The following is a 72089-nucleotide window of genomic DNA, read 5'->3' on the forward strand; positions in this document are numbered from 1 at the left end:
TTTTTTTCCCCCATTCAATACCCGGTGGCCTTTGACCAGATATTACACCTACGTGCCTGGGGATGACATTTGACTTGTTGTCTGCCCCATGTTTAATCAGTCCCCAGTGCCAAGACACTCAGTCTTTTGAAGCCTTTCTTTCACACTGTATCATGTTTGCCCTGACTGACCCAGATATCTTCCATTCTGGCTTACTCTAGTACATTTTCTTAGAAACAAAAGTATTTATTTTGTGTCTGCCTTGTTGTGTCAGGCGCTAAGGAGAAAAATGAGGATGTGCTAGGTAAGGTGATGCTGGAGGGCAAGAGCCCACCTGCCATACAGGTGCTGTTCTCAGGACAAAGGTCTGCAATGGAAAGAAGTGGCTTGGAATGCAGGGGAGGGTAGGAGGAGCATGCAGGGGAGGGTAGGAGGAGCATGCAGGGGAGGGTAGGAGGAGCATGCAGGGGAGGGTAGGAGGAGCATGCAGGGGAGGGTAGGAGGAGCATGCAGGGGAGGGTAGGAGGAGCATGCAGGGGAGGGTAGGAGGAGCATGCAGGAGAGGGTAGGAGGAGCATGCAGGGGAGGGTAGGAGGAGCATGCAGGGGAGGGTAGGAGGAGCATGCAGGGGAGGGTAGGAGGAGCATGCAGGGGAGGGTAGGAGGAGCATGCAGGGGAGGGTAGGAGGAGCATGCAGGGGAGGGTAGGAGGAGCATGCAGGGGAGGGTAGGAGGAGCATGCAGGGGAGGGTAGGAGGAGCATGCAGGGGAGGGTAGGAGGAGCATGCAGGGGAGGGTAGGAGGAGCATGCAGGGGAAGGTAGGAGGAGCATGCAGGGGAGGGTAGGAGGAGCACGCAGGGGAGGGTAGGAGGAGCACGCAGGGGAGGGTAGGAGGAGCACGCAGGGGAGGGTAGGAGGAGGATGCAGGGGAGGGTAGGAGGAGCACGCAGGGGAGGGTAGGAGGAGCATGCAGGGGAGGGTAGGAGGAGCACGCAGGGGAGGGTAGGAGGAGCACGCAGGGGAGGGTAGGAGGAGCATGCAGGGGAGGGTAGGAGGAGCATGCAGGGGAGGGTAGGAGGAGCATGCAGGGGAGGGTAGGAGGAGCATGCAGGGGAGGGTAGGAGGAGCATGCAGGGGAGGGTAGGAGGAGCATGCAGGGGAGGGTAGGAGGAGCATGCAGGGGAGGGTAGGAGGAGCATGCTGGTCACTGGACTGGGGAAGGAAAAGGGACACAGTGACACTTTCAGATAGGCAGAAAAAAAAAAGCAAGAAGATTGAAACACAACAGACTGTGATAGAGAAAGAGAAAGAGAAATCAGGCGTGGGCAAGATCCAGGGGAGGACAGGGAGAGAGGAGTCAGGCCACTTCGAGGCCATCTGGTTACTATGCCTGTGCTTCTGTGATGCTATGGTTACAGAAGCTGGTCCCAGTGAGAAAACAACTGTATTTGTTACTTCTCTGTTAGTGTGATCAAATACCACAGCTAAAAGCAACTTAAGAAAGAGTTTATTCTGGCTTACAGTTCCAGAGAGTCCGAGTCCCCCATGGCAGGGAAGGCATGACACGACAGCAGGTGCAGGAAGTTGTATTTTTATCATACACAGGAAGCAGAGCGCAGAACAGGAAGGAGGGCAAGGCAATAAACTCCCATAACTCATCCCCAACGGTGTACTTCCTCTAGCAAGGCGCCATCTCCTAAAAGTTCCATATGCTCCCCAAACAGCACCACTAACTGGGGACCAAGTGTTCAAACACATGAGCCTACGGGGGACACTTCTCATTCAAATCATCACAATAAATGAGTAGGTGATGAAGAGGCAGCAAGGCTAGAGGGCGACTGCCTGTTGTTAGCGGGAGACAGATAAGAATATAAACAACTCAATACCATAGGCCACGTGATAACCTGTGGAGTATACTGTTGAGAGCACCAGCTGACAGCCAGCCCTCTGCAGCCAGGCTGCCCGTCTATGACAGCTGACTCTGCCACGTGACATCGGGCACATTATTTTACCTCGAGTATCCTAATCGTTTCATTCGTAAAAGGGAAACACTGCAAGTATCTTCTCTACTCAGAAGTCATAAAGAGTCCAGCGAAGGTGCTCACGGGTAGTGCATGTTCAGGGGATGCTAACCTGCGCCACTCTGTTTCCAAGTGCTGTGGAAACACACAGAAGACTCCATGTATTCCATGAGGTGGGCGGGGCTTAGCACACCGAGCAGGGATCATGGAACTGGACCAAAGCAGGTAGAGGCGGTGCGGGGAAGGAAAGCCTCATGGAAAAGTGAGCAGGAATAATACAAAGAAAAGTAAACGTGAAATCAGAGAGTGCATTTGGTTAACACCTGCCGGCCATTTGAAAAGACCCGACACTTCGACAGACTTTTAAGGTTCAAATCTGTATTTCATTACTTTTACTTCTTGAAAAATATTGTGACCCGGGTCATGACTGCAGACAAAAATCAGTTATTATCTTCAGTGGGAGGAAGCTCTGTGTGGATTTATGATGTGTTTTTGGCTTAGCTTCCTATTTCCCAAGCAATTTGCCTGGCTCCTCTAATACCTTCATTCTTTCTTATGGCCCTTGTATATCTGGAGTGTCATTGCGGCCTCCTGGACAATTGCTTTAACTGCATTGTGACTTAACTAAATTGGACCATTTGCCCATGTCAGCAGATCAGTGAGAAACAGCCCAGTGTAATTCATCATCCATTTACTGTAAGGATGCTGTTGGAAATGGCCTTCATTATACGGCACCGTGTTCTGTTTATGAAGATCCTTATGAGGCTGTCTTCATAGTCTTAATTTATACGAAGAATATGATTGCACTTCACCTGGCCAAATGGCTCTGTTTTGCAATATAGCCACCGTGTTCTCGCTGGGCCCTCGAAATGATTGCTGGAAAGCTCAGAATAAATTCAGAGCCCATCCTAGGAAGGCACAGCGCGCTTCAGGCAGTGGGGTGATTCCAGGCTTCATTTCAAATCCCACCCCTAGTGCTTTTCTTACGCACCATAACTCATGCGCTTCTAACATATGACATGGCTTTCCAAGCCACCTTCAATTCTTTTTTTTAAAAAATGTGTATGTTGTGTGCAGGGCATGTGCAGCGGTATGCCCTCCCCCCTGTGTGTGTGTGAGTCATGTGTGCACGTGCCATGGTGTTCCCTTTGTTGTTAGCTACTGAACACTTCATCAGCCTTGCTGGCCTGAGAGTTTCTGGAGTCCCCTGTCTCCGCTGCCCACTCACCTTATGACACTGCCTTCCCTGCCATGCCATGTGCTACCCTGCCAACTTTTATGTGGATTCTGGGGGCTCAAACTCAGGTGGCCACACTTACACGGAGACCGCTTTCTCTGCTGAGATGTCATGCTGGCCCCTTGATACACTTCGATGTAGAATGGTAGCATCGCATATGAGGCCCCGAGGCGCAGCATTTCCTTTGCCTACTGGTTCTATGGTTTTACTGACTGATGGTTTGGAACAGGAAAGTCCCCTAAGACCCATGTGTTGAGAGCTTGGTTCCCCGGGCCCTTGCAGTGTTTGCAGATGGTAGAAGCTTCAGAAGGTAAGACTTAGTGGAAGAAAAATAGGTCATTAAGGCATGTCTTTGAAGGGGATGCTGGGACTCCACTTTTTTTCCTTTCCTTTTGGTTCCTGGATGCCAACGCTTTCCTCTACCTTGTCACAGGCCTAAAGGCAACAGGGCCAAGCAACCAATGACAGGACCTCTGAAACCATGAGCAAAATACCTCTTTTTTCTTTCTCATAACGTGACTTGTCTAGGTATTTGTTATAGCAATGGAAAACTGACTAACATCTTAATTAACAGGGCCGAGCCTCAGTTTTCTCAATTGCAAAATGGGTATAATAAGTGTTAGCTCATAGCGTTTTATAAGGCTCAAAGGAGGCAAGTGTTGTAATGTCTGAGTAGGGTGACCAACACAGAGAGAGCATGTACAGATGCCACCATCAAAACCAGTATTGTTTTTGTGTTTATAGTAGAAAATTCAGTATAAAACACATATGGAGAAAATGTGATTTTTATTCTTATGAAATTAAAATAGTCGATGGGTATGCTAATACATACCCTTGTTTTCAACACTCAGAAGGCACAGGCAGGAAGCTTGATGCCAGCCTGAGTTACATAGATGATCCCAGGCCAATCTGGGTACATAGTAGACTTTGTCTCCAAAACAAAAGATATCAAAAAGGGGAAAGCGAAGTAAATCAAAGCAAAACAAAACAAATGAAAAACCAGGACAACAGAGCCCAATAGCTATTTCTTGCAGGCTTATTTGAAATTCAAATGCCTTAATATTCATGACTAGGAGCCAATTTCAGAAAATATATTTTCAGATGTTAGCAAGCTCTTATTGCACAAAAAAAAATCCGATCTTGAAATTGGCATCAGGAAGAGACGGCTGGGCAGATCTGTGGCGTTTTCTCATCTGCATATCTGTTACCGTACATAGAAATTTGTGTTCGGTCCTAAGTCTGCCTATTTACATAGCAGTTCTAGATGTGTTAGTGAGATGTGGAAGATCATCTTGTCTTGCAATTTAAATGAAACAGTGCATAGAAAATTTAAGAAAGGAAATTTCCAGGCAACAAAACGTAGTTCTTAGTGACATGGAAAAAAAAAAAAAAAACCCCAGAGGCTCTGTTAGATTTGATTCTATAAGAACACAGGGGAGCGTGGAGCACACCGTTTCATTTCTAAGGACACAGATTTAATTTCATGTGACAATCTGGCATCGAAGTGTTCCCCTGGTCTTCCCTCCCCCCACCTTCATAGCCCAGTAAATATGAAAATACAATCTAGTATTAAAAGATTCAATTTGTGAGACTCCACTCGCAGGGCACTGTGGCCATTATAAAAGCAGCAAATGAACAAACTGGATTAGGGAACACGCCAGCGATCACTGTAAGGTACAAACACAGCTAACACATAACTGATGAGAACGCGGTGAGCACCAGGAAAAATCACCCTGCGTATCTGGCCTATCGTTTGCATCCAGCAATGCTATCAAAGAAGTGAAATAGCCCTTCAGATATTATTGTGATTTATGCTCTTTATCAAGGGCAAAATGGGAAACCATTTTGTAACCGTTAGTAAAAGAGTTTTAGTTTCTTCAATACTGTCTAATAAACCCTTTGGAATGTTCCTTTATTTTAAATCATTCAAGTTAGCATACAATAGCTACACTGTTAATAACATAACTAAATACTTAAATCTCTTTTTCCTGGTATAAGAAAAGAATGGCAAATTTTGATTTATAAAAGAAAATTTAAATATTAATTTAATTCGTTTACAGTCATAATACATTCAACTTTTGTATTGCATAGATTTTAAGTGCTTATTGTGCTTTAAGGATAGAATAAATATTTATGTACTTTAATAGTATCTAAGAAGTGAGTTTCCATTTATATTTCATTTGCAGATATTTGATTCCACATTGTAATGTTTTTTTTTTAAGCTGTGAATTTAGTTACAATGCCATACTCTCCTTTCTTTCCTTCAGTCTTTTTGCTCAGTAAATTAAAAAAAAAACCTCAGGAGTCTTTTGTCAGATGTGAGGCTAACACTAGCTTGCTAACTTTATAGACAAGGTGCTAATCTGTGACGAGGGGTTGTACAGACACTGGCGTTCCCTTCTTGTCCAGCTCAGAGGCTGCCATATGTCATCTTGTCTACTCTTTCTTACCTGTTCCAAGAGATGACGAATTCCATCCTATCAGAACAGAATTCATCAAATTTCTCAAATGGACTTAGAAAACTCATGGTCGAGAAACTGCTCAGCACCATATGGTTTGTTCTGTTTTAAACGAGTCTCACTTTCCATACAAGTCAGCACTGTTGTTGTAACTTTTGGCTTGAAAGGCCACAACATAGCAATAATAATTCATTATTTTCTAGGGAATGAAGGGATGGCCCCAGTGGGTAAAGGTACTTGCTGTGCAAACGTAAGGACTTGAGTTCAAATAACCAGAAACACATAAAGCCAGGTGTGGTAACTCATGTCTGTAACCCCAGTGTTCTTCGGTGAGATGGAAGGCGGATGGGAGAATATCTGAAAGCTTGAAGGGCAGCTAGATTGACATATGCGGTGGTGAACAGCAAAGAGACTGTCTCCAACAAGGTGGAAGGTTAGGATCGATGCTTGAGGCTGTCTTCCATGACGCAGGTGCACCTGCGTTCTCACACACAGCCCCCCTCGACAGTCTGCCCCCATTAATGGTTTTCTAACATCAGCACAAAGTTGCCAACAGAAGATGAAGCGCCAGACTTCTAAGCACTTACTTCGAACTAAGTATTTTGATTTTGCTTTTCAAGTCCTGGGTTTTGAACCCACAACTTTCTGCATGTGAGGCCAGTACTCTACTATTGAGCTATGGCCTCATCAGCTGCACCGCCGCCGCCACGCGCCCCCCTCCCCCATCCCTTATACTTTAAATGCTACTTGTACAAATTTTGATTGGAAAAAAAAATCTGTCTGGATTTAGAAGACCGACCTTCACACTGTCTTGTGATGCACCCGTGGGAAAGCACATTCAGTCAGCGTAGCTCAATGTGTAGCCCTCATAATATCCTTGGCAGGCAAATAGTGCTGCCTCTAATTTATAAACTATGAGAAGAAACAAAAAAACAAGGAAAATCATCCAAAGAGATCTAGGACGAGTACCAAGATTTTGGTTTAGATTTGGGATCATTGTGCCAAAGGGGAGGGGGGAGTCGTTAAGTGTTGTGTGGAGTATTGACAAGTTTTACTGTGAATTTTGGGTACATCATGGTGTTTTTATTTTATTTTATTTTTAAAGGTGATGTGTCATGATGAAGAGGGAACTTCTCTCATTCTGGTGTGCACAGCTTGCTCAGTTTCCTGTAGTAGGAATCCTTCCAAGAGTTGGATGCAGTGTCCTGTTTTCGTATTAAAATCGTTCCTGATAGATTAGGTACGTGATATCCAGTTCATGGACTGCCTTGGAAGACGACGTCACAAAACAGTTTCTGAGCATTTGTGGGCTCTTTCAGAGTCTCTTAAGGGGCTGGGCTTGACCCTTCTGTCATTGCAGGGCGCTAGAGAAAATGTTGCATGGTGCTGCGTGGCTTGTTTTAATTATCACAGTATTTTCTGGATTTGCCAAGTCGCTCCTTGGCAGCTTTCAAAGCCAGTGTTTACTTCTTAGAAAAAGCAACTTTGGAATTAAAGTTCTGTCCCTAGCAAGAGAGCAGAGCCCATATAAGAAGAGAAGCAAAGAAACCCCTTTTATAAATAGCTGGATGGTTGCACTCACTTACATCTCCACAAGCCCGCTCGCTAGCAGGATGGTTGACATCGGCAATGAGAAGAGTGAATGTTTTGTCTCCGCCTGTACATCAGAGAAACACCAGAATCCTGGTCGCCCACACAGTGCTTTCCTCTGGCAGTGTCCAGAAAGCTTCCACGGTCTTGGGACAGTGGTACCCTCCTCAGCATCTCAAGTCTTAACTCTGTGTAGTATTGGAGTATTATGCATGATGACAATTTTTTTTCTACCATGGAGAATTATAACTGCATTCTCCAGTCTTTCCCATGGGCTAACTTCATAAGATCCCCAAACTAACACATAATATGTATCACCATCAGGTTAGTGGGAAAAGAACTGTGTTCATGCCTTCAAAAGACAGAACAAATTGACATGTGCAGTGGATGGCAGACCCCACTGACCGGATGCCTTGCAGAACTCTTCTTCCAGAGCTACTACCTGTGGCACACACCATTCCCCCAGACACTGCAGGGACTCTTTCCTCTCTTTTATCCTATTCCCTACTCTCTAGCATAGAGTCTGACACATAGTAGGTGGCCAACTAATAAAGAAGACTGAGACACTTGTATTGGTTTTGATGCTCATAAAGCTCCAATGTGTGCCAACCATAGACATCTCTCTGGGTTCTGTCGTGCGATTTCTCAATGGAGAAAGTGCTTTTTCGCTCTGGAGACTGTGTGTCTGAGTTATAAGACTGTTAAGAAAACTCCTGCAAGTGGCTGTAGTCCTTTAGTCTTTCCTCTCGCTCTCTGAGAGGTCTGAGCTGAGGCTTCCCCCAGCCCTCCTGTAGGTTTGGGCGCCGTGACAGCACAAGCCCCAAGATCTAGTTCATTTGCTAGCTGGGCCAAGCTGTAGGCGCCACCATGCAATTTGGCATTTACAGTAGGCTCTGGCTTTCTCTCAGGCAGTTTGGGATCATTAATATTCAAAAGCCTGTGAGGAGGAGGCTGTTGGCTGTCACTCCTGGGCTGCAGAAGGACTTTTCCCCTGCTCCCAGGTCAGCACTGACATCAGCCCTAATGGTTGCTATGTAGTCCAGAATGATCTCGAACTCACAAACCTCTTGCATGAGCCCCCTGAGAGCTGGGATTAAGATGTGCACCACCGGCTCTGCTCTGATGTTCTTGAGGCGTTCCTAGCCTCCTTCTGCAGGAGCACATCTTACATCCTCGGGTGTGGGCATTTGGACTCGAGAGATGAGCACCTAGAGGCCACACGACCACAGAAGACACAAAGTTTTCAGTAGGACCTTGATGCGTCTTTCATTTGGTTAAAAGTTTATTCCCAGGTCTAAGGCCTCATGGCAGTTACAAAGGACAGCCAGGCAACGTAATGTCCTGTTGGCAGAGAGTGCTACAGTTCAGTGGGCCAGGAAACAAACAGATAGCTGCTTCTTGGCAAAGAGTATTTCTTCTGCTTTTTCAAGATTTACTTATTTATTATGTATACAGCGCTTGCTTGCATGACAGAAAAGGGCATTAGATCACATTATAGATGGTTATGAGCCACCATGTGGTTGCTGGGAATTGAACTCAGGACCTCTGGATGAGCATTCAGTGCTCTTAACCTCTGAGCCATCTCTCCAGCCCAATATGGTAAATTTTATTTATTTGTATTCCGAATCAATTTTATATTTTTAGGATAAATGTAACTTAGTAATGATGACTTTTTACACCTGTAGCGTGATTAGGCTCACCACAGTTTTGTTAGGGGATCTGTGTCTGTATCCTGGAGGAATAGTTATTTTGTCTGGAGTTTTTTGACTGGCCACTTGTTTATTTCACTTAACGTAATGTCCTCTGGCTTCATTCATGCTCACAATACTGGCAAGAATTCACAACACTGTTCTCCTATCTCTTTTCTTTATTCATAGAATTGTCACTAGGCATAACTCTACCTCCTGAGTACTGGTATTAAAAGTGTGCTCCACCACCGCCACCACGGGCCTGGAGGCATTTTGTAATCGAGGTTCCCTCCTCTCAGATGACTTTAGATTGTGTCAAGTTGACATAAACTATCCAGCACAGACAATATAGACCCATTGACTGTAGAGGGATTTTTAACTCAGCATCATGGCTACTCTGGCTGGAATACAGACATGCCCTTAGTATACACCTTCAATCCCAAACGATGAAGGTAATGTTAGTTGATAGAAGGAAGCAGCCATATTTGAAAGTCATGTCTAATTGAGAGGCAGATAAAGTGAGGAATCAGAGAAAGATTTGACAGAGTAGGATATGTCCAGTGTTCGTGAGGACAGAGAGGAAGGAGAGGTGACTTAAAAGGAAGCAGAGCAGAGAGGAAGAGAGGAGGCAATTTTACTGGTACAGTTGTCCAGAGACAGGTTGCAGAGAAAGAATAAACTAGATACAGGCGAAGACAGAACAAACCAGAGAGTGAGAAGGAGCCAGAAAATTAGAACGAATTGCCAAAGTTAGCATTAGGTCAAGGAGAGCAACTCAGTTTGAAGCTAAGAGAAAAACCAGATTGAATCAGTCAGCTTAGAAAGGAATTTGAGCCACAACAGCTGAGCTGAACCATTCATCCAGAGTTCAGAAAGACCTAGAAAGGGCGGTGAGCTCATTCAGAGGCTAAAGTGTAAGTCTCAGAGGCTGAAAACACTCTAGGCCTAGGTTAGATTGTAGGGAGGCCGGAAGCTTCCAGGACTAGGCCTAGGTTAGCAGGTGGAGGCAGCAAGTCCCTGAGATGACAGTTACCTCAGGAGAATGAAAGTTACATTTACAGCCGACACTGTTTTTTTCTGACAGTTTATGAACACAGAATATTTCCCATTTATTTGTGTCTTTTTCAATATCTTTTTACTAAGTGTGTTATGGATTTTAATGTATAGATCTTTTTACCTCCTCGGTTAATTTTGTTCCTATTTTACATTGGGTTATTTTCCTGATTTTTCTTTTGGATAGTTTATTATCAGTGCATACAAACTATCGATTTCTTATGCTGATTTTATATCATGTAACTACTGCATTTATTCTGTTTTTGGTAGAATCTTTAAGGAAGTATGGTTCCTTCCTTCCTTCCTTCCTTCCTTCCATTCAATCTGGTTTTTCTCTTAGCTTCAAACTGAGTTGCTCTCCTTGGCCTAATGCTAACTTTGGCAATTCGTTCTAATTTTCTGGCTCCTTCTCACTCTCTGGTTTGTTCTGTCTTCGCCTGTATCTAGTGTGTATATATATAAAATCATATCATCTGAAAACAATTAGACTTTTTGTTTTGAAACTGGATTTAAAAATAAATAAATAACGTCTTTTAAAAATATATTTATTTTTATGTTGTGTACATTGGTGTTTGACTGCATGCATGTCTATGTGGGGGTGTTGGATCCTCTGGAACAGGAGTTATAGACAGTTTTGAGCTGCCATATGGTTGCTGGGAATTGAACCTGGGTGCTCTGGAAAAGCAGTCAGTGCTCTTAACCACTGAGCCATCTCTCCAGCCCTGCCCCCCCACAACCCCCTCCCAGCAAACTGGATGTTTTAACTTCTTTACCTTCCCAGTTGTTCTGACTAAGACTTCTATCACAGTGTTGAACTGATGTGGTGAGACTGACAGTTTTTACTTCCTTCTTATGCTAGAGTTATCACAGCCCTTCACCTCAGCTGTCATATTAATATGCACTTATCATATATGTATTTCCTTTAATAGTCCAGGTGCATTCTTTTTTTTTTTTTTTTTTTTTGAGATAGGGTCTCTCTGTGTATCCTTGGCTGTCGTGGACTCGCTTTGTAGACCAGGCTGGCCTTGAACTCACAGCAATCCACCTGTCTCTGCCTCCCGAGTGCTGAGATTAAATGCATGCGCCACCACGCTCAGCCCAGGTGTGTTCTTTCTACACGTCACTTTTGAAGAAAAAATTTTTATTACAAAAAGATTTTAATTTTGTTCAATGCCCTTTTTCTAAATTTATTAAGGTGATTGTATGGTTTCTGTTGGTATGGTATATCACATTTATTGATTTGTATATGTCCAAGGATAAATTCCTCTTGGTCATAGTGAGGGGTCATCTTAATGTACTATACTCTTAGATTTGATTTGACAACATTTTGTGGAGGACATTTCCTTCCTCCTCCTCCTCTTCCTCCTCCTTCTCTTCCTCTCCCTTTCCTCCTCCTCTTCTTCCTCTCCCTCCTCCTCTTCTTCCTCCTCCTGAGACAGAATCTCTTTGCGTAGCCTTGCTTGTCCTAGAACTAACTCCCTAGACCAGGCTGGCCTTGAACTCACAGAGATCTGCCTGTCGCTGCCTTCTGAATGCTGGGATTAAAGACATGTTTAGTAGGGGTGCGTGTTTTTCTTCCCAGCCTCAAGGTCCCAGAACAATGACTCGTGAGATTCAAAATATATTTACAAATGCCTAGGCCGTATTGCTACTCTATTCTCTGGCTAGCTCATAAATAACCCGTTTATACTAATCTTCATTCTGCCAGGTGTTGGTCACCTCTGCTCAGGTACCATGCATCTGTCCTCTTCACATCTTCCTGGACAAAACTCCCTTGGGCTTGGCTGTATCCCAGAATCCTTTTTGGCCAGATGTCTCACCTTCTATTTTTCCCTACCCTATAGGCCATATGTCATTTTTTAACTGACAGGGAAAATATTCATACAAAGCACAAGGTATTCTCTGAACGGATTTTTAAATCTATGTTGATCAGATATCAACTTATCCTTTTTTTTTTTTTTTGTCTGACTTTGGTATGAGGGTAATGCCAACATAGAAAAATCAGTTTGGATGTTTTCCCTGCTCTAATTTTTTGGTAGAATTTTAGAAGGATTGGGGTTAGTTCTGCCTCACATGGTTGCAGAAGTCGGCCATGAAGACATCAGATTCTGTACATTTTATGGGAAATATTTTTGCTGTTAATTCAACTTCCTTTCCCATCACTGATTTGTTAGATTTTGTGTTTCTTAGTGATTTAGTCTTGGCGTGTTTAGAAATGTTTAGAAACCCAACCACTTTTAAACTGCTGAAAATGCATTGAACCAGAATTTTTATATATTCTTATTAGCATATAAAATACTGGTTTCATTATAATATTTTCAGCTATGAAGATCATGTGCTTTGCCCATCTTCCCCGGCTACCTTTTTTGCTTCACTCCTATCCCCCTTCTACCATCACATCTTACACATTTTAAAATCAAGATGCTATGTGTGACAGAAAACATGTGACATTCTTCTTTCTGAGTCTTAGCCTGATGACTTCCACTTCCATCCATTTTCCCACAAATGATGTAGTATTTTTTTTTTCTTTAGAAAATGCTGAGTAAAATTTCTATGTACGCCATGTCTTCCTTATAAGCTCATCTGTTACTACCGTCAAGGGTGACTCTATAGCTTGGGTGGTTTTGACAACACTCTATCTCACTCACCCTGTGTATACTGCATTTCTTAACTAACCAATTGGTTCTATTACCAACCTAATGGTATTAGCGTTCTCTTCTCTCGTGTGAGATGAGGAACGGAGTCTAGGTCTCACACCTTCTTCAGTCTCCAGCTTCTCCTTTCTATTTTTAAAAACGACTTCAACACATTATGAACATGCCTCCACCAACCACTCAATACCAACGTTGATTTGGTTGGACAATTTTCTATTCTGTGTAAATGGAGCCACACGTCCTGGACACCCTCTGTGTGCTTTCGCTTGTGAGCTTTCATGGTTGTACTCTGCAAGCTGTGACTAGTGTGCTCTTCCTATTCGCCACACATTCCACACTCTGTGCAGCTACCACAGTATAGCTCCATCTTGGTCTTAATTGGCGTTCGGATGATGGTTTTCTGCCCAGAGTTACTGTGATCTCCTGGGCTATGCGCATCTTGGGGATATGGTTGCTGTAGATGGTTGTGTTTAGGAGGCAGGACATCTGTACACACAGCCTTCATAGAGTCTGCCAAATAGTTTTCCAGTGTGGTTATGCCAATCTAAACTTTACCACATGGACACGAACTGTATGATTGCTTCTTCTTAGATCTATCAAGCCACAATATTACTACATTGTATATTTTGAGCTAAATCAAGTGTATATAGAATGCTATTTCAGCATGATTTTAACCAGTATTTTCTGTAAAAATTAACTTTTATTCTGTTGGCTCAGCTGTTGTCTTGGAGGCTTACTACCTCCTTCTCCTGGCCTAGACCTAGTCCCGGAAACTTCTAGCTTCTGTGCAATCTAACCTAGGCCTAGAATGTTTTCAGTCTCTGAGACTTACTGCTAATAAGCTCACCCTTACTTGTTCTTTCTGAGCTCTGGGCTGCTGGTTCAACTCAGCTGTTCTGGCTCAAACTCTTCCACTTGACTTTACTTAATATGGTTTATCTTTTGGCCTGGAATTGCTCTGCTTGGCAGCAAATTAACTCAGCAGTCTGCTCTAATCTTCTGGTTTCTTCTCACTTTCTGGCTTGTTCTGTCTTCACCTGAGTTCTTTCTCTGCAACCTCTCTCTCTCTCTCTCCCTCCCTCCCTCTCTCTCTCTCTCTCTCTCTCTCTCACTGTCCTAGTAAAAATTGCCTGCCTCTTTCTAAAAAAACTGCCTCGTAAGTAGCTTCCCTTTCCATTTTCTTCTTATGAGAGTTGGGCGTATCGTAGTCTGTCAAATCTTCTCTGATTCGTCACCTTTTCTGCCACTCACATATCACTTTCAAATATGGGTGCTTCCTTCTACAAAGTAACTTCACCTTCATTTGGGGTTAAAGGCATGTACCACCATGCCTGGATCTAAGCTTTTCTATACTTGATACTTACCCCATACCAGGCTGGCCTTGAACTCAAATCTGTTCACCTCTGTCTCCTGGGTTAGAGGCATGTTTGTATTCCATCCAGAACACATAGACCTAGAAGACCTTTGGATGTGATCTCTTGCCAGCCAGATCACATAGACCTAGAAGGTCTTTGGATTGATTTCTTGCCATAGCATCCATGTTCTGAATTAACATTCTTTTACAAGTTTCTTAACTATAGGACCATAAAACATCTGCTCATATTGTTGTTGACCATTAGATGTTGTTTTATATGTAAGGCCCATTTATATTTTTCACCTATTTTAAAAATAGGTTTTCTTTTACTGTAGGTTTTTTGGTTTTTTGGTTTTTTGTTTTTGTTTGCTTTTTTTATTGGATGCATGTAATACAAACAATTTAGTATGTGAACTTCTTAATCCCTTATTCTTCCTGAGACTGGGTCTTGGACTTAATATTCAAAATGGGCTGGCCTTGAATGTACAATCCTTACAATCTGACTGTTCACCCCTGCTTTCCAGTTCTGTGATTAGAGGTGTACAGCTTTCCATCTGGCCACTTTTCCTCTTTTATTTATTTATTTATTATTTTTATAATCAATAGTTCTTCATACATAGATACATTATGATCCAATATATAATTTTCTTTTGTTAGGTTTGGTTGTAATAAAAAAAACTATTTCAACTTATATCCTGTAATTCTGGTTTCCCATCTTTTTTTTTTAAAGAATATTTTATTTATTTTATGTATATGAGTGCTCTTTCTGCATGTACACCTGCAGGCCAGAAGAGGGCATTAGAGGGTATAGATGATTGTGAGCCACAGTGTGGTTGCTAGAAATTGAACTCAGGACCTCTGGAATAGCAGACAGTGCTCTTAACCGCTGAGCCATCTCTCCAGCCCCCTGTTTTTATCATCATCTTATTATAAAAGCTATTTTTCATTTAGATTTAGAACTGAAAGGAAGAGTAGGAGAAATTAAGAAGAGTAAATCCAAACACATATATATATTCAATATATATATATTGAAAAATGATTTTTTAAATCTCACACTTTAAAAGATTTGTTGAGAATTATGAATTGATACAATTAACAGAATACAAATCTGTAGCATATCTTGTATAACACTTTTCTAAATTATGTTTTAAGGATGTGATAATTATTTCGGTTGTGAGAAGTCTGTTGCCTTCATTTTCATCTTGTGCTTTGCCTCTTTTGATAAATGGCCTTACACTAAAATCATAAACAAATATATACTCCCCCTTAAAAGAAGAGGAAATCCTGGAAAGTAGGATGAGTACCCCGAAAGAGAGATTAAGAGAGCATCCCAACAGAAGTGACAGAAAAGCTCAACCAGCACCAAGTGATAAAGGGGGGAACTCAGCTGTGGACACAGGAAGTCTGCACCACTCAGTTTGCTGTGAACGGAAAACTATTGAAAAATTATTAATTACAGTGCAATGAATGTAGGTCTTAAAGAATTGACACCACAAGGGGGGAAATGTACAAATATGTTCTAAAGATTTTGAAGAAAACCATAGCTCCCAGAAATTTGGCCTAAGCTGCAGGAAGTAAGTAAATACAGAGCACCAACACTGTTACACTGTTATAGCACACTGTAGTCTGGGGACCACAGACAGTGACAATCAGGGGACTCCACAGGGAAGAAGAAGAGGCTGACAACTGACATCTCAGTAGAGCGTGAGACAGTGAGTCTAGTGCTCTTTAAATACACACCTCATTTTTAGAACAGTCCTCTGCCCCCAACTCCAGCATCCTTGCTCACTGCGTTGTAGATTCATGAAGGTTTCGAGGGTCCTTTTTTCCTAGGGTCTACACAGTCTGTTGAGGTGCCTGCAGACCATCGTTCCAGCCTTCCTCCACCTCAATCTGTGTTCTGTGGCTTCCCCTAAGTCATCGTATTTGCTTTGACGTCCAGTGCAATGTTGAAAAGGAGTTTCTCGCCTCAAAGGGGACATCAGTGGTGGGATGTTGAAGAGACATTTAATGACTTGCAGTCAGTTTACTAAGTTTTAGTAAACGTCATGACTAAGTATGAAAATCTGACAAACTTTTTCCTGTAGATTCATTGTTAGGATCATGTGACTTTTTTCTCCTGTTTTTTTTTTTTTAATATGGTAGCTCAGTGGCCTTTCAGACACCCAGATCAGACAAACTGAACATCAGATAAATCTCACTTTATTGTAATTATTTTACATTATTGAATTGATTTACTAATACAAATTTTAGCATTTTTGCATCAGTAGTCTTTGTGGGTATGTGTGGTGCATGTGTGTGTAGTGTGTATAGGTTAATACATGCACACAGATGTGTGGGTGTGTGTACCTGTCTGTGTGCTTGCAGGACTGAAAGGAAGATTCTGGGATTTTTCCTCTATTCTTTGTCTTATTGCCTTGAGACAAGGTCTCTTGCTGAAGAAGAAACTTGTCACTCTCAGGGAGCCCCCAAGGCCAGTCTGCATCCTCCCCCTGATGGGGCCAGATGGGGATACGTGTGGCTTTTTACATAGGTACTAGGAACTTAATGATTCCATGCTTGCACATTAGCCAGCCTGCCCACTGAGCTGTCTACCTAGCCCCTCAGTGTACTCAAAAGATGCAGATCTGCAGATATTCTGTTTTGCTGTGGTGCCAGCACCATGCTGGCCCCACACACTGAGTTAATATCCTTGTGTCTACCTTCTGAAAAGGACGGGGGACTTGGCATGATTTCTTCCTCAGGGTGAGGAAGTTATTTGCCATCGGTTCATTTTCTTGAGGACCTACAGGTCTACTCAAATCGCACATTTGCTCTCATGTGAGTTTTGATCGACTGTATCTTCTAAAGAGATGGTCAATTTCACTTGGGTTATCAAAGCTATTGGCAGAGATGTTCAGAATGTTTGTTTCCCTTTTAATGTCCACTAGCTTTGTTGTGACAGTCTCTCTTTTATTTATAATATAAGTAATCTTCACCCTCTTCCTTTTAAAAGGGCCTTCGTTTTGTAGACCAGACTGACCTTGAACTCAGAGATCCACCTGCCTCTGCCTCCTAAGGGCTTGGATTAAAGACTTGTACCACCACAATTGGCCACATCCTCTTCTTTTCTTTTTCTTTTTAACTTTAGCCTGGTAAGGGCTTATTGATTTTTACAAAAATTTTTAGAGATCTAGGTTTTATATACTGAGGAAGAACTTGGGAGATTTTGGTGAGAATCTATAAAATAGTTAGGCAGAAATTCTAAGTTTCAAGGGCTCTATTTGTTTTTCAAGGGCTCTATTGTACAGCATGGTGACTGCAGTTAATAACAGGGAATTTTATACTTGAAGATTGCTAGGAGAATTTTATGTGTTTTACCACAAAATATATGGGAGGTAATACATATGCTAATGGGTTTAATTTAGCCATTCCACAGTGGATACGTATTTCAAAATATGCCTTTTACATAAGTATATATTTTTAAAGAATAGATGTAAATAAAACCAATGAAGTTCATTAAAAACTCCAGTTTTTAGTTTCATTGATTCTCTCTACTATCTTCTTATTTTTAGTGTCACTGATTTTGCTCTGATTTTCAAAGTCCCTTCTTTTTGCTTGCTTGTGTCCCTTCCCCGGTTTCCTCCTTGCTGCCTTCCTTCCTCTTGAATCGCTGCAGGCCAGACCCTGGCCAGCCTGGAACTCTCTTTATAGACCAGGCTGGCTTCGAACTCATGGAACTGCCTTCCTCTGCCTCCTAAGTGCTGGAATAAAAGGGATGTGCTACCATGCTGGGCTCCCTACATCTTTTATAGGTGACTAACAGTCCTTGGACTCTATCTTCTGTTTTTTGCTTTGTTTTGTTGTTTTTTTTTTATTAAATATTTTCACATTTATATTATTACACACATATACAATGAACAACCTACAGCAAAAAGAACCACGAAACAATCAGGACTGAGACTTAAACAACGTTGTTAAATAACTTTATTCTTTTATAAATTACCCAGTGTCTGGCACTCGGTTACAGCAAAGACAGCAAGCACTACCGTATTCCAGGTTAGGCCACTGCTATGACCCAACAGCTCCTTTCCTGCCCATTCACAGATGGCTCCATCCTCTCCATCCCCATCTCTTTTCTGCATCCCAGATGCTTCTTATACATGAAATGATACATTAGGAGGCATTACATATTTAGCACATACTTTGGTGGTTCATTCATGACATTAGATGCACGAGCAGTTCTCTCCACTTTATCACAGGATGGTTCCTGGTTGTGTGGATCCTCCCTGCCATTTGTTTGTCATTTTAAGGTGACAGACTTGTTAGCTTGTCTCTGTTTTTCTCCGGTAGCATGGGTGTAACTCTTGGGAACATTGGTCAGCAGATACTCAGATACACATATGTCTTTGTTTCTTTGGAGAGATACCAGAAGTCAAGTCTCTGGGGCATGTATTCAGTAGATGTCTGCTTTTTAGGGAACTGCCAAATGATTCCCTGAAGTGGCCGCATCATTCTGAGTCAATGCTGCTTCATAAAAAGCTGAAAATCCTTATCTTAGGAAGCCAGATGTTTTACTTGAAAGTCTCTTCACCTTTTACTTAAGCAGCTTTTCTTTTCACATGAGTAATTTATGATAAAACAAGTTTGAATCTGGAAGCAACACAATGAAAAGAGACACCCAGATTATTTCCTCTCCCTTAGTGGAGAATGGAGAGCAACACATAACAGGTGAGCAACACATAGCAGGTGAGGGAGGCCTCAGTCTCAGCCTAGCCTCAATCTCAACCTCAGCCTCAGCCTCAGCCTCGGCCTCAGCCTCAATCTCAACCTCTGTCTCAGCCTCAGCCTCAGTCTCAGCCTCAGCCTTAGTCTCGGCCTCAGCCTCAATCTCAACCTCAGCCTCAGCCCTATCTATTTGTTTTTTAATATAAGGTTTCCCACTATAGGCCAGGCTGGTGTGAAATTTGTGTGTAAGAGCAGGATGGCCTCAAACTTGGGGCAATCCTCTTGGCTCTGCCTTTGGAGTGACAGGATGACAGCCATGCCCCCTCGTGCCTGGCTTCCAGCCCACTCTCTAAAGGGAAAGGGCAATAGCATCAGACACCCAGGTTTGCATTCTTTCCAATGGCAGGAGGTGGGAGAGTTTGTGGCTGAATTTCTTGTACAAGAGTTAGTTGGGAAACCGTCTAAAGCTAGGAACTGGTGATTGACAATATTTTGAGAATTATGAGAATTCAATGACCTAAAGAAATTTTTAAGTTTTTCATTTAAAAATTTAATTACTTTTTAAATGTACTTTGCATTTCCACACATGTGCCAGAGTATAAGTATGGACATCAGAGGATAACCTGAAGGGATTGATTCTCTCCTTCCATTATGTGGGTCTTGGGGATTGAACTTAGGTCATCAGACTTGGCAGCAAGCTCCTTTGCTCTCACTGGCCCAATAATATAAAGGTTTTTTAAAGAGAAAATTTAATATGGCTCCCAAGTACTTCTTTCAATTTTTATTTTGATCCATTTGTTTGTTTAGGGGTGTGTGTGTGTGTGTGTGTGTGTGTGTGTGTGTGTGTGTGTGTGTTTTGTATGCATGTGAGCATGTGGGATGTATGTGATCATGTACATACATGTGCAGGGTAGAGTAAAACATTGAGTGTCTTCCCCTAGTGTTTGTTGCCTTATTGGCTGGAGACAGTGTTTATTACTGAACTGGAAGCTTGCCGTTTCAGCTAGCCTGGCAGGCCAGCGAGCTCCCAGGATCTGCCTGTATCTATCCCCCAATGCTGGGGTTAAAGACACACATACATCCATGCCTAGCCTTTTATGTGAGTGCTAGAGATTCAAACTCAGGTCCCCATTCTTGCAAAGCAAGTGTTCTTACCCACTGAGCCATCTCCCCAGGCCCTGCTCTTTTAATTTTGTACTGGCAACAGGAAAGTTTGGAGCCAGTCTTAGAACTAAGAACTGCAGCTGATAGGCCAGTCTCCCTCCTGGAGAGGCATAAACACCAGATTTCTTGCCATGTCCTGAAACATGACGGACGAAAGCATGCTCCTGAGAGCACAGCTCAGCACAGCTGTCACCTCTGGAGAACCCACACACGTTGTAAAGTGGGCGTCAAACATGGTGCACTTAGTGACACTGCTGGCTTGGGGGCGACACCCCAAGATGGTGCCAAGTAGCCGAATATCAGTTAATTTGCAAATTGACTTCAGCTAAATTTTAAATTAATTAAAAATATTAAAAAAAATATCCCCACATCCTTTTCAGTGTTTTACTCTCTTCCTTTGACATTCTTGTTTTTCTTCCTCCTAGGTTCCTGGCTTATCTGTCATTTCTTGAGGTCTGAATTCAGTCAAAGTAAATATTTAATTAAAAAAAAAAAAGATTCACTTAAAATTGCTAAGCACCAGGTGGTGAGGAGAAAGCTCATGCTACGCAAGCATGGGGACCAGATGTGATCCTCAGTACTCAAGTAAAGCCAGAGAGGGGCACAAATCCTTCATCCTAGCATGGGGGAGGCAGGCAGGGGCTGGCTGGCCAGTCCAGCTGATGATCGGTCAGCTCCCGGTTCCACAAGAGACTCTGACACCCGCATGCATTCATACAAGCATGCATGTGCATCTGCATGCAACATGCACTCAAGAGCATGTACACATGTGCACGTCCATGTACACGCACACAGGCACATGCACGCATGCACACACACATGCACACACATTATGTGTTTCAGATGGAATAAAGGACTATTTTTGGTAGTGAAAGATTTCCTGGGCACTTCTCAAAAACACTATATAGACTAGTTTCCTGTAGTATTGTGTATGGGAACTATTGTGTCCAGGGTTTTTAAGTTCCTTTTTTTCTTTCTATGACATAATAAAATACTTTCTAAGAGTTCATAGTCAATTGGAATAAAATGAGTGAATATATATTCTAGGCCAAACAAATACCCATCTATCAATCTAGCACCATCTCTCTAGTCTGTCTGGCCAATGGTATCTCTATAGAGAGTCAATTAAGTACTGAGGGATTTTGAAAAGGATACTACTGAAGGGTATGATATGTTTAGAAAGAGTGGTGGATAGGTGCACATGACAAAAATGAGCCTTTGGTCGTATGATGCCCACTTGAAATGAGCATTTTGTGCAAGTTGCTTCTACATACATGTTATTAAACTTCCTTTACAACTGACTTCTTTATTCAAACCCACTGCCGTGCAATTGTGCCAGTGCTGGGCACCTGAGAAACGTGATCCAGGCAGTGCTCAGTGCTGTGGTACTAGTTCTTGTGGCAAGTGAGGCAGTGTTTGGCAGTTTTAGGATCAGTGCCAGGCTAGTCATAAGATCCTGTGTGCACTGTGGACTGGCCATGGGACTTGTTTTGACAGAAGAGATGGAAACCAACAAGGGACGACAGATGGTGGGAAAGCCACAAGTGCAGGTTGGGACATGGGCACTCTCAGTGACTATTTAATATTAATGTATTGCTGGTCCTTCCACTGCCTTCCTGTGGTAACAGAGCTGTGTATTCTCTGAGAGATCTCCCAGTGGTGTTTGTCTCGCTTCTCCGCCCCATGGCAGGTTAATGTTTAAGCATGTGTTTTCTGAGAAACTAAACGGATTCTGTGGCGTAAATACTCTCTCTGTGTTCCAGGCCACCGGCTGATGTCCCTTGTATGAGGTCAGAGGCTGTTTTTAAAAAATGTTTAATGAAAAGGGACAATAAAGAAAGCAATACAAGGGCACAGCTGGTCATCTTGGGTAGGAAAAGTGAACAAATGGTGGGGTTTCTGTATCTGCTACCTTTGATGTTAATGTAATTTATTCTTTATGTATCAGGTGATGTAATTTTTAGTAATGCTGTCTTTGTTCACGCTGTGCCAAATTCCTATAATTACTTGTTCTCACTGTTAGTGTGAATTAAGACATGGTTTGGAGCTGATATCTCTAAACTCTCATGTGTGTGTGTGTGTGTGTGTGTGTGTGTGTGTGTGTGTGTGTGTGTTCACTTTCTATCTGTCTCCATCTGGTCTTTCATTTTAATTTTCTGTTTATCTTCAGAGAGCTCCTTGTGTGTGTCTTGTATTAATTTATTTTTTTTAATTCTTTTTTGCTACATTTTAAAAAGGATTTACTTTCATGTGTATGGGTATTTTAGCTGTGTATCTGTGCACCACGTGCTACCTGTGGAAGCCAGAAGAGGGCACTGAACCCCTGGCACTGGAGTTACTGATGGTTGTGAACCAACATGTGGGCCCTGGGGATCAACCCTGGGTCCTCTGGAAGAATGGCAAGTGATTAAAGCCACCGAGCCATGTCTCCAGCTGTCCTTTAATTAGTCCACAATATAGAACCAATAAATGATGAGGTAAAATCATTTTCCCTCTCTCGTGACAGTTGATAGTCTTTCCAAAGGTGAACCAAGGAACTCATTCTTATTAGAAGAACACCTATTATTCACATAGCATTTAAATAAAAGAAAAACACAACTCTCAGCCTAACAAAAGCAACACATACAGTGCATATGTTAGTCAGGAGTTACACTGATATAGGAAAGTGACAATGGATTCTCCTCTAAGACCCGTGACCTCTTTAGCTGGAGAATTTGGCTAAGTTTCCAGTGGCAACCCTGATTTCCCTTCTGTTGTGTGGGTCTTAAGTCCAATTAGCTGTAGGTTAGCACCAGCATGTGAATGCACGTATTGAACCTTTATGCCTCTCTCACCATGCTGATCATTGGTTCACACGCTGTCACAGCTGCACAGGGCTATTAGTTGCTTACCTCCCTAGGCAGCTTGCACAGTATTTACTGGTATTGTGGGTACCTCTTCATACCCACTCTCTTTCCTTCCAACCTCGCCCCACCAAAAGAAAAAAAAATCTTGCTGTGGAAACTGTAGCGTGTCACAATGTCCCGCAGTATAGCATTTTATTCACAGTTCTTCACTTGCAAATGTTCATTGCAAAGAGTCATTGGTCTGGTTTGAGGCCTCTGGCTTCTGCTACACCATCAATACTGGATCCTCACCTGGACTCCTCTTCGATATCCTGCTGTTGTCATGGAGATCCTGCAGCTTTGGATCTGTAGGACCAACCTTTTCAAGCACTCCAGAAGTTCATAGATGGGGTAGATGTTGGCGTGGGCCAACTCAAAGCTCTGGATCTGGGCTCGAGTGGTAGCTGAGCTGGTCAGCTCACCAGCTTTCCCATACCCACACCACTAGTGAGAGCTCTTCAGCTCTGGCCTGCTCTCATGCCCTCAGGCCGGCTCACTGGCACCCACACCAGCAGGGTCAGCTCTACTGCCCAGAAAAGATGCAAGGCCCTCTCTCCCGAGTATTGAAACCAGTGAGGGACAGGATCAGCTCTTCTGCTCTCATGCCTTAGAGGCCAGCTCTCCCATGATGCCCAGGTGAGGGGTGGGGCCAGTTCTGCACAGCCCTCAGACATCAATACGGCACCAGGTGGCAGCCCAGACCTCGGATCCGGACGTGACCCTCGGTGGCAGCACAGGCCTCAGGTGGCATCACCGGCTACTCACTCCAGCCTGTTCCTCACTACCCTTGAGTCTCCAGTTCTGCCTCTCTTCATTGTGCCCACATTCTTCTGTTTCCTCTTTTCTTCCATTTCTCCACCACTTACTTCCTCCTTTTAGTGGCCTCTGGGTGTTTGGGGTCATCTCAGGACTGCTATGCCTCACCTGTGCTGTGTGGCATCAGGCTGTGGGTCTTCTCAGGCATGGTCTGCTCACACAGGCCCTGTGAAACTGGGCAGAGGTGATCTCGAGGGTGTTCTCTGGCCTATGGTTCTTATGAGGAACATTTTTAGCACAAGTTGTTCAACCTCCATCTATACCTGTATCTATATACCTATCTATTTCATGTGTATATATGTGCATGTGTACACTTATATATGTATATATATATATATTATATGATTTTAGGTAAATATAACAAGATTTCTTGAGGCCCCATCAAACAACTTTTGTGTTATTTTCCAATCATGCATCCTTCTCCTTTTGTACTGATCTCTCTTCCCCGTTCCCAGTTGGTACCCCCTCCCCATTTTCCATTTCCTGCTTCAGATAACTCTTGTAGCCTGTGAGGGCACCAGATGCACATGTGGTGCACATATATACATGCAAGCAAGATAGTCATACACATAAAATAAAAATAAGAAATAAGTAAGCAAATATACAAATGATGAAGTTTATTTTAAAAAGACCTCAAGAGGCTGGAACAAGATAACCTTTGTTTGCAGTGTGTTATTAACAGAGCTGCAAACCACGTTTACTCTAGGAATCTAGAATTGTAGTAATATCCCAAATTCTGTACAGCAGGAAGTAAAGTCTAAGCCACTGGATCTAAACTCCGTTAGCAGTCAGGCCCTCAAACCTGAACACTTTCCTTTATCTGAATGACAAGAAAAGAGTTCAAGTAGCAAAACGCATGCCACATGTGTGCTTGACACGCAGCTGTCTCGCACTCAATGTGTGAGGACAACAGAAAACCCAAATACAGTGGCATGCGCTCCCTGACCAGCCAGAGCGGTGCCTGCTGTTTAGACAAAGAAGCTATTTTTAGTTGAAAAACGGCCATCTGGGAATTCTGTTAAGACAGGAATCAGTACTTCGTTTGGATGAGACCACACAGTATATGCCGTGCAGCCCTGAATCCCATCTTTGAAACCTGAAGCATCCAGAAGGGAGACTTTCTTATAAAATACAGCCTAAAACCGGGTTACTTGGGCTATTCTGCTAACAGAGATAAAACTGAACCTTCCTGGCAAGAAGGAACCGAGCTTGTTTTCCTCCCATCCCTCGGCGTGTCCACGCTATAGGGACAGCAGCAAGACTGCCCTGAGGACTGACAACAGCAGGCAGCCTGACTCTGCCTGTAATACTATAAAAGGGGCAGACACTCCCTCAGAAGTACACTGAGGGCAGATGTGGGGCCTGTGGTGCTTAGTCTTCATTGTCAACTTGATGGGATTTAGGACCAACTAGTACAGAACTGCGTGTGTGCACGTGCACGTGTGCTTCCTTCTGTCTGTCTTCCAGGTGAGAGCGCGAGCAGAGCAACAGTGCTCATCTCTCTCTGCTTCTGACTGCAGCTGCAGTTGTGACAAGCTGTCACACCTTTTCTTGCCACAACGGACTGTAATGCACCAACAGGGAACCCAAAGAATCCTTCCTTTCCAAAACTGATCTTTCCGGGTGTTTTGGCACATCAATGCGGAAAATAAAAGGGCCCAAGAATTGCTTTATGGGGAATGGGCTGGGCAGGTGCTCAGTGGTTAAGAGCTCTTGCAAAGATCCCATATTTGATTTCCAGCATCCACAGGGCAGCTAAAAACTTTGCATAACTTAAGTTCCAGGGGAGCTGATGCCCTCTTCTGTCTTCCTTGGGCATGGCATGCTTGTGGTACTCAGAGATACACACAGCCAGAACACCTGTGCACATAGAACAAGAAGACAAATTCTAAATAAAGAACTGCCTTATGGGGACCAGCAGACACTTTTCACATGGCCAGTCCAATGGCTTGATTCCACCCCCTGCCCCCAGCTCGCATGCAGGAAATATGTGCCAGAGAATGTATCCTAGATGGGGTCCAAAGTAGTGCTCCTAGCTTTTATCCTTTGGCTTCCCAGGTCTTGAGCACCCACGGAGGGAAGGACCAGGTTCTTTCTATTTCAGCACACACTGAGATAGTAGGAGGGCAGAGAAAAGCAAAGAGCCCTTGCTCTTTCCTATTGAGGAAGGTTGGTATAAGACAGATTCAGTGGGCCTTCAGCTGTGTGAAATGTGCCCAGATGCAAGCTGAGGTCTTCAACATCCCCTGCTTCATTACACTCCTTCATGAGGGCTGCAGATAGGGCCCGCCCTCCAAGGACCACGTTGGAACTGTGAGTTGGAGGAAGAAATACTTCTTAGAGTAAACCAGACAGGCATGGTTTTAATTAGGATCGAGGAGATTCGCGCTAGGTCTCAGGACGGCTCTTCCCTCAGGAAGAATTATTCACAGTGAAAACCGGTTCTCAGAAGCACTCAGGACACGGCTTGCCAGCCGACGCCTAATCACAGTCAGCTTTCCGGTTGTTCTTTTGGAGACGGTGGGGAATGGAAAGTGAGAGGTGAATAGGAAGATAGATGGTTCTAGAGAAAAAAAAAGAAACTAAGATAAGCATTAAGCATGACAGCAAAGATTTCAGGATAGATCGTAAATGATGTTTTCACACCAAACAAGTGAGAGGCTGAGTAATTCATGTTAATACAAATAATCAAGAAATGTGAGGGAAAATAGAACCTGTGCTGTCATGCTTGGTGATAGTGGTGGGGGTGGGGTGGGAAGATATGCAGTGGGGGTGGGATGATGTGGAGTGGGGGTGGGATGATGTGGAGTGGAGGTGGGATGATGTGGAGTGGGGGTGGGATGATGTGGAGTGGGGGTGGGATGATGTGGAGTGGAGGTGGGAAGATGTGCAGTGGGGGTGGGATGATGTGCAGTGGGGTGGGATGATGTGCAGTGGGGGTGGGATGATGTGCAGTGGGGGTGGGATGATGTGGAGTGGGGGTGGGATGATGTGCAGTGGGGGTGGGATGATGTGCAGTGGGGGTGGGATGATGTGCAGTGGGGGTGGGATGATGTGCAGTGGGGGTGGGATGATGTGTAGTGGGGGTGGGATGATGTGCAGTGGGGTGGGATGATGTGGAGTGGGGGTGGGATGATGTGGAGTGGAGGTGGGAAGATGTGCAGTGGGGGTGGGATGATGTGCAGTGGGGGTGGGAAGATGTGCAGTGGGGGTGGGATGATGTGCAGTGGGGATGGGATGATGTGGAGTGGGGGTGGGAAGATGTGCAGTGGGGGTGGGAAGATGTGGAGTGGGGTGGGAAGATGTGGAGTGGGGGTGGGAAGATGTGGAGTGGGGGTGGGAAGATGTGGAGTGGGGGTGGGAAGATGTGGAGTGGGGGTGGGAAGATGTGCAGTGGGGGTGGGATGATGTGGAGTGGGGGTGGGAAGATGTGGAGTGGGGGTGGGAAGATGTGCAGTGGGGATGGGATGATGTGGAGTGGGGGTGGGAAGATGTGCAGTGGGGGTGGGATGATGTGGAGTGGGGGTGGGAAGATGTGGAGTGGGGGTGGGAAGATGTGGAGTGGGGGTGGGAAGATGTGGAGTGGGGGTGGGAAGATGTGCAGTGGGGGTGGGATGATGTGGAGTGGGGGTGGGAAGATGTGCAGTGGGGGTGGGATGATGTGCAGTGGGGGTGGGAAGATGTGCAGTGGGGGTGGGAAGATGTGCAGTGGGGGTGGGATGATGTGGAGTGGGGGTGGGAAGATGTGGAGTGGGGGTGGGAAGATGTGGAGTGGGGGTGGGAAGATGTGGAGTGGGGGTGGGAAGATGTGCAGTGGGGGTGGGAAGATGTGCAGTGGGGGTGGGATGATGTGGAGTGGGGGTGGGAAGATGTGCAGTGGGGGTGGGATGATGTGCAGTGGGGGTGGGAAGATGTGCAGTGGGGGTGGGATGATGTGGAGTGGGGGTGGGATGATGTGGAGTGGGGTGGGAAGATGTGGAGTGGGGGTGGGATGATGTGGAGTGGGGTGGGATGATGTGGAGTGGGGTGGGAAGATGTGGAGTGGGGGTGGGAAGATGTGGAGTGGGGGTGGGAAGATGTGGAGTGGGGGTGGGATGATGTGGAGTGGGGGTGGGAAGATGTGGAGTGGGGGTGGGATGATGTGGAGTGGGGGTGGGAAGATGTGCAGTGGGGGTGGGATGATGTGGAGTGGGGGTGGGATGATGTGGAGTGGGGGTGGGAAGATGTGCAGTGGGGGTGGGATGATGTGCAGTGGGGGTGGGATGATGTGCAGTGGGGGTGGGAAGATGTGCAGTGGGGGTGGGATGATGTGCAGTGGGGGTGGGATGATGTGCAGTGGGGGTGGGATGATGTGGAGTGGGGGTGGGATGATGTGGAGTGGGGGTGGGAAGATGTGGAGTGGGGGTGGGAAGATGTGCAGTGGGGGTGGGATGATGTGGAGTGGGGGTGGGAAGATGTGCAGTGGGGGTGGGATGATGTGGAGTGGGGGTGGGATGATGTGGAGTGGGGGTGGGAAGATGTGGAGTGGGGGTGGGATGATGTGGAGTGGGGGTGGGAAGATGTGGAGTGGGGGTGGGAAGATGTGCAGTGGGGGTGGGATGATGTGGAGTGGGGGTGGGAAGATGTGCAGTGGGGGTGGGATGATGTGCAGTGGGGGTGGGAAGATGTGCAGTGGGGTGGGAAGATGTGCAGTGGGGGTGGGAAGATGTGCAGTGGGCGTGGGAAGATGTGCAGTGGAGGTGGGATGATGTGGAGTAGTAGTTGGATAGTGGTAGGAGGGTGTTGTTGCATGGTGGGATAGTAAGGCGGTGTGGGGGTGGCTTGGGGGTGTAGTGAGGTGTGGGGGTGGCTTGGGGGTGTAGTGAGGTGTGGGGGTGGCTTGGGGCTGTAGTGAGGTGTGGTAGTGGGTTGGTGTGGTGGTTTGGTAGTGGTGTAGCGGTGAGGCAGGGTGGTTGAGGGCTGCTGGAGGTGGTTCTCTGCGGTTTCACTCTTCTTTGTCAGAATGCCCAGCTATGTAACCAAAATCCATCCACAGAGCCACTGGGCTCTCACACTATGGCTTAGCTCCCCTCAGCTCTGGGCAGGCCCCACATCTTCACAAGCTATCGGGTTCTCTTCTCATGTGAAGAGTCTTGCATTCCCACCTGTTAGATGAACTTACTTTTCCTTTTGCCAACCGATCCAGCTAATTTGTGGTTTGTGGTGATTGTTCGCCAGTCCCCCAGGTGCCTAATCTTGCAGGGAGGGCATCTAATGTTATTTATTCCACTGGGCTTTATTCCGAGGAGCCTTTCGCCAACCATGATGCAGCTGGCATCACTTGAGAAAGTGAGACGGGACTAATTGAGTGAATTGGAAACCAATTACTTTGGAGAGAAGAAGGAAGTGGCGAGGGAGGGAGGAGCGATGTGAGCTCATGGGATACATCTGCGGTGCTCCCAAGGGACCCTGGGATTGCTACTTGACCTCAATTTGGAAGATAGCATAAAAAATTCAGAGAAATGTTTAACAGTTAATTTTAATTTAACCCCACTGCCTCCAAATAGTCTAAATGAGGACAGGCAAGGCAACTGTGAACATTTTAGAAAGTGTACAAATTGTGGCATCGAGAAATACTGATCTAGGCTCGGGGATAAATATGAGATTTTTTTTTTTATACCTCATTTGATTGTTTGTTGATTGGGAAAGTAGATTGTGTTTTTCAGGAAATGAATAAACAAAAAGCAAGTCTTGATTTGGGTTGTCTGTCAACATCCAGAGGGTAGATGCAACCTTTATCACTTAGCAGCTTGCACCCTGGACATTTCTTTTTCTTTAATTAAAAGAAAGAAAGAAAAAAGAAAGAAAGGAAGGAAGGAAGGAAGAAGAAAGAAAGAAAGGAAGAAAGAAAGAAAAGCCTGAGCAGAGCGCAGTGGCACATACCTGTAATCCCAGCACTCAGGAGGCAGAGGCAGGCAGATTGCTGTGAATTTGAGGCCAGCCTGGTCTACAAAGTGATTTCAGGACAGCCAAGGCTACACAGAGAAACCCTTTCTCGAAAACCCAACCCCAACCCAAACTTGATTTTTTTTTCAACTATTATTACCTCCCCCACTATGTGTAAGTGTGTGTGTGTGTGTGTGTGTGTATGAGAGAAAGAGAGAGAGAAAGAGAGAGAGAGAGAGAGAGAGAGAGAGAGAGAGAGAGAGAGAGAGGGAGGGAGGGAGGGAGGGAGGGGGCAGAGAGAGAGAATGTGCATATTTTGGGGAGCAAGTTCTCTCTACCCTGGGTCCCCAGGTTGAACTCAGGCCATCAGGCTTTTGTGACCAGTGCTTTTAACTACTGAGGCATCACTTCATGGGCCAGGCAGTTTCTTCCAAGCTGTAGGAAACACCGAATCTGAAAAACTGTGTTTCCTTCAATAACACCTACAATAGTATGAGTGTCACACATTTTGTGATCCTGGGCCACTGCTGTGTGACTGTGGAGGATTCCCCCTGCACCCCCCTTCCACATCCCCGCCCCAGACCTGCTGCTGCCCGTTTTGCTTTGGGAAGCCACAACACGGGAGCCCAGGCTGAGGCTCTGCTTAGGTGTTCTATCAGCGTTTACTGCATGGGTGTGTGGAAGACGCACCGCGATGAAAGCCATTGCTTTGAAAGCCTTTTCCACAATTGAATTTCCTGTGGAGAAGCAATATCCCAGGAGGATAATAGATCTTTCTCCCTTTCTTCCAGCTACACAAATACTGTCACAGAAAACTAATCAGCGGTGGCTCTAATCCATACCTCTGATTTGTTTACGAGTACCATGCAGGCTGGCAATCTTTTTACATTTAAATGTGACTTAAAATAAAAATAAAATAAAACACAAGTCAGTGACATGGAGTTGCTAATGGTGGGGACCTTGTTTATATCCTGCACCCGGAAAATATTTTGTTGCGCTAGCTGGGGAAGCCACATGGTTGAGACAGACTGGGTGACGACGTGGTTTATTGCCTGGCTGGGGCCCTGGTGAGAGAAGGAAGATCATGTGATATGGCTGTCTGTCACCTCAAACGCAGGGCAAGAACATGCTCTCAGCACACATATGATCTATGCTTTAGCAGAAAACTCTGAGGATCCCAGCCAGAGCATCACAGCCCCTGGCTCAGGGCCAGAACAGCATTCCAGGCTTCTGAGCCTCTGATGATAACCAGTCCCTCCACTTCTCAGCCGTGGTGGCCTGTCTCCTTGACTCTTGTAGAGACTGTTTCTTCTCCAAATCCTTGGTCCCCTCCTACTTTTTGGAGTTGTCTACTCTTCAAGACACTCATATGTCTCTTTTCAGTTAATCAGTGGGAGGGCTGGTGAGAGGTTGCCCCACACCCTTCGTCCTCTCTGCCACTCATAAACCCTGAGATATAAGTTTTTTGTTTTGTTTTTGTTTTTCAGGACAGGGTTTCTTTCTGCAGCCCTGGCTATCCTGGAGCTCACTCTGTAGAATCTGTAGAACTCTGTAGAACTCACAGAGATCCGCCTGCCTCTGTCTCTTGAGTGCAGGGATTAAAAGTGTGAGCCGCCACCACCTGGCTAAGATGTAGGTTGTGTGTGTGTGTGTGTGTGTGTGTGTGTATGTGTGTGTGTATGTTTGTGTACTCGGATTTGAACCTAGATCCTCACACATGCTAGGCAGGCATTCCATCACTGAACAATATCTCCAGCCAGCTAGATGATCCTTAAAACTGCCTCAGATGCTCACAGGGCACTGGAAACGTAGACACTCTTGAATGTGTCCTTAACTTCCAGAGACCTACTATCTCAATGACAAAAAAACCCCAAACAAACAAACAAAAAAACCTGTATCAGGATGAAATGTGCAGCTACTTGGTAGAAAAAATTAGAACAGGGGGCTGGAGAGATGGCTCAGTGGCTAAGAGCACCGCCTGTTCTTCCAGAGGTCCTGAGTTCAATTCCCAGCAACCACATGGTGGTTCACAACCATCTATAATGTGAGCTGACACTTCTTCTACAGACAAAGCACTCATATACAATAAATAAAATAAAAAACAATTTAAAAAAAGAAATGAGAACAGGAGGTGGGGAGGTAGCGTGCAGCAAAAGTATGAGGGAGGGGCTGAGTTCAAATCCCCACAATCTAGGTGAGAAGCTGGGTATGGTAGTGGATTCTGTAACACTGGATCTGATCTGGGTCTGGGAGACAGAGACAGGAGGATTAATGGTGCTTGCAGTTTCCAACTTAGTTCCAGGTTCACAGAGAGACCCTGTCTCAAGGACTTAGAGGCACTTAGAAGATAAGAACTGAGTTTGTTTTCTGTTGAGACAAGGCCTTCCCCTTCAAACGCCTGCCACCACCGTGCCTGGCTAAGGGTTGGATTTTTAACAATGCTTTCCGTATAGCAGGTGCACTCCTTAGGTACAACTTCAAATTTCACTTACATGTTTAGTATCCCTTCGTGAAACATGGTGGGCCGGATGGGCTGCAGGCTCTGGATTGTTTCTTGGTTTAGAATATCTGTGTGTACACAATGCCATATCTCAGGACTCATACCTAAACACGAGCTGTACTATGTTCTGTGCCTTGGACACATGGTCTGAAGGGAACTTCTATAAATCACATTTTAAAAATGATTTCGTGCAGGAGACACATTTCTCCACTTGTGGCATCCTGATGATGTTCAAAAAAGCTTCAGGGTTTGGAACGATTTGGAATTTTGAATCAGAGATGTCCCATCTGTTTTTCATTATCTATCTATTTTGGGTATGTATATTCTTCTCTGAAGAGAATCAAAGGGGAATAGTTCTACAGAGCTACACTTTTTTTTTTTACAGTGATATACCCAATGTCCATGGGCACATATGCTTCTTGGAGTCCCGGGAGGAGGCTGGGGTGGACGGAAACAGAAGCCTCCTTGCCTAGCCTTTGATGGCTGCTTCTGAGATGCTCCTAGAGTCCTCTGATGGCTGCATCTGAGATGCTCCTAGAGTCCTCTGATGGCTGCATCTGAGATGCTCCTAGAGTCCTCTGATGGCTGCATCTGAGATGCTCCTAGAGTCCTCTGATGGCTGCATCTGAGATGCTCCTAGAATCCTATGATGGCTGCATCTGAGATGCTCCTAGAATCCTATGATGGCTGCATCTAACAGCTCCTAGAATCCTATGATGGCTGCATCTGAGATGCTCCTAGAATCCTATGATGGCTGCATCTAAGATGCTCCTAGAGTCCTCTGATGGCTGCATCTAAGATGCTCCTAGAGTCCTCTGATGGCTGCATCTGAGATGCTCCTAGAATCCTATGATGGCTGCATCTGAGATGCTCCTAGAGTCCTCTGATGGCTGCATCTAAGATGCTCCTAGAGTCCTCTGATGGCTGCATCTGAGATGCTCCTAGAATCCTATGATGGCTGCATCTGAGATGCTCCTAGAGTCCTGGCATCTTACCACTCTGTTCCTCCCTCAGCATAGACTGCCTCAAGTGCTCCTTCATCAACCTGCCTGTGGTCTCTGTTCTCTGTGATGACACCACGGCCATCCCTTCACTATAAGCTCCATATACCCTTTCCTCTCCACTCAGCCTCCGTGGCCAGCCTTGGGCGCTCTCAGATAAAAACAGGAAATCAAACCGTAGGTAAGAAAAGAGAAAACAGGTGGAACCCTGAAACACTCACCATCACACTTAAAAGTAATCCGGAAACTTCCCCGCCTGATGGAGTAATCGGCTGAGAAACAGGGTAGCCATACATCTAAATGTGTCCTTAGATCTCAGACAAAGAGGATATTTGAGATAAATGCACACACATGCACGCAGAATCACACACAAACTTTCACTGAAAGCAATATAAAGATGACCTAACACTGGGAAATGGAACCACGTGTGGATGAACCGCTTGAGAAAATAATTCAGAGCATAAAGAAGCTTTTATAGCTCCATTGAGTTTTAATTTACTTACGGTGTCCCACTTTAGTCACGCACCTTGCTGAGATTTGATCGATGCACATAGTTGTGTTGGCACAACCATGAGATCTGGGAGCACTCACGTCACCTCAAGGCCTTCCTTTGTGTCCCATGTAACCAATTGCCAACTTTCCCACCCCAGCCATGAGCCCAGGCGACCACAGCGCCGCTTTCGGTCAGGCCAGCTTTGCTTTCATTAAAAGCCTTTAGCTGTGTGATCACACAGCGTGGCTTGCTCTTGCCTTGGGTCTGGTTTCTTTCACTCAGCTTGGAGTTGTTGAGTCATAATCATGTGCTTGAGTGCTTCAGTAATTCATTTCCTTGAGTTGCCAGGTCCTTGGCATGGTCGTGCCCTGCACTTTGTCTATCCACAGACGAACTTGCATTTGGGGGCTATCATAGACAGTGTTATGTAAGCATCCACATCAAGGCTTCATGTAGGCATATATAAAAATATGTAAGTATGTAAGTATGTATGTATGTATGTATGTATTTAGTGTGTGTGTACCACAAGCATGCAGTCCTCAGGGATGTCAGAAGAGCAATTGCATCCCCTGGAACCAGAATTACAGGCAGTTGTCAGCCACCAGATGTGGGTGCTGGAAATTGAAGCAGGGTTTTCTGGAAGAGAAGCACGTGCCCCTAACTGTTGAATCATCTCTCCAGCTCCCGTGTTCATTTCTTTTGAGTACCCAGGCATGAAGTATGAATCCATTAGACTATTGTTGCATAGGTATATTAAAATCCCATTTATTTTTTAATTAAAATATTTTTATTGCGTTTCTTTTTAAACATATACATTTATATTATTACACATGAGTAAAATAAACTACATACAGCAGTAAGAACAACTAGACAATCAGGAATTATATAAATGTTACATTCATAGTGATTTGGCCGTTTGTATTTGGCAAACTTGAAGTTAACATCTTACCTATCTTGTTGGGTCTAAATTTCTGAATGGAGATTAATATTTATCATATCTTATCTCTATTAACTTAAAATATCTATCTTGATCTAAAAAATCTTAACCCATAACCTTCTAAGCTTAATTGAAAGATTAAACTATCTGCTCTTAAAACCCATCAGAGACTTGAGATGGGATAAAATTTAATACCTAAGTGAACATGGAGTGCAGGTTAGCAGTTTCCAAAATGAAAAAATGACTGAGACAGTTTACTGCCTGAACAGTCACCCAACACTCTCTATAACGTTGGAGCATCATCTTCAGCCTTCTGGCCCAATATCTCTTCTAGACATATTTGTGAGGCAGGAACTATTAAGGACTTGCTTACCCTGTCTTGGCAGAGTTTAGCCGTTGACTCTGCCTGCATCTAAACTTGCCCATTTTTAGGCAGAATTCTGTCTGTGGCAGAAACAGGACATTTTGCCCAGTAGCTTGTTTGCCACATTTGAAGCCATCTCCATAAGGATGTTCTTTGATGCTCATCTTCTTCTTTGAGGCAGGCTGGGGGTTGTCAGGAGTTCACTTGTCTTGTTGTCAGAGAATCTTTAGAGTAATAAAAAACATTTTAAATGCCATTTTCTGTAGGTCTCTGAGGTTTTTGAAGACCCTATTTAACTATTCTACCTCATGTATCTATAGAATCATATCTATCTATTAGACCTAGAGTATATATTCTTGTGATAAAATTAGACTAGTTTTTTGACATGAGCATGATTTGCATCAATATACAAAATTCAATACCATTGAATTAAAAAATGACCTTATTTGTGAGTAACCATTAGGGCCTTGAGATGAGGAATAGATTCAATAATCTACCTTTTGTTCTATCTTCCCTCTATGTTTCTACATCCTCCTTTCCTTCTTTTCAGCTCCTATCTCCTTACCTATGGATGAAAGATAAAGGAAAGGAGATACGTCCCTGAGTCAAACCTAGTTTCCTCTCTGTAAAAGACCAATAATAATTATGACCAACTCCCAATGAAAACAAGCATCTGTAGACCAAGAGAGTAAACAGAAACCTATCCAACCCCTCTTAGAGGAAATGGGACATTGTTCTCTTAAGGTTTCTTCAGGCTGATTTAGGGTGAATAATTTATTTGAAGGCCCCCACCTCCACCACCACCAAAATTGGGGAAAATGGTTAAATAAGCTAGGGATAGCATTTATGGTCCATTTTTCATAAGTTATCATATTTATTTTTTAAAAGAAACTTGTGAGGCTTATCTTTAATAGGAACACTAACATTTCATATTCCCACCAGCAGGAAAGACATGTTCTGATTGTATCATCTCTTACTGTTTTTTTCACTCATTTTAATCATAGACATTTATAATATACGGAAGGGGATCTTCTTGTGGATTGAATTTGTATTTCGTGCTGACTAAGCTGATACTACACAACTTCGTGTGCTCATTGGCCATTCATTTTCTTTCTCTTATAAATGTCTAGTCAAAAATTTTGCCCATTTTTTTGTCTCATTATTGAATTTCAGGAGATTTTTTAAAAGCTATTTTTATATAAGTATTTTGTCAGATTGTGGTACACAAGATACATACATGGATATGTAGACATAAACATAAGGATACACACACACTGTAGGCTTAGATTTTTCAAAATCTACTTTATTAGGGCTCTTAAACACTTCAGCCTCACTTCTAACCCACCAACTAGAGGAAGGGAAGAAAGAGCGTTAACAGGAGAAAGGGGTCGTGGACCTGTTTAGACGTAGTTCCTTGTGCCATTTCCACTCTGCATTGTCAGGACCCCAGCAGTCCAGTCCAATAGCTACACCAAACAGCCACACGGATCCATGGTGGCAGCAGAACCAGCAAGGCAGCTCAAGGCAGCACAAGTCCATAAAAGCAGCCAGGATCAGCCAGAATACCACGAGAAGTTCTCTGGAACATTTCTCTCTGCAAAGACCAGCTAATTATTGCACAGCATAGAAATGCCAAAATCCTTGTCTCACTGTTGGTTGTTTTTTAAAATACTCTTTCCCACCATCACATGCCCTCTCACATCTCTGCTCCCAGAAAACATCACATGCCCTCTTACAAGGCATCGTCTAGAAAAATATCATGTGACCTCTCACAGGACAGCTTTCAGTCAGCCAAACACCATGTGACACAAGGGAGTCTTCAAAGAAACCAGAAACTTCCACTTCAACATACACACACAGACACACACACATATACACACACAGATACAAACACACACACACACAGATACATACAGATACACACACAGATACATAGCACACACACATGCACACACAGACACACACAAAGACACAAACACACAAACATAGACGCACACAGACACACAGATACACACAGGCACACACACACCACACGCACCCCACAAACTCCAGTCTAATGTGTTGCTTTCTTTCAGTGGCTTAGTATCTTCTTAGGGAACAAACATTGTTTGTAGCAAGTTTAGTTTAGTAGTGTTTTCCTTTCTATACCTCGTGCTTTTTATCTCCCATATAAGTGTTCTTTGCCTTAGTTAAAACCTCATACGATCCTTATGGGTTTTCTTAGGATGCTGATATATTCAGTAAAGTGGTGGATACAGAAAATAGAATTATGGGGAACTGTCAATCTATAAACTGTTGCTATGAAAAAGATAATTGGAACAAGTAGTTTTCTTGGTTTAAAGTAAAAAGATTTATCCCTAGAGAGAGAAATATTTTTTAAATTCAAAGACATGTAAGGTTTAAATCTAAAACTAATTTAAGAATAAAAATCTCAGCTGAGTAACCATGGAGGAACAAAGCAAGGGAGTGGAGAAAGAGAAAACAGACCAGACATACCCCAAAGATAGTTAAAAAAAAAAAAAAAAAAAGGCAACACACAGACTGTAATAAATCTTAAGTTCAGAAGGGCTTTTTGGCTTGTAATTAGGTGTAGGCCAATTCCTGGGCTCTTGGGTGGCACACCTGCTGGCTCCTGAAACAGTGGACCAGGTAGCCTTCCTGACGTTGAACAGATTTCTGCCCTGCTTTCCTACATAGACTCTTGTTCTAGATGCTAAGACCTTTGGCTAAGGCCTTGGCTCATCCATCCCAGTGTTGTACATCATCTCACCATCATGCTGATGGTCCAGCAGATCTCAGAGGACAGTGACCTGGGAAATCCAGACCACATCCTGACACTCAGTCCATCCTCCCAGGAGGTGGCAAACGTTCACATATATCACTTACACAAGAACTAAAACCAACAGAGATGAAATTTTCATCTCTCCACAAGAACACAGGAGAGCGGGGGCAGCATCTAAAGAACTTCCAGGGAAAAAAGACTTTTATAAAACCCATCAAATAGTAATATATGCAGAATATCTGTACTCCCAGTTTGATTTCTGTAGAAGCTGGCTTAAAATGTGCCCCAAATCCTAAGGGACAAGCCAGAGAAGAATAAATGGGGAGTATGCAGACAAAATGAAAGGGAATAAATTATAAGACTATTCAAAGATGCATAAATGGTAAAGACATTGTCCACTGATGGTGTAAAGGCCATGCTTGCTGCGTAAGCCATAGACAAGAGAACAAACAAACTGGCTCAGTGTTAGTATCCGGGAGGTAAGAGCATCCACACAGACAGGCTGAGAGATTCCTATATGCAGAGCGCTGAGCTGGTCATGAAGAGACACAGAGAAAACATAGGTTCTGCCTCTAGTAGCTTAGGATACAGCTGGAAAGACAAGGCTTAGCTGAAGACAAGTAAACAACTAGGCAGCAGGTCCCATGCTACCCAGGAGCCCATCTCAAGGTCTAAAGCAGAGCAGAGGCAGCGTAAACCAAGTGGGTCAAGTTCTAAAGTGGATTCTCTCTGGAAGGCTCCAGAAAAATATGCCTCCATCTGTGTCAACAACAGCCGAGTTAAAAACAGGTAGACACAATTATAGTCCAGAGGTTGTCTTGGTCAGGCATCAAGAACCAAGAATTTGGAGCTCTCCAATCACTTGGGTGTTGCAAGTGAAAAACAGAAGTATGCTGGGAGGGGGAGGGGAGGTGGTCTGATGTATTTTGATGCTAATTAATAAAAAGCCATCCCACTAGAGCAGGGCAGATGAGATAGGTGTGGCTAAGGTTCCCAGGCTTAGAAAGACAGAATATCCTGGGAAGAAGAAGAAGGAGGAGAGAGAGAGAGAGAGAGAGAGAGAGAGAGAGAGAGAGAGAGAGAGAGAGATGGGGGGGGGGGGGGGAGAAGGAAGAAGGCCACCATGGGTTAGATGGAAGAAAAGCACGTGGCTGGCGAGGAAGGGGATTTGGCCCAGATGAAGAACTTTAAGAGTTATACGGAATTATGGATGGGAGGTAACTTGATAGACATTATTAGAAGCAGATGGCATGGGATTGGGGCAGGTATCCCATATCTGCCCCACTACGGGAAGTAGTTTAGGGGATTAATGTCTATCCTGCCCCAGGTTAACTAAGGCGATTTTAAAATATAACAAGTGTCTGTGTCTTAATTGATTGCTAGCTGGGCCTACTGATAATACAGGCAATTTAAAAACAACAGAAGTGACTACTCCTATCTCTTGCTGAGAGCTTTTGGGGTAGACTCTGGACAGCTTGTAACACACAAAAGGAGCCTACTACTGTGTTTCCTCACAGTTGCATTGCGCCCCTCAGATTCACTATTCAAATGTGAAGAGCCACCTGTCTCATCTGTGAATAAGATGTCTAACAGTCCCCGTGAAGATAGATTCTAGTTTTGTGGCAGATGTAGATACAACAAGAGATGGTTTCTCCACTAGCTGTATGAGATCAATGGTAAATATAAGGATGGAAGTTTACTTACGGTCCCAAGCGCATGAAGAGGGACACTCATTTTTAAACCAGGGCTTATTGAAAAATAATACTTGAAGGGTTATACGAGTAAAAAGAGTGGGGCGCAAGGTAGAGATGGGGGGGGGGACAATGAAAGGTTAGGGCGTTAAGAGTGCTCAGCACTTTGTGCAGTCAGGTAATGTTGCTTAGGATGGTGTGACAAAAGGGATGATGGGAGATGCACCCCCGGAGCCATCCCTTGTGGAGTTGTCAATCAAACTAGCCTGGACCAAATCCTTTGAGGAATGTGGAGGCACTGAGCTTGCTGTTGTCCTATCTCAATTTTAGACAGCCTGGTCTAGAGGGTGGCGGAGAAGAATACCCAGGCAAGATGGAGAGTGGCTGGGAAGAAGTTGCCTTCCCTTTTAGGTCCTGAAAAACAAGACTTACACTGAGCTTAGAAGAAAAGGAGGGAAGCAGGGAGATTGGAGAAACGTTTCAGAAGTGAACTGTGAGGGTGGGTGGGGGCGGAGGACGCCTGGGATTCCTCTCAAAGCTCTGTCTGGGCTCCTGGCTATATGATGGCGAGATTTTCATGCCCCATGATGAGGGATCAGATATGAAGCAGATGGGAGAGCTGAGGTACAGGAGTGCTCTCTCTCTCTCTCTCTCTCTCTCTCTCTCTCTCTCTCCTGACATAATTTGTTATTACATACACAGTACATGAAGATCGTAGAAGAGTAAGAGATGCAGAAGGGCCCCAAATAAGATGATTAAAAAGCTCCCACTCATTTCCCATTGCTTGTCATAATTTAAAATTTTTTCTTTGAAATCTTACTGGATTTGCCTATTACGTATCTTTATGAGTTAAAGGTCTGTTACTTTTCCGCTCCCTAAATGTTCTTCATGTGATTGTCTTCAAAGAGCCCTTGATGTCTGGATTCTGAGCAAGGACCATGACATACATCTAACTTTTACACGGCGTGGGCGTTATTTCAGATGACACAGTCTTTTATCATGATGTTGTCATGAGATCTTTTGAACTGCAGGAATTCCTGTCTTTTGGATCTTTCTGGAAGTGTCTAGAATCCAGCTTTAAAACTCTGGGCTGTGCCTCCCTATGACAGTGGATCTCAACCGTCCTGATGCTGCAGCCCTTTAACACAGTTCCTCATGTTGTGATGACTCCCACCTATGAAATTATTTTTCATTGCTACTTTATAGCTGTAATTTTGCTACTGTTATGAATGGTAATGTAGGGGGATGGAGAGATGGCTCAGTGGTTAAGAGCTTTGGCTCTTCTTTCAGAGGACCCAGGTTCGATTCCCAGCACCTACATGGCATCTCACAGCTGTCTGTAATTCTAGCTCAAGGGTATCCGACACACTCATATAGACATACAAACAAGTAAAACACCAATGCACTTAAAGTTAAATGAATTGTAATATAAGTATCTGTGCTTTCCAATTGTCTTAGGTGACCCTCCAAAGGGATCACAGCCCACAGGTTGAGAACCACAGCCCTATGAAGTTGTGTGACTGATTGTGGGGGGTGAAGGTTTGTGAATGTGCAATGATCAGAAATTACAGTGCCTAACAAACCTGAAGTGTTTCTGGCAATGCTCACTGTTGACCTCTGACAGTTGCCTTGGTTTGAATACACAGCCCCCACTGCCACACAGTGCCAATGGGCACAGCCTGAAACCAACAGCCTGATTCTGATTTGAGACTACTTACTTACTGGATGTTGTGAGGTGAATTTTGCTACTGCACAGAGTTTTCTACCCTTGTAGAAACCTAATGGATTAATTATGAAGAACAAAGACTTCAATATTTTCTTACTTTCATCCCCCAGAGTATCAAATAAAGTCTGTCTTCAGAGTGTATTCCATTATGATGTTTGATATTCTTAAAAAATTACTATTTGAGTTACCAACGTAAATTCATTTTCTAAAAAGTGTACAATTAACTTCAGTTTGAGATTAGTGCAGAATTTCCAACAATTTCTGAATGGCCCAGGCACACTTCTGCCACTTGCAATGTGTGTTCCTATGAGACCACATTCTTCATTGATGATTAGGAAAATTCTGGGGGCCTAAAATGATCACAAGCAGAAAAGCTGAGAAATTTTAAAGTAGCAGAGCTGTCGCTCGCTGGCCGCCTACCCGGTTCCCCCCCCCCCCCAATGTCCGTCATTCTCCTGCTGTGTCTGTCCTGCCTGCACCTAAAGTTTGCCTCCCATCACGGTAGCTTTTCTTAATGATGGTCAAGCAAAACCCCTGCCATGCTTAGGAAATACTGTATTTCAGGATCTGCAGGTCACTCTTTGACTTTGCATTACTTCCCACCCTGCCTTTTATTGCCTCCTCATTATTTCTGTATCTTTACTCAGGCTTTGGCTATTCTTTGGCTTCCTAAGAATGTGGTTTCCACTAAACATTTCTCCTTAAGCAATAATATGTGCTCCTGTTGGAAAATGTGTAATTGCTTTAGCTCTGTCTGCTGGATGCAAGCCTTAAGGTCTCTTTTCAAACTGGTCTTATTTTCCCAAGAAACCAAACCAATTAAAAAACTACCAGCTCAGGCGTCTGGGCAACTTTAACCTATCTGTTTAGAAATATGCCAAGGGAAAAAATGCTAACAGAACTAGATTTTTGAAAATGGGACAAGTGGGTGTTTTCCCCCCCATAAACGACTAATACTTCTTTGAATGAAGGAGGCTGTGAAATTACTTAGCTGTTTGTAGCAGAGCTCCCACTTTAGGGACTGTCCTCAGCATTCGCTTTGCTCCTGGTACTTACTTTGAGAACAACTGTATGAAGAGGCACCACACGGCTTTGGGAAAACACCCTAAATCATAATTTAGTTAAATGCTTACATGCTACAGAGGCCAGGGTGGCCTCAAAGTCTCTGGCCTCCTGCCTCAGCGCCATGAGTCCCGGAATGAAAACTATTCGCTGTCAAACCCAGCTTGCGGTCTGTTTAAATGGGTACTCCTGGCTCCTGCCGGTTCTCTGCGTTAGACAGTGTGTTCTATCTGAGAAGCTCTTCTTACTGTTTGCAGGCTTGTAGTCTTTAGAAAGCTCAGAGACGTTGCCATGTTGGCTGAAATGGCACTAGAAGCTGGGAGTGACTCCTGTTTGTAATCTCTGCACTCAGGAGGCAGGAAGATGGTGAGTTCAAGGTCAGCCTAAGCTATAATATCAAGACACCCTCCCCTTCTCTCCAATCCCCCCCCCCCCCCGCCCCAACTAACCACAAACATGATCTCTGGCAGGGTTTGCACTGATCCCCATTGGTGCTTTTTTTTTGAAGACTGAAACACCAAGTGAAAGGTGAAAAGCAAAGCGAATTAAGCCAATGGAAAGATGATAACATGTGGTTTCCTTCCCAGCTAATGAAGATAGGTGGTTCCGGTTCCCACCCTTCCGGTCTGACTGGAGGCACGTCCGGCCTCCTGCCTTATTTCTCCCATCCTTTTCCAGGCTGTTTCTCCAGGTACAGGTACAGCCACAAGCTTGCAAGAAAGGCAAGGTGGGTAATTTATAGTGACCCGTCCTTGGTGGACCCGGGTAGGTCACCTTCTGCCTAATGGAGGGACCACAACAGCCCGGCTGGAGGTCTTAGATCTGTACCCCACCTCCATTTTTAATTTAAGAAAAATATTTTTATGTTTTAGGTAATAATGAGCATTTGCTTACTCTAGGACTATGGCTAAAGGGCTGCGCGTTTCTCTGAGGTATTAACTGGTCTGACCAATTCAGGCTCCAGAATCCTGGCCTGAAACGTTTAGCCATGGTCTGCCCAGGCCAGGGCTTTATGGAAGCAGGGCTTTCTTTTCACCTGGGAAACTGGGAGAGAACAAAAGGGGTAACCCAAGCAGACGGAACCCAAACAGCCGAAGCCATTGACCGTTTGAATAGTCCAGCTAATTCTCCTGTGTTCAATTCTAGGCTTGCTGAAATTCTCATAAACTGCTTTTGCACACCAATCTCTTATAGGGCTGGGGGGTGGGGCGCTAGGTGACTGTTACCCAGATGCTGCGTCTTGCATCAGAACGAGCCAGTTGGTTTCCTGGTTTCCTAACTTCATCCCTGGCGAGGTTGGGTAGGGTAATCTGGCCTCCTGAGCCCAGTGTCCAGAACCGTGGTAGAGTGAGCTGGGATGTGTGTGCAAGGCAGTCATGGGGGAACTACTGAACTGGTGTCCCCAGAGTTGCCTTCCTCCTGCAGGGGACAGCTGCTTAACCTTTGACACCGAGACTTTGAATGAGAATTGTTCTGTCTTCCCGGATTCACCCCGCCAGACTGTGTGACTCAAGCAGTTATTTGGGTGAGCAGACACTCATCTTACGCAAATTCCTTATAAAGATACATGAAAAGAGATGGGGTTGGGGGGCGGGAAATGTCTCAACACAAATTTTAGCGCGTGATTGGCGGACCCGTCTCCAGCAGACGCAGCCCTCATCACCTAGTCTGAATATTGTTCCATTTATAAAATGAAAAGGGACATAATTACCCAAACCACTCATTATAGCTAAAACTGTTTCCTTCTGTGTAGTGAGTAATCTCAGGAAGAGGAGCATCACGTACCCACAAAGACAGTGACCGTGTCGGGAGCTGCTCTGTGAGGGTCCTGCTTCCTGTTGAGGAACTGAGTGCAGTGACCATTAGCTCTATCTGGCTAATGAAAGGTGGTGTCTTCACTTTAGATGCTGCGGAAAGTTGGTTAGAACAGGAGTAGAAAGAAACTTAAATATATTTTCTTAATCCTTTTTGAATTTTATACATGCATAGAATGTATTTTGGTCAAATTCACTGCCCCAACTCCCTTCTCCTCCTTCTAGCTCTTTCCAGGGTCATCCCCAGTCCAGCCCCTCCCAACTTCCTGTTCTTATTTTACTTTATTTTTTAAATAACTTTCCAAATCTAATATGTGCTGCCCACAGCCAGGTATGGGAGCTTTGAACTTTTCCCTGCTCCAAGCTGGACTGCTGGTCTTGCATAGGTCTTGTGCAGGCAACTGTAGCCACTGTGAGTTCATGAGTGTAGTGGTCCCGCCATGTGCAGAAGACACTTGCACTCTGGTCCATCCTAACCTCTGGCTCTTATACGCTTCTGCAATGGTTTCTGAGCCTTAAGAAGGAGGAAGCTTTCTGCTCATTACCAACTTTTTCTGTGCCTAAAATGTGTGATGTTTCAGCAATAGGGTCTTAATGATAGGCTCTCATGGTTTTAATGTTCATGTGTGTAACCAAAAGCAATAGCAAGGGCTTTCCTTGTTTGGGGTTGTCTAGGACATCTCTGACCAAAAGCTCAAGAGGGAGGTGTCACACACTTGACAATGGGCAACCTATGGCATCTGGCAGGAGCATAGTCCCTGCATATGGTGTCTTAGTGAGGGTTTCTATTGTTGTGATAAAACACATGACCAAAGCAGCTTGGAGAGAAAAGGGTTTATTCTTATCTTCTATTTCTGGGTAACAATCCATCCCTGGAACGAAGAAGAGTCATGGAAGATTGCTACCTGCAGGCTTGTTTTTCATGGCTGCTTTATTACAGGACTACCAGCCCAAGGGTGGCACTGCCCACACTGACCTGGACCCTCACACATCAACCATCAATCAATAAAAAGCACCACGAGTTTTCTCACAGGATAACCTGGTGGGGGGATTTTCTCAGTTTGAGGTTTTCTTTTCCAAAATGACTCTAGCTTGTGTCCAGTTAGCATAAAACTAGCCAGCATATATGGTGACTCCAACTAAACTAATATATATATATACACACACATATATATACTACACATAATGAAATATTAGGTTTCCATATGATTTTTTCAAATTTACTTAGTGTTAGTTATCTCCTCAACTCCTTCCTTGACATTCTCCCCCATTTCTTTCTCTAATCAAACCTCCATCCACCTTCTTCCTTCTCTCCCCTTTATATTACCTGTAGTCTACTATCCTAACTTCCTTAAGATCTTTCTTCCCTTTCCATCAATGGCCCCTTTCCTGGTTTCTACAGGTAAGGAGGAGAACAATTTAAAGCCACACATTCTGTGCCATTGAACCCAGATCGAAGGATCCAATATCACATTGTCTTTCATATTTTTTCATAGTTATGAACCAAGTTTAAACATAAGGTATCTGTGCTAATAATGGTTAATGGCCACAGTGAAAATGGTGGTACCTGTCATCTTAGTGCTCAGAGCCGTGGCAGAAGGATAGAAAGTTCAAAGCCAGCCTGGGCTATAGAACAAGACCTGTGTCTGGATAATTCTAAAATGTCAGCGTTGTCAGAGACAGCAAATTCCAGAGCTCATTGAGTTTAGATGGCATATGCGATATAATTAAAATCACATTCTATAGAAGATAACACTTGTTTGTAGCTCTCTCTCTCACTCTCTTTTTGTCTCTCTGTCTCTGTCTCTGTTTCTCTCTCTCTCTCTCCCTCTCTCTGTGTGTGTGATACTTTTATGTTGCGATGGTGTCTCTTTGTTGTTTTTGTGCGGCTTGCACCAGGCCAGCTGTGAACCTTCAAGGATTCTCCCATCTCGGCCTCCCATCTTTCCAAAGGAATGCTGGGATTTCAGATACTTGATTTGTGGGTCTGGTTTTCCTGTGGGTTCTGGCTATTCAAAGTCAGGTGCTCACTTTTGCCTAGCAAGAAGTTCAGCCCACCAGGCCATCAGCCCAGAGCTCTGAAACAAAACTTCTGAGCTGAGTCTCTGCTTCTGCCCACAAGTCCGCTGCTAGCTGGCTAGATTAATGTGATTTACCTCAAGGGGAGAAATGTTAATTCAGCTGTCATGTGATAGGTACATCCTTAAGGAACCTTTAGGGAGGCATACTATGCAAGTAAAGGGGCAACTGTTTACAACATAGAGCAGTAAATTCTATGGAATTCCAGTGCTGTCTGGATGAGAACATTCTCCTCATTGTGGGTGAACTCATGGACCAGGAAAAATATTCTAGTGGACTTGCTTTAAGGTAGACCATTCTTGTTTCTCCTGGTAATTGTCTATAATTTTTGAGAAAGTGGACACATGCTGTATGGACAATCTAAAGCAAAGAAAGAATTAGAAAAAGAAAGAAAGGAAGGAAGAAGAAAGAGAGAAAGGAAAAAGAGAGAATAAAAGAAAGAAAAAGCCAAGCACACTCACACCTTGCCACATGATCGCTGTCTGACTCGCCCAGTCGTCGAGCTGTGTCGACCATTTTCTTTGGGAAAATGGGAGCAGAGCAGGCATGACACCATTGCAGAATCTGGCAGGGAAAGATGCCCAAACTCCACTTCTGGTTACTTTTCTTGGTTTGTGTTTGTTGGAGATGGGAGTAGAAAACAGTGTCTTAGTTATGACTGGCTAACTGCATGTAATGCTTCCATGATGACGCGAGAGGTGACATCTTGCAGCCACTGAAGCCACCTTTGGCTGACTCTGTGACTATGGCTGTGGGGAGAAGGGAGCTCTGCATGACCAGGCTATTTCTTCACCCAGGACATCTCTTTTTCCCAAGTTGGTTTAATCAAGTGCAGAACGCAAGAGGGAGAAAAGGCCCAATCCCATTTCTATCCTCTCGGTGATGGGGTAGGAAACGGGGAGAGGTCTTGTGAAGCAAAGCAGTATTTGAACTGTTATCGAGATGCAGAGGGCTCGAGGACAGCCCGCTCAGTCCCCTGGGGGGCCTGAGGCAGCTTGGCATTCCTGCATGTGTTGGTAGATAAACTCAACATTCCAGTGTACAGTAGGACTGAGTTAATGCATGCTCCAGCAACATAGATGCTAGGCTCCTGAGGGAAAGGAACTTATTTCACTTGATCTTAATTTTCTGGAGAGTGCCACCTACGTCTCTAGCATGCCCAAAATAACTTGCAATAATTCATCACAGTTGAGCTTAGGCTGTCTATTTTTGCATTTTCCCCCAGGAGAAGCCATAAAGGACATGTTTACACTAGTCTTGCTCCCTGCTCTGCCTGCAGCTGTTACGACGGATGAATCCCTTGGACTCTGTAGACCAGTCGAAAGTATTACTGTGTACAGTTACTGAAAAGACAGTCGTAGTGGTTATTTCCAAAGGCTCAGCCATTTGGATGTAGAAGGGTTTGATGGACTGAAAGGGCCCTTCATTTTATAGTTGCTGTCCTTGGAAAAATGACACCCTGAAAACAGAGTAAATACATTCTAATAGTTTGACTTCTTTATATGAAAACAAAGGCCTTGGTGATTTTTTTTAAAAGGGGAAATAAAACATTATTCAACAGTACATTTGGTAGTATTTTATTAATATTTTCTATACTTTTTATATAACCGCATAAATATAAGCACCTACCACTTTGTTTATATTGATAGAACATAGTTCAGGAGAAGGAATAAGGTATTTGTCAAGGAAACTGAGTAAATATGACTGTCTGTACCCCAAATGCCTGAATTTTCTCTTTATATTTTCCTTACCTGGCTGGTTCATGGTATATTGGATTGGATAAAGTATAGACAGACCCTCCACAACAGTTTTTTGCTCTTAGTGGAAGAACTTCTCATAGGACAGGACAGAAGGGTAAAATGGGTCTTGTACTGATTGTCCTGGCGAATCAAATACGATCCTGTAGACTCTGAGGTGGTGAACCCACCGTTAATTGCATATCGTTAAAAGAAACATTTCTAGAATGCACTCTGGCTGTCAGGGCACAAGAAAACACGGCCACACAGTACTCAGTCTCTGGGCTCTGATAGCTCGCAGATGGACGTATTACAACATGACACTTCTTTTCTGTGGAGTTTATGAACTTCCCATTGGGTAGGGACAAGAGCACCTGGAAGCTGTGTCAGGAAAATCCTGGCTACATGGCCAACAGAGAGAAGACACAGCTGTGGAAGGCAGGAAGGCAGGGAGGAGATCAGAATTATCAGTTACAGATACAAGACAGGCTCTAGCTGCCTGTCACCACTGTGGTCCATGTTCTCAGAGGAATGGGAAGATGCACTTGGACTTTGTCTCCTTAAGATCACAGCCTCACGCTGACCAAATCTGCAGACGGTGGTTTCTTAAGTCTTACAATAGAGACAAAAACAGCAGTTAAAAAAAAATTCCCACATCTTCTTGTACAGCCAGCATAGGCATCAGTTCAAATCAGACTACTGGGAAGGGCTTTGCAAAAGCAGAGAGGACCCATCTTCTGTTTACCTTGTCCTCTGTGATTGTAGCTCAGGAAAAGGCAAGAGGGTACATACAGTGTTTCTGGTGGGAGTCAGCCTTTTCCTGCCACCGTCCTCACATGGGTAACAGACACATCATCCTCTAGTAGTTTTGAAAATATGTTATGACTGTTAGCTATACAACACAACCCCAAAAGAAAACAGAATGCCTGTGTATGGAAATCTACAATATGTCTGAGTGTCATCTTGGCCATTCTCCTCAACCATTTGCTTTCAGTTGTTTTCTTGCTTCGGCAGAAAATGACATCAGTCTTCATCACAGCATCTCTCAAATGCAAGTCATCCACCGTCTACTGAACACTGGACAAAGAAATATTAACCACTCAGTAGTTATTAGGCTCCAAAAGAAAAGTCAGGGGCAAGCATCATCTTACGGCTCAGCAAGACAAACAGGTGAACTTTCAACAATTACAATTTGTTATGTGCGCTCCAACAGTGCGGACCAAGGAGAACGTCATGTGTGGATCGCAGTGTTGCTCCCTAGCCCATGTTACTGTTTCAGAAAGTTGTCAAAGTTTAGGATGTGGAGCCTCAGTGGTCGAAGTCTGTTATGAAGGGGCAGTCCTTGACATTTTATAGTCTGTTTCCACCCTTGGTCATGTGTGGATCGCAGTGTTGCTCCCTAGCCCATGTTACTGTTTCAGAAAGTTGTCAAAGTTTAGGATGTGGAGCCTCAGTGGTGGAAGTCTGTTATGAAGGGGCAGTCCTTGACATTTTATAGTCTGTTTCCACCCTTGGTCCTCTCTGCAGATCCTTTAAGACAAGATAAACACGCCTTCGCTTAGGTTGCGTCTTGTCAGTGCTTGGGTCACAGCAAGGAGAAAAACAGCAGATGAGGAGTCGGCCACTGTGGGCACTTATGTATATATACCCGGTGGCAGCTTTCACTGAGTGCTTCCTGCCAGGAAATTCCTCTAGATGGACTTTAAATCCTTTCCTGTCCTCAGAGAGTGCAGTCCTGTTGGCCTCTCATGCAGGACTCAGGTGTTATCAAAGAAACAGAATGTGGTTACCATTGTGTCTCTTCCACAGATACTATTTGCCTAGTAGTGATGAATATCTGTCATCTGACTATTATTTAAGAGGTTATTGATGTCCCCTAAGAGTATTATTGCCCCCCCCCACGAGGCTCTTTTTTTAGGTCACTGCTCCAATATGAAGGTCTCAAGCTAAATTTTCCAAACATTATGAATGAACACATGGAGGTTTCTAAACACTGACCTCTCATTATTGCCTGTGTAGTCCCAGCTTTCTCTTTCTTGCTGTGAAATCTTTTTTTTTTTTTGGTTGATATTTTGTTATTTTCATGTTTATAAACATCTCTGGGCATCACACACAGCTTTACACATCTAGGAAATTTTCTTGGTTTAGTCTACTTTTTCCTTTTTATTAAAAAACTATACTAAAGTGAGTCTTACTGATTGAATAAAAGCCAAAAAAAGAAAAAAGAAAATCTAACTTTGTGAACCTACACAATTTAAGTCAATATGATTTCAATTAAGATATATTACACTGATTCAAAGCAGTTCTTGTTCCTGCCTTGGCTTCCCTCAGTAATGGGCTGTGACTGGCATGTGTAAGCCAAATAAACTCTTTCCTCTCCAGATGGCTTTTGGCCATGGTCTTTATCATAACAAAAGAAGCAAACTAGGCCACTGATGGATGGGTGAAATAGCCTGTGGTACATACACTCTACAGACTACTACTCAACCAGGAAGAAGAAGTCCTGTCGTTTAGTCTGAGTGGGCCAAAGGGCAGTGTGTTAAGTAAAATAAGCGAGGCAGAGAAGGACAAGCTCCGAAGGCTCCCCATCCTAAGTGGAACCTAAAACAGCTGATGGTGGCACAGTTCTGAGTAGGACGGGAGGCTGGGAGAGTAGAGGGAAGGATGGAGAAAAGCCAATGATGCTGTGAAGTTGTAGCTAGACGGGAGAAGGAAGCTCTGGTGTTCTGTTGTGATGGCAATAATGTCCTGTGTGTGTGTGTGTGTGTGTGTGTGTGTGTGTGTGTGTGTGTGTGTATGTGTGTGTGTGTATGTGTGTGTGTATGTGTGTGTGTGTATGTGTGTGTATGTGTGTGTGTGTATGTGTGTGTGTGTATGTGTGTGTGTGTGTGTATGTGTGTGTGTATGTGTGTGTGTGTGTGTATGTGTGTGTGTGTGTATGTGTGTGTGTGTGTGTATGTGTGTGTGAGGGTGTGTGTATGTGTGTGTGTGTGTGTATTAAGCTAAATCAATGGACTTTGAGGTCTTTTTGTTGTTGTTGTTGTTGTTGTTTTACCAAAAATAAGGAATAAATGTTTGTGGAGTTCACTTCTCTCAATCTCAACATTATACAATATGTACATATATTTTGGTTTTTGTAAATACATGCATTCTTTAGGTATCAGTAAAAATTTTATTAAAAATAAAAAAAAATTAAAAATTTAACTTTGGCCGGGCATGATGGTGCAGGTCTTTAATCCCAGAACTTGGGAGGCAGAGGCAGGTGGATCACTGTGAGTTTGAGGCCAGCCTGGTCTACAAAGTGAGTCCAGGACAGCCAAGGCTACACAGAGAAACCCTGTCTCAAAAAAATAGAACAAAACAAAATAAAGCCCCCCAAAACAAAAAAAATTAATTTTGAAGTGAGTATTTCTATAAACTGTCTTAAATATGTTGAAGAATTAAGTGCTGAGATGCATAGAAATTGTCAGATGTGTCTAGCCTTCTGTTGTTGTTGATTTTTGTTTCTGTTTGTTTGTTTGAGATAGGGTTTCACTGTGTAGCCGTGGCTGTTCTGGATTCACTTTGTAGACCAGGATGGCCTCGAACTCACAGAGATCTTCCTGCCTCTGCCTTCCTGAGTGCTGGGATTACAGGCGTGTGTCACCAACCTTGAGTGTCTAGCCTTTTGACGTTGCCACAAACTGTGTTGTCAACTACAACAGTCATACTCAAGAGCCGCACAATTAAGTTACAGTTTTCCTCTTAATATTTTAATTAACTTTATAATGTTGTATTAGGCTATATTCATAGCTACCCTGGAGCGCATGTATCTAGTGGAGGACATGTTGGATGGACCCATATCAAATGAGTTAGCGCCACCTGTGGTCTTTATGCTCTGCCATGATCTTCTAAAGCAAGGGTGGGCCAGAATAGTCTTTGGGTCTTGGGAGAAAGTAGGAGTGGGTTTCTCCTGAGAACAGCCATGTCTATAGTGCTCTGTAGTGCCTGGCACACAGTGTCACTGAGCACAGGGCCTGGCACACAGTGGCACGGGGCTACTGAGTGAAGGGTGAGTGAGGAAGCACAGACTCTGTGCGATCCCTAGAGAGCAGGGCTGCACCTAACATTTCACACTGTCGAATATGGCAGCGAGGACTGACAAGGAATGGCTTTGTGTCAGAGGTTAGTGAAAAATATTTCTATTTAAAAGTTAAAATCGGTGGTGGTGTCACATACCTTTAATCCTAGCACTTGGGAGGCAGAGGCAGGCAGATCTCTGTTAGTTCAAGGTTAAGCTGGTCTACAAAGTGAATCCAGGACACTCAGGGCTACACAGAGAAACCCTGTCTTGGAAAACAAAAACAAAAACAACAAACAACAAGCAAATAAAAGAAAAACCAAAAACAAAATAAAAAATTAAAATCTAGTAGTTTTGAATAGACATCTATTTAGTCTAAACATTATTTAGTGTCTTCATGGTGATATCACACTATTTTAATGATATGCCTTTTAAGTAGTTTTAAAAGGTATGCATCATACTGGGTGTGGTGGGTCTTAATTATAGTTCCAGCACTCAGGAGGCAAAAGCAGGATTACCATGAGTTTGAGGATAACCTGGGCTACATAGTAAATTCCAGGCCAATTTGAGCCTTTTCATTCCCCCCTTGTCCCCCCCCCGCAGCAAAAACCCACAAACAAACAAATAAATACAAAAACTAAAGTTAGGGAGTTGGTGGAGGAATATATAATGGCTTGATAAAATGTGGCTAATGTTGTAAGTGTGAATAACTTTAAAAATTATATTTATACACACATATAATTTTCCACAGTTTTCATCCAAGAGGATTTAATTTCACACATATTAACATGACTGGTAGGAAATGTAATCAATTACTAACTGTGGCATTTAAATAAAGAGACTAATAATGATGGGACTGATTTTATTTTTATGTGTATGTATGGTGTTTGCACGTGGGAGCACACACGTGTACAGATGGGCTCCTCCATGTGTGCATGTGTGTGTGTGCAGGTATGCTCTGTTACATGCGTGAGGCCTGAAGTTGACCATGGGCATCTTCTATCATTCCTACCTCACCTTCTGAGACAAGGTCTCTCCCTGAACTTGGCTCTCAGTGTTTCAGCTAAACTGGCTGATCAGTAAGCTCCCCAAATCTACCTGTCCCTGCCTACCCCACCCCCTAGTGCTGGGTTACAGGTGTGTACCACCACCAGCGTTTGCTCGTGGACGTTGGGGATCTGAACTTAGGTCTCCATTCTTGTACAGTAAAGATGTAGCCTACTGAACCATCTCTCCAGGCCTCTTGTCTGAATTTTAAAGTTAAAAAAAATACACACTGCTATCAGAAAGAGACCCAAACAGTACTGTTATTTTGAAATTTTATTGTGGGAGTTAGAAATATTGGAGCCAGAAACTGTTATCCCCACCGCAAAAAAAAAAAAAAAAAAAAAAAAAAAAAAAAAATCAGTCCTGTCTTGTAACCATAAACATCACTGTTTTCTCTTGTTCATGTGGGGACAAGAAAGTCAAGAAAATCAGAGAGAATGGCATACTGCAGATACATATGAATGGTCAAAAGTTGGAAGACAGGCAGCTGTAAGAGTTAGGAGCCTTCCCAGTGGCACTCTCTTCTGGACCCCAGTAAGCTGAGTAAAGCTAGGGGGACTTCTGTGGCAGCGACTTTTCCAGCTAGGGATGAAGCCCAAGAAGTCCAGGCTTAGCAAACATCACACTAACTCCTTAGTGAGGATGCTGTTTGCCACTGGCTGTTGAATCAATGCGCAAAGAACAAGGAGGAGCCACCATCGTGGGGCCCAGGTTGGACTTTTCTCCTGTGAGTAAATCCTGGTAGTGTAGTTTCTCTTTACCCACAGGGAACAGTCTGGCCGCTCTCTGGCAGAGACACTTTTGAGGGACTGATAAACTTCCTAAAATCTGAATTCATAAAGGTGATAGTATACTCAGTTAACTAAGACATAGGCTCATTAGGAAGGATGAGGAAGCATAGTGAACCTTGAATGTAGCTAGAAACCCAGTTCCACATCCTTGGGATAGCTGATTGAGACACTGATCGTTCATCTATATCATCTGTTACCCATCAGCCATCTATCAAGCACTAGTCTATCACCTATTACCCATCTCTGTCGTCTACCAATTGATGATCTATCAACCATCTATGTGTCAATCATCTATCTATCATTGGTCCATCTATCCTTTTCCATATCAACCATGCAACCTTGTTGTTTGAAGATGGGTACATTCTGAGGCATTTGTCCTTAGGTGGTTTCACTGTATAGACATCAGAGTCCTTTGGCGGGGCAGCTGTGGTGGGATGGACATGCCTGGCTCGTGAGCAATGGCCCTTACTGATTGCCCACTTTCATAGCTCTTACTTATGGCCAGTTCTGTTTCCAGATCATTGGCTGTGGCCTCTTGCTGGCAACACTAGCCCTCGGCTTTGTACTCTTAGGAGCCACAGTAAACAGAACACCGTGAAATTAAATAATCGAGCACAAAGGAGCAAGCTCCTACGAGAACTGTGGCAAGCAAGGGGTGAAAGGGTCGGCTACACGCAGAGGGGTTGTTCTATAGCGTTTGTAAGTAGATGTGCACTCTAAATTAATAACCCACTAAATTACGGAGATCAGGCTCTCACTTTCAAAATGGCAGCAGGTATATTAGAGCTTTTGTACTCTTCAGCCCAGTGGGCCTTACCTTTCATGTACATGGGGATCCACCCCCACCCCGGGTCGGGTACTGTGGAACATGTGGGTTCCCAGGCTCAACACTGACTCTCCTCGACTGGAATTTCTGAGGGAAAAGCCTGGGATCTGCATATTACCAAGGCCTTTGGTGGTTGTACCTTGGATCTCACTTAGGAGACCTTCGGGTTCAAGCAGTCAGACTCTTCTTTGACAGAGAGTGCTGGCTGGCCAGAAGTCCCTCCCTTTCCTTCCTGAAGGGTCTTGATTAGTGAACACAAGAAGAATCCGGAGCAGAATGTTAACAACTGCTCCTCCTCTTTCCTTTCCACACGCCTCACACACGACAGGATGCCTCCGTAAGAGCTGTTTGAACTCTCTTTGTCCTGTTTCTCAGTGAACACTGGCTTACAAACCACAGACAACTGAGTTGCATTGTTCCTGGAGCTGGCCAGTGCCCTTCATAGTCCTGGGACAGTGGACCGTTCATCTCAGCCCACACTCAGGTGGTGACATCAGCGAACTCATCCTCACAGATGGGTGGTGATGTGGGGAAGCTCACCAAAGAGAGAATGCTAAACTCTCTTGGACTTATGCTAATAATGACTAGTGAGTTAACCTCTATTATCACTGTTTCATAGAGGAAATCACTGCAGCCCTGTTATCAGCCTATTCTCTATGTTAAGTTATTGCATTATCTTAGAAATGGAGCATCCAGAGCTCTTTAGTTTGAAGGGAACATGTCAGGGCCTAGGATGGGGCTCAGTGGCATAGCACCCATCCAATGCAGGCAAAGCTCTAGGTTCCATCCCCAGTATGGCAAAACCAGAAAGGACGTATTGGTCTTATTACATCAAGCCTGATAGCATATAGAAATAAACTAGGCAACTGAGTATGTGATAAAAGAAACACTTTGAATTTAATATAATATTGCACTTGCCACTATTATATTACATTACAGAATAATTATATTTAAATCAGAATTCTCCCATTTGCGAATTTCAAAACATTACCTCTATTTTACTGTTTTTGTTTGTTTTTTGCTATGTGAATCTATCTCAGTGATTACTCTGTAAAATAGCACAATATGGTATCATCAAGGCTCTGATGTCTCATTCTGACAAAAATTAACAGACCTTAAGAGAGAATAAAATAAGTGATTGCTTTTTCCCTTCTTCCCAAACAACTAAATATTCCTCTGTGTGTGTGAGTGTGCACATGCGCGCACTTTTATTCATGCACAGAGGTTGACATCTTTGTCTTTGTCAATCGTTCTCTGTCTTCTTCTTCTTCTGTTTGTTTGTTTTGAGACAGGGTTTCTCACTGGACCTGAGGCTTATTGACTTCTGCAGGCTGGCTGCCCAGGGAGTCTTACATCCTCTTACATTTGCCTCCCTTCCCAGACCCCGTTCCCAGGCACTGGAGCTATGAGTGCCAATGTACTCAGCTATTCACGGGCGTTGGAGAGCCGTCCTCATGCTTGGGCAGCTTGGCCAGCTGAGCCAGCTCCCTGATGTCTCAAGCCTCTTCAGCGAGTGCCCAGTAAGATTTCACAATCGCATTTCTAACTGCACCTGCCTGGAATTGACAGCAGTATGTGTTCTTGTTTAAAATGTAAACATTCAGCACAGAGGGATGGAAGAGATGGCTCTGGGGGTATGGCACTTGCTGTTCAAGCATGGAAGCTCGAGTTTGGATTCCTAGCACCCAGGTAAAAAGCAAGGTGCAACAAGACACAACTGTGACTCCAGTGTGGGAAGTGGGGTGCAGGGGCAGGCAGGTCCCAGAGGTGTGCTGACTAGCCAGCCTAGCTGAAACAGTGAATTCCAGGTTAGTGAGGGACCCTGCCTCAAAAACAAACAAACAAACAACAAACAAAAAGTGGAGAGTGATAGAGGAAGACATCAGAAAAAGACCTCTGGCCCCCATATATGCATATGTGTGGACACACAAATACAACACACACACACACACACACACACACACACACACACACACACACTCAGAAAGCATAAAAGGTAAAATCACTGCCATCATTAATCACATTACCTAAAAGTTACAGTTAATAATTTGGTTTGTTTCCTGCCACTCTTTCTGTTAACATTACATGAAATGAGTTTTTTTTTTACTATAAAATATGTGTAATAATGTATATGAATGAGAGCTTTTAAAAATTGCTCTCACTTATAACATTAAGAGCATTTCACCAAGCCTTTATGTGTTCCTTGAAGATGCAATCTTAACTCTGCCCTCTGGTTGTCTATCATGTAGAGAGAGCTACGGTAACTTGGATTACTCCTCTTCTATAGCTCGACTTTTCCTTTTCCTTTTTTTTTTTTTTCATTAGATAGCTTAGGTCAGTGATCTTCAGCCTAATATTTCTAATGTTTCTACCCTTTAATACAGTTCCTCATGTTGTAGTGACCCCAAGCATAAAATCATTTTCATTGCTACTTCATAACAATAAATTTTCTACTATTATGAATCAATGTAAATATCTGGTATGTCGATATCTGGTATTTGACCCCAAGGGATCGTGACCCACAGGTTGAGAACTGCTGGCCTAGGCTGACCTCAAATGTTCTACACTTTTCATCCAGCCTTCTTAGTGTAGATCACAGGTGTACACCACTGTGATCTAAAGCCTGGACTTACTAGCTTCTGAATCTTTTTTTTTTCCCCCGATAAAGATCAGGATGAGGGGCTAAGAATGTAGCTCAACTGACAGAATGCTTGCCTAGAATGTAGCTTAGTCGATAGGATGCTTTCCTAGAGCATCAAGGCTCTGGATCAGTCCCCAGCATTGTGTAAAATTGTATGATAGTGCAAGCCTGCAATCACAGAACTTGGGAGGTGTAGGCAAGAGGATCATCAGAAGTTTAAAGCTATCCTGGTGATGTAGAGAATTCTAGGCCAGCCTGGTAAACACAAGACTATTAAAAAAAAAAAAACAATAGGATGAAAACTATGCATTAGTTGGTCTCAGAGAACTGTTTGGAGAGGAAATTGACTTTAAGGAAATGACCTTGATGAGCTGTTTTTAGTGGCCAAAGACATTTAAGAAAATAAATAAATAGCAAATTAGTTCTGTTTTTTGTGTTGCTGTGACTTAAGACAACTTCCCCACTTAGCCTAGTATGCTATCCTGTGTACCCTTGTCTGTGGGAGAGGCTCGTGGGAGAATCCAGACAAGGGTTTGAGTCAGAGGCAAATAAAAGGAAGGGCAACCAGTAAGAGGGAGGTCAAGTGTCCAGACATGAAGGGAAGTGACAGCAGGAACTCCTGTCCAAGAAACACCAGAGAGGGCACCGCGCTTCCCTAAGGACAGGCTGCTCAGGGCTGGAGCCGATTTATTTTAATTTTAAAAGGTCAAGATGACCTCAGCTGACATCTATAAAATAAATAACGCTGAAAAAAAAAAAAAGCACACAGTTAGTTAGATTTGGCGTTTTGACCTACTGGAAAGTTTTTTTCCTTCTAACAATAGAGATCTTCACATACACGTGTCGTTTTTGTTCCAGGCTTTCAGTTACAAAAATTGTTCTTCCTTGTCCTTTAAACCAAAGTTATCAGCTTGGCTTTAGCTTTCTACTTCGCTTTAGATAGCAGCACTCTGTCCACTCCCTCTATGACTGCCTTGGAAATAGCATATAGTTACACTTTGTCATGTATTTGTCAGGATCCCCAAGGGACCAGATGGAGATTCTCAGGTCACAGGTACCCTAAGGAATGCCTACGAAGGGGCACAGGTCACGGAACAGAGTGCACCACACTTCTGTGGAGCTCCGAGATTGGAAAAGATCTTTTAAAATGTTCCAAAGTGAGGTGTGAGACAGAGAGAGAGAGAGAGAGAGAGAGAGAGAGAGAGAGAGAGAGAGAGAGAGAGAGAGAGAGAGAGAGAGAAGAGAGAGGGAGGGAGGGAGGGAGGGTAAAGGAGTTTGGGGACAAATGGATACTTGAGAATACTGCCCCCAGCTAGTATTAAGGGATCAAACTGAGGGCCTTGTGCATGCTTGGTGAGCTCTCTACAACTGAGTTATACTCCCAGCCCACATCCGGGATTTGGAGGCCTGCAGTAGCCAGCCAGAGAGACAGACTGTCTCTTCAGAAAAATCATGTCCTAGGAGTGAGAAAGCACAAGTGATGGTAGTTCCCAGGGAGAGACCCAGCCAGGAGCCAGGAGCTAGGAGCCAGGAGCCAGGAGCAGGCTCTAGCAGATGGGAAAGTAAAGATGGCAAATGGCGGCCGGGGAACCCTGTGCACATAAACTCTGTTCCCACTTGTACATGACCACTGCGAAAAGCACCTGGATATCTTGCCCTTTAACTCTTTTACTCAACTTAATTTATTTTTCTCAGGGTTGACAATCAAGCCCAGTGCCGAAGCTGACTTTGAACGCCTGATTCTTCTCTTTCTCCTCCTGCCTGCTAGTTGGGATTATGCATGTACGCCCACCACCTCTAGCCTTAACTTAACATTTTAGGCTGGCACAATCGGCAGCATCTCGTGGTTTCTGCATTGTCATTAAGAATGATTTTGTTCACTAGCACCACATTTAAGAACGGTTCCCACATCTGTAGATGCTACAGCGCGGAGCTCGCTGCCCTGGGGATTCACAATGGCTGAGCGTGCATTTCCTCTGTTGCTCTGTGATAGCAAAGAAGCAGATGAAAGCCCTGGAGCCAACAAGAATCACCCCTGCTTTGCCCAAAGCCAGCACTCCCAAGCCCACATCCATACCAGAAAGCTCCCATTCTGAACACGGGAGTTGTGTTTTGATCCTTCCTCCCTTTGGCCTCACAAGGTCCCTTGGGATTGTGAGGCTGTTGGATTAAAAACTAGCGCAGGAGCTTGTGAGGCAGCATACAGGGTCAAGGTGTTACCCAGGCAAACCTAGCCACCTGAGTTCGAGCCCCAGCACCCTCATAAAAGTGGAAAAGAGAATTGACTCTATATAATAGGCTTTCACACAAATCCCATGGCAGATGTTTAACACACATGTATACACACACACACATATACACACATGCACACAAGCACAACAAATTAAAGATCACAAAGATTCTTCTTCAAACAAACAAAACAAAAACCTGGAGCAGGAGACAGGGCCTTCGGTCTGTGAGGGAGAAGCAGAAAAGTACAGGAACCTAGGTTACCTTGATCTGCGCACTGGACACAATCTCTGCATTTCAGGTCTTCTCCCAGCCTGAGTTAATGTGGGGGAAGCACCGTAATCCTTGGAAACATGCCAGGATACCATCCTGTTATCTTACTGTAACTTAGGACCCACTGCTCAGTCTCCTCCCATCCTCCTGTACTGATTAGGGTTGACTGTCCCCCTGACAGAGTGTGGGATTCCCTGGGAGACAAGAGTCCAGGCTCCCTAGTGATGGTTAGGTTAGTTGAGGTCTGAAGATCCACCCAGAAGATGGGTGACAGTGTTTCCTGGGCTGAGGTCTTGGGCTGCAGAAACAGGAGACAGCAAGCTAGGCACAAGCATTCACCACTCTCTGCTGCTTTACGGTGGGATGTCTTGCCTTCTCCGTCATGACAGTCTGTGCCCTTAGACTATGAGCCGACACAGGCCTTTCCTAAGTTCCTTTTGCTAGCATATTTTATCACAGCGAGAGGAAAAGTAACCAAGGTACCCCACTTTGCTCCTATACTTCCCAGCCCCTGGCAACCACTGTTCCAGAGTTGATTTATTTGAGCTTAACATTTTTATATTCCTCACGTGAGTGAGATTACGCAGCATGTGTCTTTCTGTCTGGCTTATTTCACTTAGCATAATCACCTCCAGTTTTGTTCATATTTATATTACATATCATTAATATTACCATATTATCAGGTGAGTGTTTTGTTGTGGACCTGTGTTATGCAACACAATAACATCACCTGTGAGCTTTAGAAACACTGGCATGACCCTTTAGGTCTTGGATTTATGATAGCCGGTCAAGTTCAGTACCTGCAAGGGATGGCCTTTATCATTCAGCAAAATGGCACCTTAGGGCATTCTGGATTCTTTTTTTTTTAATTTATTTAATTTATTCAGATTACAACTCAATTGTTATCCCATCACTTGTATCCTCCTGTTCCTCCCTCCCTCCTGTTTTCACCCTATTCCCCACCCCTAGGTCTATGACCGAGGGGGACCTCCTCCCCCACTATATGGTCATAGGCTATCAAGTCTCATCTTGGTAGCCTGCTTATTCTTTCTTTGAGTGCCAACAGGCCTCCCCACCAAGGGGAGGTGGTTAAATATGGGGCATCAGAGTTCATGTCAGTCAGTCCCCACTCTCCACATAACTGTGGAGAATGTCCTGTCCATTGGCTAAATCAGAGTAGGGGTTCGATGTTTACTACTTGTATTGGCTAGTGCAATAGTTTGAGCAGAACCCCCTGGGCCTTGATCCATCCGTTCTGAATCCTTCTAGCCTATGGAGATTGAAATTGCTTGGACTTCTAGCTTTTTTTTTTTTTTGTATAATGTTTGCTCTCTAATGAGAAGCAATAAACATATCTTTCTCTGTGCACCTTTCCTTTCCTTAATCCAATCCTTCATGAAGAATCCTTGTGTTGACGAGATTTTCATGGTTACACAGCCTCAGAGCTGTGACAAGGAGCGTGGTGCCTCAGCAGGGTTTTTGTTTTTTGGTCTGTCCTTAGAATGCCCTTCTCTGTTTCCATGTGACTCTCATCATATAAGGACTGAAGCGGTTAATTAGCTGATTTATGAGTAATTCCTTCTGACAAGCTAGCCACCTTCCTTTAGCAAAAGTACAAGACGAGCAATCTAGAGGACAAGCATTAAATTCACTAATTAAATTAAATACAAAACCAGAGGCTTCTGGGGATCATATTTCTTTGTTAAAGCAAATAGACACTGCATAATTAATAATTAGATTGCAGTCATTTATTTAATTATGGAGCCTGACTTTAAGGGTAAATTCATAAAACAACATTAAATACCAAATGGACTTGTGTATTAGTACCTGAACATTTCTATTAAAATTTCATGCGGTGATTTCCTTGTGGATCTTATCTATGAAGGTTTTTTCCCCACAGTCATAAGACTTTTCTTCTATCTTTCCAAATCTCAGAAGAGTAATATAACCAATGAATGTACCATTCATACTAATATCCTGGCCATGCTGCTGGTGTGACAGGAATGTCACCTGCCACTTCTGATAGCTGTCACTGCACCATGAGTGTAGCCTTCTCTTTGCAGAGGAAGCCTCTCCTAGCCTGTACTACAGTCAAATTGACCAGATGTGGTGGGACTTGAACCCACGGCAAGGTTCTGCCTCCGAAGCATCTTTCCTACCAGCTTCCTATGGAATTGGCAACCTATTTTGCCTGGTTGACTCTGATAGTGGGTGTTGATTATCGATAGCCTGTACTTTACAGTGAGGTTGTGTTCTAAGAAATCCACTACAATTTTTAAAAAATGCTTAAGATAAAAATTTATGTAACTCTGCATCTTAGCCTGGGCCACTGTGAATATGCCCAGAGAACCTGCATCAGCCACACTTGGACAAAATCACCTACTACAAAGGCTACTTCATGCTAAAGTATTGTCAATCTCCTGTAAGTCACTGATGGACGGCCACAACGAAAGCAAGGACAGAATAGCAGCAGAAGTATGTTTTAGCACCATCCTCAGGTTGAAAACTCATCAGTGGGACCATCCTCTGTTAGGTACCAGGTATACATGGTCTGATGAGCACCTGAACTGGTGCTAAGAATTTCAAGGTAAAGATTTCCCAAGACAGGCAAGAAAAAGGCAAAGACAGTGGGTTAGGTGGTACAGTGGGGAATAGTGGAGCAGGAAGAGGAAGAGGATGTGGCAGATGTGGGTGTGACTATACAGAGAAGGAAACTTCAGAGAGGCTCCAAACCAGTGGGGGGGGGGGGATGCTGTTGCTGCTGCAGGGATAGAGTTGGAGGGGGAGGTTACTAGGAGGAAGAGAAGGAAGTTAGCATGAGCGCACCATGAGAAGAGATAGTAAGGGCAAGGCAGCCTGTAAGCCTGTGCAGGTGTGCATCTCAGTACCCCAGAGAGTATCTCTTTCTGTCTTGGAGCACAGAGCTGGAAAGGCATGGGCCACGTGGAGGGAGCAAGGCATAGGCCAGCTTGCACAGCAGCGACAAACTTGCTTAGGCTGTTTGGACAGGTGTGAGATGAAACTAGGATAGAATTCAGACCCTAAAGCCAAATGTAGAATCTGGGAAACAATGGCTCGGACAAACAGCAACAGGGACACTCTGTACCCAAGCTGGGACAGGGGACGGCAGGGCTCTGACAGCAACAGGAGCTACCCTAGACAATGCAGTCACTGTGATGGTGTGACGCTGACCTGGCTGGGCACCAGTGGCCTTTGCATCACAGTCTAGAAATTTGGGAGAAAGAAGTTTAAATGGAGATCAACAAGAACGGTGGGGGGGGGGGGAAGAGAAATTAAATGGTGCTAACTGAAAACCCAAATATCCCTTTAATTTCAAATTACACAGCAGTGGAATAATAAGACAAACTATTAGAGAATCCATAAACAAAATTGCTACACAGCTAATGTGGCTTCACATCACATGCATTCTGAGAAGTTGTCTCGAGGCAGTTTCATCACTGTGCGAGTCACCTTTCTGTTACTGCAATAAACACCCGAGCTGACCAACATGTAAGGAGGAAAAGGTTAGCTTACTCAGGGTTGCAGGCTTTAGCCAGTCCAGAACCAATTGACCCTACTTGTTTCAGGGGCCGTGGTGAGCCTGTGGGTCGAGGCAGGAGCGTGTGACAAAGTAAAGCCATTTGCTTCATGGCCAGGGAGAGTAAGGGAGACAGAAGTGCTTGTGGCTATACAATCCCCACCAAGAATGCAGAAAGTCCTTTTCTTTGCATCCCACCTCTTGAAGCCACCTCCTAGCAGTGCCTTTCTGGAGGCCAGGCTTCTATCACACACACCTTAGGAGGACACTTAAGATTTGCATAATAGCAGTCCTATCCCATGAGCCCAGAGAACCATTACGCTAGCTGATATGTGATATGAACATACATGTTATCTGAACTAACATGGTTTATGCTTGCACGGTGATGCTGGTCTGCACTGCTGTGTGCCTCTCTTTGGAGGATGTAGACAGCTGGGATGTATACAGTTGGATCCATCATGGGTGAGATTTTTCCACAAAAGAGAAACAAAAAGGCACAAAGAGTAAGAGAACCTCAAGTATCGTCCGTCAAGGGGCTATCTATATGTAACATTGCTAAACCCTGAGTTCTGCTGGGAGTCGAAGCAAGGCCAGAACACCCGGACCCTGAGGATGGGCTGATGGGCTGAAGAATCACCACAGGCAGCAGGATCTGAGTCAGGCAGGCAAGAGGAAAAAGCCTGGCTGAGAGGATGATCCGCATCGGCACCTCTGAATGCGGAGGCGGGGCTTAGAGTCAGACCCAGTGCATCTGTTCTCGAGGACGGCTGCAGGAGGCGGAAGGAGCAATGCAAGCGAGAACCCGAGCAACCCGAGCAACCCGAGGCTACTGCCGTGTGCACTGTCATGTGTGCAGGGAAGTCCTAGCGGGTGACTGAGGGGTTCAGAGGCCAGATTGCTAAGGCTGATGGGTGTCAGGAAAAGGAATGACCAGGGGTCACATAAAAGACAACGACAAGAGGAGTGATAGAGCCGAAGAAGGACTTTTACAGGAAAGGCAGAAACCAAGAGCCAGGAGGACAGAGCTGACGGCCCTCAGCATGGAGCCACAGATGGGAGGGTAGAGAGCACAAGGCAGCAGCAAGAAGTGCCACGGAGACGAGGCAGTTCCCTGTGAGGGAGAAGGAATGAGCAGAACTCGAGAAAGGAGGAGGCTCGGAGGATTTCTTCTGTGGCAGAAAAGGGCCTGGGAAACAAAGCCAGAAGCCCAGGGTTCGCTGTTTATCAACCCAGGCAGGAAAGCGCATCCCATAGACTCAGGGATGCAGTAGGAAACGCCTTCAACCGCATATGGGAAAATAGTGTGGAGGCACAGGTCCGCCATCGCAGCTACTCGTGAGGTCGAGGCAGGCGAATCTCAAGTTCCAGGGCGGTCTGGGCTACACGGTGAACTCAAGGCAGTCCTTAGGAAATTTAGTGAGATCCTGGATCAAGGTAAAAATTGCAGAGGGTTAGGAATGTAGCTTGGCGGTAGAGCATTTGCCTTCCGTGCTCGTGCCCTGAGTTTGATTCTCAATATCACACACACACACACACACACACACACACACACACACACACACAAATTGAAATGTAACAGAACGAACTAAACAAGCTCTTGGTCATTAGTCCACCAGTGTTAAGCCAAACCGAGGCAAGAACAGAGCCTTACCTGGTGGGAGGATCTATTGGCGGTTAATATGGCTGAACTAGCATGGAAGTGCCATTTTAATACAGTTTTAATATTTCTTCCCAAACATTCTCATTGTACCTTAAAAACTTTTGTGTCCTAGTAAAGAAAAATGAGAGCAAACATATTAATCAACAGGTTTGCAGGGCTGGAGAAATGATTAAGTAGTTAGGAGACTTGATTGGCAACTATGAGGACTACAATTCAAATGCCAGCACCCATCTAAAAAGCCAGGCGTGGTCATATACACGCCTCTAAGGCTGCACTGAGAGGGAAAGAGGCAGGACGGTTGCTGGGGCTTGCTGGCTGGCAGCCTAGCTAAGAGAGCATGAGCTCCAGGTTCCGGTTCAAGGGGAGATCCTGCTTCAAAAGAGTGAGGTGCAGACCTGACACCTTCCTCTGGCCTCAGCACCCTTCCACAGGTGTGGGTGTATGTGAGAGGGCGCGGGCGCGCGCACACACACACACACACACACACACACACACACACACACACAGAAAGAAAGAGGGAGAGAGGGGGAGGAGGAGGGAGAAGAGAAGAGGGGGAGAGCGGAGAGGGGGAGAAAGGGTTCCTGGAAGAAACCAGGAAGGCAAGAGATAGGCCTCAAGCACACATCCCTAGTTTGCAAGTATAGATGCCAAATTTATCACACACCCCCCCTATTTTTCCCCCTCTTTACTTCTTGTTGTTTTGGGTGTCATTTTCTGATCTGGGTTGCATTTAGAGATACAACGTTCTTCTAGTTCTTGGTGCTCCTCTAAGTATGGAACTCAGCAGCAGACTCAGTAGTCTAGGAAACATCTGATGCTTTCCAAGTACCGTGGCAGGGTGACCTCACCTTTCCTCTAGACTCATCCAGCATTACACAAGTTTTAAGAAGGTGTCAGGGCTGATTCCAGCTTGTTTGCATTGTGGACTCTTTTTTTTTTTTTTTTTTTTAACTTGCCCCAGTCAGGCACCTCACACCAACTACTTGCATGGCGAATTTCTGTCTCTTAAATATACTACCGCCCTGCATTTATCCTGAAAGAGTGTCCTGGCTGCCTTTCTTTTTTAAGTAGGGGTTATTTTAAAGTGCTCTGTGTTGGCAAGCAGAGCCTTCCTTTTCACGGGGCAGTGGCCAGTGTGCTGAGCTCTCTTCCTGCCTGTGCTGTGTTTGAGGACGGTCAGGAACAGTTCCAGCTTCGCTGGCTGCTGTTTTGCAGAAGGGCACTGCAATGGTGGGCTTAAAGACTCACTCCTTCTCATTTCTAACTGGTAGGTATTTTTCCCTCAAAAGGGCTATCTTCAAGTTAATGCGAATAAACTATAAGGATTTGAGTTCTCAGAACCCGACTCTTAGGATGGTGCTAACTGAACTCATATTTCTTTGTAAGTAATAACTTTTGACTTAAACACTTTAAAATTAAAAATTGTTTGGTAAGTCTAGAACGGAAGATGATCTGGGGAGTAGGGGAAACCTGGTGCGTTTCCTTTAGGAAATGACGGGATGGTCTGGCAGTGATGCCTCTATCTTCCTGTCTCAACTCTGAACAAAAGGTTGAACCGACTGCCTGGCTGTTCCAATAGATCCCTGTGTGATACTACCAGGTCAGAGAGGATCACGTACTTGGATGCCTTGCCTGCCTCCTTTTAAGTATTTCTAGTTAGTCTTAGGGCATGCAGGCAAAAAAAAAAAAGCAAGTCAGCTCTTAAGAATAGAGTACATTTAATTAAAAAATAAGTAAGATGGGTCCATGTGGCACCCAGCCTGGTTGCACCCTATTAGGAGCCGGGATAATGTCTGTGGCACGTGTTACCACCAAGGGACATGCACTGTCTGTATTGCAGCCTGAAGCCACGCTGATGGCCATAGGCCGTACTGCTTCTGGGAACCATAGTGATGTGGGTGGCCTGCGCTGCCACCTGAGGCCATGTTGATGTTCAGACAGCCTTGGAAGACTTTGTCTGGCTTTCTGGTCCTACTGCAGCAAGAGGCCATGTTTATGGTCTGTGCTGTCACCAGAAACCACGTGGAGGCCCACGACCCAGTGCTACCCCGACTGGGAAGGGCAAGGAGGCTGCCTTTGCTGCGGCATCAATGACTGCTGATGCACAGCTGAGAGGGAGGGGCGCGGAAGGTTCCTATGACAACCCCTACCTCCACCCCACCCTTTCCTCCCAAGATGTAACAGCCTAGACAGGAAGCCTCCAGTGAGAACTCTTTAAAGGTGGGGAGGCTGAAGTGTAGCTCTCTACAACTGGTGGCTTCTGGCAGAGGTGAGGGAGGGGAAGGGCGCAGTTCTATTTAAGGCGCAGGCCAATGAGAGTTTGACTACGCTCCAGTGAGTATATAGACAACACAGAGTGGACTCTTTTTTTTCTTATTTTTATGTTTTACTTCTTTGGGGGTGAGTAACGAAGGGGGGGGCAGACATGGAAGGGCTGGGAAGGAATTGTGATACATGATATGAAACTCTCAGAGACTCAATAAAAAATGTTATGTGGAAAAAAACATAAATAAGACTACTCAGGAAAAGTTGTATTGATTCACTGTGCATATCTGATAGTTTATAGACCGTCGCTATACTACATTATCTAGAGCAGGCTAAGAAAGCTGTCACCAGCATAACTACCTTATGCGATATTTGTTCCTGTTAGTGAGCAACCTTTGGGGGGACCAGCTGGTATAGTGCACTGCCCCCAAAGGGTTAACAGCATTGTAGGACTCTTTTGTATATATCTTGGTATTTTCCGTTCAGAATTTATAAACTTTCTTTGTTAATGCAGCATGCGCTCACTACGTGGTATGAGAGGCACCACCCTCTTGATACTGTCCATGCTCTGCAAAATGCTGGGGACCAGGAGAGGGATAAAGATCTCTAGAGTCACGATCTCCTGCAGCTCCTTGTTGCCATGGCTTTCTAAACGGATGGTAGGGCTGGCACCTTGGGCCTTAGGGCAATGGAGTACGGACTTGGGTTTTCAAGTGGCTCTCAAAACACCAGGCCCTACTCATTTCTAAGCATCCGTCTTTATCTTTACCCAAGATAGACGTAGTGGGAGAATAATAATACTGCAAGGATTCTTTCGAGAGGTAGGTTCTGGGGGCGGACCAACTGGAGCTGCTGCAGTGAAAAACCACACTCAGAGATTCAGAGCCTAGAGTAGAAGAATCCCAAGGGCTCAGAAAAGCCTGACGGTAGAGAAACTGCACCTACCCTGACGTTTCCTGGCTGGTTAGCGTGAAGAACTTTCTGTTCTAGTAAAGTCTGCTAACTGAAGGGTCTGGATTGAGGTTCAAGGGGACATTAAGACAAGCCGTTAGGGAGTGAGTTCATTGGAAGAGTTATAAACACCATAGGCAGGTAGGCGGTAGTGTGGTCGGTCAGCTGGTAGATAGGGCAGGCGAGCAGACAGGCAGGCAACTGAGGACTCTAAGGAGAGTTCAGACCTCAATTCTATAGCAAGAGAGCACAGGGAGGAGAGTTCTGAAGAGAGGAACTCAGGATCCACGTGGCTTAAGTGGAGGTCTCTTCTTATATCTTTCTAGCAGGGAGGCTTTAGAGACTAAACCATAGCCAGGCTCTCTGATTCCAGGCCTGAGTGGATGGGAAGCTTAGCAGTGTGGTTACCAGTAGCCTCTTGATGTGAACCCACTGTCCCGGATCCCTAGATATCTGTCAGCTAGGGACTCCCAGTAGGTGCCTGTGGGTATCTGTGACAGGGACAAGTGTTGGCTTCACCTTTTCCGAACCTACTTTATTTGGGGTTCTTTAAATGCTTATACCTCCCTTCCAACTCTCTCCTACCCTAGATAGGAGAGAGAGGAGGTTTAAGGGGAACAGGAGAAGTAGACCTTGTTGAATTCAGTTCCTGGGAGCGATTCCCCTGGAGTAGTCAGTAGGATTTCAGCAGACCAGCAATTCCATCAAAGTTGTTGCTGGAACCAGGAACAGCAGCCAGAGCCCAGAGCATGGAAGTATCCTCTGGCACGGTCCTCTCTACTTCAAGTGGAGCAATGAACAGACAAACAATACTAAGACCCAAAAAGCCACAGCCTCCTGTTTTGGGTATATATGTATATACACACATACATATATATATTCTCCTCTCAGAGTCTGTACTAGGATGTGTTTCAACTGGCAAAAGCCAAACACCCCTCCCCCCATGAAGTGGTTTGACTTCTAAGTGAATAAACATCACCTGCTCTCTCACAAGTCTGTTTCCCATCCCATACTTGGGATCAAAACAAAAACATGTTTATATCCAATACAGAAAAGGCCTTTGCGTATACTGTGTCCTGAGCAGCAGCTAGATTCTACATCACATTATTACACTAACAGCCCGTGGGATCCGGATTCTGTAGACTACTATCTCTTACTTAGGACACGCGCTGATACATCTCTGGACTTCACACTGCTTGAATCAAGTTGGTCTTTGCTGTGCCCCTTTGGACCCAAAGGCTTCAGTTTCTAGCTCCAAACACATCTGCTTCCACATCTTCCCCTGTCCTGCAATGCTGACTTCCAAATACAAATGGAGTAAGTTGCATGAAACTGCCAGGGGTGTGGTGGTGTATGTCTTTAATCCCAGCACTTGGGAGGCAGAGGCAGGAGGCTCTCTGTGAGTTCAAGGCCAGCCTGGTCTACAAAGTGAGTCCAGGACAGCCAAGGCTACACAGAGAAACACTGTCTCGGAAAAAAAAAAAAAAGCAAACAAAACAAACAAACAAAAAAACCCCAAGCAAAACCCAAACAAAACAAACAAACAAACCAAATGTAAAGATAAATGAGGAAATGAGAGAAAATGGCAGGAATGGAGGGAAACAGGGGGCTTGGCGCCCTACAACCATTTCCTCAGTGACATGCTAGCCTTCAGCATGCATTTACAACTTCCTCTACCGTTGAACCATCCCAAAGGAATAAACCATGATTTTGTGGGAGAAAAAAAAAAAACAACCCTCAAAGTGAGAAGAATTGTATTTGGTCATGAGTGTAGCTAGTCAGTGCGACAAGTTCTGTCATATAATTTTGTAGTGCATTGATTTTCTGTACAGACAATTATTAGCTCATTTATTCATTCAACAAATATATACTGGACAGCTGTTCCATGTGAGGCCTTTTCCCTCTATGCATTTAAAAACAGGTTAAAAACACAGCGCTCAGAAGGCAGCTGTGCTATGCAGGAATACAGTTAAGAATCAACCTATTAGGTATGACCACGTTTTAGGAGAACACAGATCACAGTTAAAGTGATGGCATCAGAGACGGTGGAGTGGGGCGGAGACTGGGTGTGGAGTTATTAAATACTTCCTATTTTAACAGTGACAATATTCTTACCCTTTCCTCTCCTATGTCGCCCCATTCCTCTTTTCCTTTCTTCCTTCTTTCAGCCCCTCTCCCCCTTCTCTCTTTTTCTTTTTTCTGCTGACTTAAAAAAAGTTTCTTATTTTATTTATATGGGTGTTTTACCTGCATTATGCACACGACATGTGTGCCTGGTGCTCTGGTGGCCTGAAGAGGGCATCGGATCCCTTGGGACTGGAATGACAGAAGGTGGTGAGCGACCATGTAGGTGCCAGGAATCAAACCAGGGTCCTCTGGAAGAGCAGCCAGTGCTATTAACTGCTGAGCCATCTCTTTAGCTCCCTGCCCCTGACTTTTTGTCGTCAGAATTTTTAAGTACTTTGTTTTTAAAAGCACAGGTGTTCACAAAAATCCAGGACAGTATAAGAAAGCAAAAATATCCTAACGTTTTACCATGCACTTCAATTTTGGTTTAAAAATAAAATCATTATGTACCCAAGTCACACACTTGAAAAAAAAAAAAAACCACAGCATCTTGCTGTTTACACTCTTCAATAACTTACTTTTCCACTGAATACTTTGTTGTATGTGTTATTCTCATAACCCTTTACATATAATTTTCTATAGTTACTGCACTGTGCCCTGAAAAGCAAAGATGATATGAAAATGTGTATGCTAAAACTCGATCTAATTTTGTGCTTTCCCACCATGTTCTCTTCCATAATAAAAACAGGGATTTTTCCTTTTATACTCTCCAATACTATTTTATGTAAATGGAGCAAATATAGATTTACATGATTTCGAACAGCCCCTTCTCATACACAAGGCTTCATCTGATACAAGAGTCTACACTTCGCTTTTCATTTTACACCAATCAGGCCCAAATCTCCCGTGCTGTGTTAGCACACAGGAATCCTTTTCAGATTCAGGCATCTGGGATCTGTATGTAGCAGAGTCTAGTTAACTACTCTGCTATTGATAGTGATTTGCTCTCAGCCAATCCAAAATATAAGATGTCATGAAATTTAATAAGAGTGTGTCTGAAATAGGATTGAGGAACAGATATGAGTGGTTTCCTGGATATTATAATTGAAGTCAGCGCTAAAGGCATCACACAAAGGTGATGGGGCCCTTTGTTGTTCTACACAATGTTGGGGTTCCTGGGCAAACATTTATGAAGAAGGAGACTTCTTTTCATCTTATTTCCCATGTTAGAAACAACAAAATTTGTAATAAAACTTATTTCAAATGACATCTCATGAGTTTATTCAGGTAATGAACATTTTCTAAGCATCTATCTGGCCAATATAGGTAATTTACTTCAACATGGATGATAAATCTAGCTTTAATTTCTATATTGAACATTTTTTTATTTTAATTTTTTATCAACTTAATTTCCCAAAAGGATTAAAATTAATCATTGCAAGAATTTGTGTAAGTTTCTCTTTAAAATCGTATTTTTGAAATGATAAATAATAAAAGAGAAGCACCAAAGGGAACAAACGAATGAGTGAGTAAGTGAGTAAATACAGATGCGTGTAGATTAATTCCCACCTGCTCCTTACAAACATGTATTAGATTTTAACCTTGCCTTGCACAGATGAGTTGGATCAGCGAGACCGATGCTATGCCAGTATCACACATCCGTTGAGTTTAAGAGACAGGGTGCTACATACACCAGGACATGTTTCTGCCCTCAGTTCAACAGCACATTCTTCTGACTCTCAGTAAACCTGATTGCCTGTGGCCTGGGGTCATTTATTTGTTGACAATTCCTCTCAGATAAATCACTTCTTTTTAAATTAAAAAAAGACAAATCATTTAAAGGTTTGCAGCTAACCAGAGAGCGGGATAGCTATTGTTTGTGTGTGTGTGTGTCTTCGAGGGGAGAAAAAAACAAAACAAAACAAAAAAAAACAAAAAAAAAACCTTGAGAAAAAGTGGTATATATTCAACATGAGTTCTGAGTTTCTAAACTTTACTAGTGAGGCAAGAGATTTTTATAGACA

Source organism: Acomys minous, assembly GCF_964271855.1.
Source record: "Acomys minous genome assembly, chromosome: 5".
Lineage (NCBI taxonomy): Eukaryota > Metazoa > Chordata > Mammalia > Rodentia > Muridae > Acomys > Acomys minous.